Below are 72,089 nucleotides of genomic sequence, written 5' to 3' on the forward strand. Positions count from 1 at the left end.
AGCTATTAGAAAGCTTTAAGGACATTCATTTTGTGTGTGTGTGTGTGTGTGTGTGCGTGTACACTCTATGTGATGTCATATATTGTATGTATTTAAATCCAATATTATTATTTCTTATTCAATACTCTAAATTCTATTGTAGCTACGTGGTTTTTTTTTGGTGAGGCCAATTGGTCCTCAGCTAACATCTGTTGCCAATCTTCCTCTTTTTGCTTGAAGAAGATTGTCGCTGAGCTAACATCTGTGCCAATCTTCCTCTATTTTGTATGTGGGACACCACCACAGTATGGCTTGATGAGTGGTGTGTAGGTCGAAGCCTGGGATCTGAACCTACGAACCCTGGGCCACCAAAGTGGCATGCATGAACTTAACCACTATGCCACCGGCCCAGTCCCCAATTGTAGCTACTTTCAAACCAAGAGCTCAGGTTGTGTTTGCCTGTATCTGAACATCAGAATCCGTTTGTGTCCATGGTACACTGCAGTCAAATCCATAGTGCACTGGATTCCAACTCCTTGAAGGTAGCGCCCTGCCTTGTTTCAACAGATTGCAAAGTATGTGCCAGCATGCTGAGCCTGCCACAAGTTTCCCGAGCAAGCTGCTTTTAGAGGCTTTCTGTCTTCATCAGTTCATAAGAAGGTTTGAGATGGCTCCCCACTCCACTAGCCCCTCACCCTGGCTTGGTCTTGTTTTCTTACATAGCAAGTCTTTTCTTAATCACTAGTGAGCAGTAGCATTTGGTCTAACCCAGGACATAACATCACAAATTATGCATTAGTGGAAGCCCAATTAATAAAGTTTTACTAGACCAAATCTCTGTCTTAGTTTTTCTACTGTTCTCAGGTTTATTAATTTTATTCTTGGTAAGGATTAACTCCGTTACAAAGGAAATTATCTGACAAATGACCTCCCCAAATGACGGAAATACCAGTATATGTAAAGAATATGCCGGTAAATAGTAATGGTTCATATTGTTCTTAACTTTATTGAAAGCATCATTGTGTTTCTTGGCATGAGGAAAAGTAATACTTTAAATCTTTCAAATGCAATAATAAGAGGCTGTAGTGCTTTAGGAAATTGGAATCTGGAAGTCATAGGATGGGTCAAGAGACCAGTTCCTCCTCTAAGGAGTCTTGGTAGAAACTAAAATAGCTGCATTGTGCTAGAGGTCTAATAAGACGCCACCAACAGGGGCATTCCTGCTGAACTTCCACGTCACTCACCGAATGCTTTGAAAAAACTTGCACGTTAGGTAATTCCACAGCTGTAAATTGGCAAATTGGCAAGAGTCCTGAATAGCCTTGAATTTAAGACTGAAAAGGGAGGTAAAAAAGGATATTTTATCAGATCTTGTAAACTTATTTGGATTTTCCTCAGAGACCAGACCATCACAAAACACCCACGGGACTTTGAATGTGTGTCTTAAACAACTTCCATGAGGCCATTGAATTCTTATCCATTTATATGCAGACAGACACATGTGTGTGTGGGGGTGTGTGTTTGTGTGTGTGTGTGTGTGTGTGTGTGCTGTCTTTTGCAGGTGCAAAACTTGAATGTTTTAGCTTATTTGGGGTCCTTGCAAAATGACTTAAAAGTGGTTTTACACGAGTGACATAAATTTGTTGGCTTGCATTCCCAAAATGATTTTTTTTTTCTGAATAAAAAAGCTTTAAAAAATTAGCTTTGGGTTGGTACACTCCCCTCCCCCAACTTTGGTGTTGCATTTTTTGTTTGTGTTTTTGAGGTTGAGGGTTATCTATGACTCATTGGAAAGCTCCAGTTCAATCAATTTAGAAGGAACTTTTAGGGCTGAGTTATTTTTAAATGCCTGAAAATGAGAGAGCTGTAAATGGAAATCTAATCACAGCTTAACCTGTAGTCATGCAAACAGTCAACTATGAAATCAAATGAGTTTCCAGCCCTCTTAACCCATTAATGGTTACTGACTAGCTGTGTTGCTCAAACATCAGTTTTCAAAGAGCAGGAAAAGGAAAAGACACATATCTGGATGGGGGTGCAGTGGATAGGAAGGGAGGGGTGCTGCGGATGCAAGGAAGGAAATCTCTAGGATACAACAATTTCCTCATAGACACAAGCATGCAAGCTTACATAAGCATATATCTTCCTCTGTTATATAGTGTTCACGGTTTTTCATGAAGCCTTTCCCTAGTAAATATCAAGCAAAGGACTGTATTGTCATTGTTAAATTGCATCTGATTTTGAATACTTGACATTACAAAGGTTCAGCCTTTGTAGGCAGACCATCCTCATGACTGGACTTGCTGAAAAACACAGTCCCAGGATTTCTCTGGAGTTTTGTGCCCATTTGAAAACTATGAAACCTTGGCCAACTCTTTCCCCAGCCACCACCCATCACCTTTCCTTCCTTTGAGGGTTTCTATCTACTCTCCATCTCCCATCTTATTTTTCTTGTCTTTTGACTGTACCTCCTTTTTCCTGCCACTTTTAAGGACTCCCTGCTCTTTTTCATGTGCTCAGCTCAGCTTTGATTCTGTTACTGTCTATCCTAAAAGCTACACCCGACAGCAACAAAGGAAGGCTAAGAAAGGCTACTTTGGTGAAAAAAAAATTGTCTACGCACCAAAGGATTCAAATTAGTGAACAGTGTGCACGTGAGAAAGATGTATGCAAGTGTATATGTGTGTGTGTCTCTCTCGCATATATAAATGCCAATACATGTGGTTAACTGATATGTTTAAATTCTCACTTTCAGTTTTGCTTTTAGAGCTCTTCAGAGAAGGTCGGCAAATTGCCATATAGTGGAAAACACACCAACTATTGCAAAATAATAGTTGATGATTGTTGAATTAATAATCTCTACTCTGTTAAATGACTAAATCTCTTTTCTTACCACCTGAATTGCCACTTCAACTAATCTAAATATAGATGAATGCAAAAACCTGCATGAATAAGGAAAGTCCAGTTTGGCATTCCATGAAAGCCATGCTCGGCTGTTTCATCTCACAGAAAAGGCAAGCTTGTTAAATGTCGCTTTAGTGCCAAGAGGTAATTACCCCCCAAGGATTTCCTGGGGTTAGACCAAGCCTCTTTTATGAACATTTACCTCCAATGTCAGAGGATGACTGAGAGGAAAAACAGTCTCTCTTTTTCTTACACATGTACTCATAGAGATGAAAAATAAAAAGAAAAGCCAAAGTAAACATTTTTTTTCTTTTCTTTGTTAGATGTGGAACCTTGAGTAATGTATCTTTCCCCATGTGTCTGAAAAAGGTGAACTGGTAACATGACCCCTTCGTGGAACTTACACAATTTGTACATAGCACACGAAGTAGCCTGTTTTTAAGCCATTAACTTTGTTTCCAAAGGCTCACCCAAAACGGCAGGAAGGAAAGAATAGTGTCTTGGTTTTGAAAAGGTTGAAATTGGATGGAAAAAATAAAACCCCTCTTTCTCTATTTTTCACTGTAGTCATTGTTTCTTTACCTAAGACCCTATTTGCCGTTGTATACTTATCCATTATGAATACTCTGCCGCATCCTCACTACCAAAGGAGTACACAGTGGAGTAAAATGAAAATTGCATGCCGTAGGATGTGCAGCTCTCATTTCATAAGTCGATATGAGTAATACTTAAGGTCTTATGTGGCCCTCCTAAGAGATATGTTATCACAACATTTAATAAGTTGGCAGTTGATTCATACTCCAAACCGTATTCCAAAGGATCTCAACGTCCTTTCAAACTATTGTGAACATGCAGCAAAGTATTTTGTCCTAAGTCTTTAGCATTTCTGATAGTTATAAGCTGCTTTGTCATTAATATCCATCAAACGGAGGACATTTTGGCTGAAAATGAAGAAAAGATTTATTAAATTTAGTTTCAGTTCCGTTCATGGGACTGAAATATATGTAGAAATATGAAAAAGACTAATGTCTCTGTTAAAGAAATCGATTTCCAGGGTGCCAAGTGGAAAAGCGTAATTGAAATTGACCCATTAAATGATTACATTATTTGTGTACCAAATCTAATATATTTCACAAAACTATAGAGCTGTTTCAGTAACTACCTGCCAAACTGTATATATTGTTCCTAATTAAGTTTTATAAATGTACTTATAGAAATGTGAGGTTGCAGAATTATCCAAGTAATATGTCTGTACATTTATGAAACCCGCTCCAGAGAATTAAGACAAGGTAGTGCATTTCTAATCTCATGAGTATTTCATGACTAGTGAAAGCGGTAATAAACAAGATGACAAAATGAATATTCAAGGAAAGGTTTCCAGTTAAATTCCTGAAACATACTGGAAATATACCTGGTATTCCTTTCTTAACTTCTAGCATTGCCCTGGTAAATCACATTGTAGCAAACACTTGGCCTTTACAAACATATTTAAACCAACTTTTTGAGTACCTACTGTGTACCAGGCACACAAATTTTCAAACATGTAATTTTCTTTAATCCTGGCAACCACTCAGTAAAACAGTTCCCATTATTCCTATTTGGCTGAGAGATGATGGGCAACTAGATTACAATACAAAACATTTAATTTTATGGCTGCTTTTAATTTTTTCCACCTTCATTATTAGATTGTGTGTTTCTGAAGGGCAGGAAAAATTCCCTATTCCTCTTTGTACTGAAAGAATGAAAGAAAAATTTGTTCTTTTCTAACTGATTTAAAAGACCCTTTCCCCTTTGGTTTGGTTTTGTTTACAGTTCATTTTCACCGAAAAGAAATAATCAAAAGACTCTAAGATATTGTGGATTTTTCCAATTACCAAATAGAAGTGTATTTCCCCCCAGTTTTATTGAAAAATAATTGCTATGCATCCCTGTATAAGTTTAAGGTGTACAGGATGATGGTTTGGTTTACATATAGTGTGAAATGATTACCACAATAGGTTCAGCTAACATTCATCATCACGTATAGATACAATAAAAAGCAAAGAAAAAAGGGAAAAAAATTTTCTCCTTGTGATGATAACCCTTAGGATTTACTCTCGTGGCAACTTTCCTGTACATTGTACAGCAGGGTTAGCCACAGTCATCATGGTAAACGTTACATCCCTAGCACTTATTTATCTCATAACCGGAAGTTTGTCTCTTCTGACCACCTTCCTCCAATTCCCCCTCCCTGCACCTTCCGCCTCTGGTAATCACAAGCCTGATTTCTTTTTCTGAGTTTGTTTTCGTTTTTGTTTTAAAGAGGGCAAATATTACAGAATTCTCTTGGGAAGAAAATATGTTCTCCTTCATATAAGAAGATGATGCGACTAGCCAATTTTATTTTAAAATATTGAGTCTAAAACATGCATGAGGCATTATTTTAAGTACATATGGAGATGAATAAGGCAAGGTTCTCAAAGAATTCCGGAAAATTGTGAACTAGGCTGTTTGTCACCCTTTTCTTTGTGCTTCTTCTCTCTCTGGTCTCAAAGGCTCGTTCCTTACCCAGGACTATCTTTCCTGGGGAGAATTAAATACTTCTTGTTAATCATTTGGGACAGGACTGAGATGATGATCCTTTAATTTGATAAAGTGACATAGGTAGGGACCAGCTCCAGGAATTGGTCTCTCCTGCTGCAGTATTATAGACATTGGAAGACCCATCTGGCTTTAGAGCTGAGTGTCTACAGAACAAAGATAAAGGCAACGAACAAGTGAGAAAAGCAGTTGGCTTCCACCAGGTCAAATGGCTAAGTGAAATCTGGGGAAATTTACAGCAGGGAATTCAGGGGCAGGAGATACAGTGAAATCCAAGAGGGCAGATGGTGCATTGCGATTAACTTGGCTCTAGTTTATAACTCCATGGCTCCAGTAACTAGGTCAGGGTCTAGTCCTGAGCTGTGGAAAATGGCAAGTTTAGTTTCCAAACCTAGAGTAACTGGTCTGCTAAGAAGTTTACCAAGAGAGGAACTCACACACAGGGAGAAGCCCACGTATAACTGAGACTATGGTTAGTGCTAAGCTAGTTAAAGGGTGATTGATTAGATGACAGTCCTTCCAAAACTACAGTTAGTTGGCAGCTCCTCATATCCATCTAGTCAAGATAAGGATTGATTCTGAAACAGCAAGGCAGTGGAACCTGTAGTTTAGTTTCTCAGCTTGCTATTGTTATACTAATGCTGCATATCAAATCACTCCAAAACTAAGAGGCTTATAAGAATAAGCCCTTATTATTGCTCACTGGGCCAATCTGGGCCAGGTTTGGCTGATTTCAGCTCAGCTTACTCCTGAGTCTGCAGTCAACTTCTGAGGTCTGTTTGGGGACGGCTAGTCTAAGATGGTCACATGGATAAGGGGTTACTGGGACACATATCTCTCTGTCCAGCAGGTTTAGCTCAGCCTTATTTTCATGACACTGGACTGGGTTCTGAGAGAACAAGCAGAAGCATGCAAGGTCTTTGAGGTCTAGGCTCAGAGCTGGCAAACTGTTACTTCTCCCTCAATCTACTGGCCAAAGTCACAAGGACAGCTCAGATTCAGGGGAGTGGGAAAATGGATTCCAGTTTTTGGTAGGAGGAGTCCCAAAGTTGTGTTGCGAAGGGCATGCATATAGGGGAAGAGTGAAGAATTGCAACCACTTTGCAACCCACAACATTTGAGGCCTTAAACTTCAACTGTCAGAAAGCAGGAATGTGGAGGCTAGGAGCCTGTGGAGCCAGGCTCTTCTCCCTTTGCCAGCCCTAAGGATTTCTTTTCTTTGAAAATGTTGATCTCAGCCTGTTGATAAGAGGTGAGCATCTGGCTATGGTAACTCTCCTTTGGGTGTGAATAACCAGTAGCCTGCTCAACAGGCTAGTATTCATAAGGCAGTTTTCATTGCGGTACCTTCTGTGCAGTTTCTTCATCTGTAAAATGTGGATAATTTTAGAACCTACCTCATGTGAGTTTCATGAGGATTAAATGAGTTAAGAAAAACACTTAGAACAGAATCTTGCAAATAATAAGTGATTGGCAGGTGTTAGTTATTGTTGTTTTACTATCATTGGTTTCATTATTATTGTTACCTGCCCTTGTTAACCTAAACAGAATAGGATTATTGCAGGCAATGCAGAATATTGAGGCATATAGAGCTTTTAAAACTGAAACAACTTTCTTTCTCTTCACATAAGACAACTTTGAGCCATTCAATCATTTTGAGTCCTTTTTTTTTTTTATTTCCTAGTAAAGGTAATAAATTTGTGACAATTGGCTGTACTGTCTGAGGAGCGCAGCTTGAAAATCATTGCTCTAAGAGACCAAGGACCACAAACTCAAAGGCCCATGAGGCCTGGTTGGTAACACAAATGAGCAAAGCCAGTGGCATGTAAATCAGTAGGCAGCCAGGTGCTGTGGTGAACTGGGGCACCATCCATGTATAAGAGGGCCACTCTCGGTTAGAAGTGGTTTTGCTTGGTGGTGGAGGGAGAAAAGAGGCCATTTCTTGTGATCACAGCTTTTACAGAAGCTAATGAGATCGGTGAGAGGAATAGAACATAAACGTGATTCAAGTAGTGACACAAGATAAGATTATAGATACTCTTGAATTTGGGACTGAAGGCTTGGTAGGAAAATTTGGACTAAACATGGTGATACTGATTCAGTGGTAAAGGTGACTTTTTCCATATAACTCCATTTAATAAAATATAAGAAAAAAGAATATAAACCAGCAAATAGCCCATAAAAGTATAAAGACTACCAGGAAAACTGGTGCTTACCACTGAGAAGCTGAAACCAGAGTGAAAAGCTGTGGATTTGGGGAATGAGTATTTTCTGAAGGCAGAAGAGAATGGCCTGAGGTGCGGAGGGCCCACAGTGCTGGAAATGCCACATTCCTCACTCCAGAGCTCTTTAGAACTGTGCCACAACAAAGTATCTGTGTAATGGAATGCATCATTCTTTGTAACAATGAATGCCGGTAGTTTTCTCTCATCAGCATCTATCCAATGGAGAGTGAATCCGGGATATATGCGTTTCAGTGTATGTGTGCAAACAGACCTGAAAGGTTAACATCACCTACAGATATTCCTGGAAGTCCTATGTACAGATTGTTGTACTTTTTGGTGTATCTATAGTATATTTCTAGATGTTCCTCTGGCTTGAAAACTTCGTTTTATTAGCGTGTCATCTTCCCATTGTGAACCCATGAATACCAATGCACTATGGCTCTTTTATATGATACTCTTTCCAGGACCAATCTACTAATTTGGTTCAAAAGCCTCAGCCACATCTTCCTCCCCCGATTGGTGAATTTCTTCCCACCCTTCTGATGCATCTCCTTGGGGTCCTTCATTTTCTCCTGTAGGTGACAGTCTTGAGTTCATCTTATTCATTCTCCATTTAGTGGCACTGGGCAGTGGTTCCAGGTAGCATGTTTGTGAATGTCTACTTTTAGCTAAAGAAGATTATTTTTTCCTCCAAATGCTGATTCTGACCATAAAGGTGCAGAACTTGCCTCCATCCATGCCTCCAGCAGTCCCTGTCTCTACAACGCACTGGTCACTTTCAGATGTCAAGCTTAGCCCAGCCTGGTTCATAGCAGGGACTCCACAGTCAAGTTCCAACTCAATCTCTGGGGTTCACTGATTCAAGAATGAAGATTGTAGAGAGAGGTTAACTTCGGAGGGGCATCTTCTTTGAACTGGACATATTCCCAGAGAGAGACATCTTTGGCCTGCTGAAGAGAAGGTCAAAGCTTTCTTCTGACCTGGAAGCCAGGGTTGAAGTGAACCTCTATAACCTCGCACAAAGAACCCTCTCTGGGACCCTCTCATCTGTCACAACTTCACCTCAGTTCCTTCTGCAGAAAATAGGCTCTGAAGGCAGCGGTAGCAGATGCTGAAAGAACACTGATCTGTATTTCTAGACTGAGCAAACTTCTGTTATGGGCAAAGATTTCACTTCTCTGTGCCTCAATTTCTTGCTTCATAGAATGGTGGGTTCCCACTAGATAATTATAAGTGTCTTTCAGCACTAAGGTTCTGATCTTTAGGTGATAGAGAGCCGTGGTAGATTAGTGAACAATATAAATTATTGTGAAGATGTATGGGCAAGCTCGGGCTACTCCACAGAATACAGTTCTTAGCAGATCTTAAACCATCATTTTTCTTCCACATCTTCCCATTATAGGGCCTTGCTTTTCCACAATTTCTACCCTCATAGAGAAAGTAGATCAGTAAGACCAAAGAGAGAATGGAAGAAATATAATGGTCACACAAATGGGAAAACTTGATTTGATATATCTGTATATTCTCTCCCTCCAGACAGATCTAATTATGTATCAGAAGTTTACTTAGTGAGGATAGAAAAACAAGATGAAGAAAATGTAGTGTTAGATAAACTAAATTTTTAAGAAATCAAGATAAGAAACTATGATGTATCCATTTCAGGATAAGCACTGTACTACTAATGGGACCAGAAATCTGTTGAATCCTTTGATTTTTAACTTCATGCATTCATCCTTGTGCTCAAGATGGCCTTTCCATTCCATCTGGAGAGGACATCCTGACATCCAAAAGCTCCCTTTCTTTTGGACAGTGCTTAAGTAGGCACTGCCAATGTTTGCTCTGTGACTCTCCTTTTGTATGTTTTTTGCTGAATGAATCTTTATTACTTGGTATTTTCTTTTGCAGATATATTTGTTTATTCAAACAAGACACAGTCCAGTCTTGCTGACTTGTAAGTCACTTTCTCTCCCTGGAGTGACCTTATATACCTCTGCTTTGTTCCTTTCTTGATATTACTCTTGATTTCTCAATGGGAAATCTTATTTCTCTCTTTTCCTAGGACATGGGAGGTGAAAACCTCACTAAGTTTCCAACCACTAAGAAAGAACTTACAGAGACTTTCATTTTTATTCTTGGCATGACTTGCACACAATCTCACATGAGGAAATTAAGATGTATTTCAACATTACGTTCTAGTTCCATAAAGTTTTGTGGGATTTTATTAGAATCATATTCTATGAGGCTCTCCTTTTTCAGTTATGGCAGCAATTTTTTAAATTAATAATTAGCCCTCCTCCCCCCAGCATTATTTATTCAACTTGCTGCCTGACTATTTGCTCCATGAGGGCATGTATCGTGTTTATTTTATCCCCAACCTAAAGGGCATCAAAGTACTATACTGTACTGTCAAAAGCAATATTTATACATGATTGAGCCCCAATTCCACTCCTCCCCATTACCCTTCCTCCAACTTTCCATCCTGCCTCTTGGTAAATGGCATGTAACTTTGCCCAGAAGTATGCGTATTGCTACATGGCTTTATTTGAAAATATTATACTTTAAAAGATATCACTCTACAGTTGTGTACTTAATAAGACTTATTTGAATGTTTGATGAAAGAAATCCCATAGCTTACCTAAGTAAATTTTTCAAATTTTTAGCACCCAACACTCTCCATATCTTCCTTAAATCTAAATTGACCTTTTCTAGATCTCTATCCTAATACTGTGTTGACTTGCCATCAGTACTGCACAGTTTCATTTTGGCAGAAGTCATGAGCTTTCCTGAATTTTCCCAGATGATGGTTTGCTATTTTTGTAAGAGAACACTGCCATTTTGCCAAAAGTCTTCTGTTTTGCAGAAACTGGCTGCCACTGCTATTTTTTTGGGCTGCAAATGGGGCAACAGCTGTCCCTTCTATACCAGGCTGTGGATATGAGGTTGCCAGAGAGACACTGTTCTAGAAACTGAGACACTATGATAATTGGCTCCACCATCCAGGTGAACTTGAGACTATCTCTTGGAATAGCAGAAAAATTAGGACTAAAAATATGTATTGTTTACTTTTGTATAATTTTTTGTTAAGCCTCTGAAGTTCACTAATTCGAATTCTAGTTAGTGCGTTGCACAATGGCAATGTTGTGTAGGGAAAAACCTCTGATTGAAAACGAGGATTTAGCCCTTTGAATTTGGTACTTGCTCTGTTTTGCTGGGATATATTCTAATTTCCTTTTGAGATTTGGGTTTACCATATACAAAATGAGGCTATTGTACAAGATGATATTTAAGGTCTTTTGGTTCTTACATTATCTGTGAATATTTACCTCTAATTTTAGAAAAGAGCAGTCCTTTGATGGTGTGGTCTGTTTGTTTTCTGTGTGCTATGAAATTTTCAAAGTAAGTTTCTGCTAAGGCAGTAAATCTACCTCATAAATTTCCATGTCTAATTTGCGAGATGAAAAGATCAAATATTATTAGAGGAGTTTTCAATTATATTTTACCTTGCCATTCATTCAGAATTTTTCATTTTATTTGAAGAACAATTGTAAGCTCAGTGGGAGGAGTCTTCTTCCAACTTAGGCATCTGTCTCCTTGCACTGGTGCCCCCATTTTCTCTCTCCGTCTCCCCTCTCTCACCTCACTTCACTACCTGCTCTGTGGTTTAGCAATTTGGAAAGACGAATCTTCAGAGTCCTAATCAGCACTCCTTATTATACAATTTAACTATTTAGAAGGTCATTTGAGGTTATTTAGTAGTTCACAATTTGTGAATTCCATATGGTAACTCAAATTAGGTGTATAACTTTCACAAAGGAGTGGATCCCTCATATTCCTTTGAGTCAGTGAAGGTATAAACTAGGCTTCCTTGCCTTGTGCAGTATGTTTCTGCCTAAAAACAGTGCCTTTCCTAAGCCACTCTCATATCTCCCACATTCAAGAGTCAAGGTCATAGTCTTTCTCCAGCACTAATGATTGCTCTTTCTAGTTGTATGAATTTTGTTCTAGCACCAAACAGCATAAACCATTTATTTGTTCTGCATGAGAGAGGAAAGAAGAAAATATAGTTAAAAAAATTCTTTTCAAAAACCCATGAGATATAGTTTCTCCTTAGATTATACAAGATTTTTGCTTACTCAAGCCAAAGGAATATGGAAAATAATAATTAGCTCACAGTAAAGCTCCTTGAGGGCTTTTTGAAGAGTTAAATTGTGGCATTATTTATAACAAAAAGGTAATATTTTCTGTGTTTTCTCGCCTCAATTTGTCTTGTTGCTTTAACACATTACATGTTATAATGTAATCTATGAGATAGAAACAATACCAGGAGTCCTAATTAAATTAAAAGTAATTACCAGTTGTACAGATAGGGCTTTCAATTGAGTAGCAGGAAGTTGATATTTTGTCATCCCCAGTTTATCTCCATGCACCGAGCACGATTCTTTGTACCAGTTATTAATGGCATTTTCTCAACCGTCATGAAGAGTGTGGGAAATAGGGAACAAGGAAGAGAACAAAAGGAAGAGAGGAATTAGAGGAGGCTCAGAGGAAGACAGAGACAGAGAGGCAGCTTTCTGTCGCTGTTCTTCAACTAGGATTCAGAGAAATTTTTCACATATGGAGGGACCTATTGCCGTCCTTCACTCACCTATGAAAGAAAGATTTGCCCAGCCCATCTTCGTAGCATATCCTAATTTTTCTTGACTACAAACAGAATTTTAAAAAGAGAACCTCACATATTCTGTGCTCAAAGTTTGGTTTATGATGTGACAGATTTTCCATTTTCAGAAAGAAAAAAATAGTTCCAGCTTCCAACAGGAATTTAATTTGAGAGAGGGAGCGAAATGGCAATATATAAAGGTTTCCTACTGTCCAATTTCTTATTCTGCTTTTCAACTGGGCATCTTTTAACAATTGGAAGCAATGCCATTCTCCCATCAGGAAACACAGTGCAGGCTTTAAAGAGCATTTACAGGGTGATGTCCGTTTGATTGACCGTTATCTTGCTGGCATGCTGCTGCTACAAATATGAGCAATTATTGGGAAAGCAGTCAAATTAAATTTTCATAACCATAAAACTGCATTTTACCTTAGGGGCACAGCTTCCTTCCTATTTCTACAATCTATTTTCTATGCTTTATATTAAATCTAAACAAATGAATATTTACCAACATTAATATTTTAACGTAGTATACGCCAGTCTGTGCCCTCTCTCCCAACAAATTTTTCATCCTTCTAGGAATGTTCCACAAGACAGTTTAACTTTTCTAGTATGATAAGCGTCATTTTGGATATGCTATTCTTAATGGGTTCTTTCCTATCCACCAAAAGTATACCTTTGGCTAATTCTTGCCTTTAATAATCACATAATGTCAACAAATGTCTCACATGAAATCAAGTTTAATTTTTTTTAGATCATCCTTACCAAGATATTAAAGCCTGGTTACTTCAACAAGTCCATCCAACATAAGGATGACAAATATTTAAGTGACAGGTGGGATGCTGTGTTCCCTTCCCATACCTGTGGCTGGCATTGCTAAATGATTATAGCACAGTTCATCATAGAGACGAGATATTGGCTCTTGGCTGTTATTTGAACCGATTTGAGTTGACACAAAGGGTGAAATCTATTTTGCCACCCTTGTTGTAAGTGGTTTTATCTTTGTGCATTGCTGTCCTGCTTGGAATCTTCCCATATCTCTCCATCTTAAGCCACATTGGGAAGCCCACCTAACCATGTCTTACTCTTACCTGAATCACCTGATCCTGCTACTCCCAATTTTACCCTTCAAGTATGGCTCAAATCTTATCTCTTTCATGAAGCGTGAAGTTTTCCCAAATTTCTCTGGGTCACATTGGTCTTTCTTCTCCAATGATTATGCCCTTGTTGCTAAAGTAGCCATATGCCTTGGTAATATTAGAGAAGAAAAAAAAAATCTCTGGAGATGTAATTTAGGCTAGCATCTCACTTACAGATGTAAAGAGCCTCAGAATTCTGTATTTGAGTATATGTCATCTGGTTATGAAATTGGGCAGAACAAAATTTAAGCATTTCCTCATTCTTCTGTTGCTTGGTTTCTGGAAGATATAATTTTGATTTGAGAAAAGGAGAAAATCTGCCCAGGAAATGGCCATGAAAAAGGATAAAAGTAGAAGGAAACATCCTAGCAAGAAGCGATAGGTTCTTAGGAGTCCCTCTATAGAGCTATGGGATGTCATGGGGTATTTATAGCCCAGCTCATTGACTTTGTTCATCATCAATAAATATTAATAGCGACTACGTTAAGTTAAGGATTTACCCGTGACTGTGACCTTGATCTTGTTGCAATATTACACTGTTTGGTAGGACTATTATCATCCTCTTACTTCAGCTTCAGCTCTGTTTTCAAAAGGCAAGAAAAAAGAGGGAAGAGGAGAAAACACTTAAACTCTTCATTGTCAGGAGGAAATTAAGTGAAATGTTTCTTAGAATATAGAATGGCAAGGGATTAGAGAAGGATCATTCAATGCTCCCTGTCAGGCATACGGCCCCAACCCGTGCATCTACTACTTGAAAATAGTTGAAAAATGAGAGAGGATGAAATATTAATTTTTGGAGCTAAGTGGTTTAATTTATTAGAGATCACCTGTGCAAAAGAATGGAGTAAAACATATTTGTTTTCCTAATAATTGTTCACTATTTTTTCATTCGTTCCATCCCACCATGTCTTTGTGACAATTCTCTTAATTTCTTTCTGTCAAAACTTTCTTGTCAAAGCTGCCTCCCAAGTGTCACCCTGTTCACCAAAGGAAGGACTTTTTGGAATATCTGCTAATCTTCCAAATCTTAAACATTTATGCAGACTGAAATGGTTTCATTAAGTGCTAAGAAACAAAAGAAAGAAATATAAGAAGTGATTCGTACCTTCTCTATGGTAAAATTTGGGCAGTTGTGGACTGAACATCTGTGTTTCTCAAGGGAATCCATCTTAATGGTTTCAGGCAGTGAATGACATTTTTGAATCCTTTCCAATGGCTGCCCACCTTTCTTGGCCACATAGAACTGGGCTAGGCAAATAATCAACAGCATTTTTTATCTCTCTCTGTGCTGAGCATTACACTAGGTGCTTTGGGGAAGGATGCCAGAAGGTGTATATATGGTGCATTGATACGGCTGCATACTCTATTCTTGCTCTCGACTTATTCTCAAAGGTCTTCTTTCTCAAGAGAACGGCTGGATGAGCTTCCTTTTCCTTCAGCAAAGTGATGCCAAATGTTGGTTTCTGAAACTGGCCCCCAGATACATGCCTTTGTTTCCGGAGAGACCCAGGCTTCAACCACCTAGGAAAGACCACAATACACTTCGTTGCTTCATTTGTTGAGTTGTCAATTGACGTTCAGGATTTTTCAGTGTGATTACCAGTAAAAGTAATCACTCTGAGTAGTCCTTTTAGCATTATTTTCTTAATTAGACTTTTTGGGAAAACTATTGAATCCTGATTCTGGTGGTACATTAAACTGTACAATTGTGACGATTCATGTTTGCTTAAAATAATTCAATGACTAACCTTTAGTTTCTCACTTTAGTTATTCATTGGTTTATTCATTCAATCAATCATTTATTCAGCAAATATTTGAATGTCTATTAATTGGCAAGTTTTGTGCTAATTGCTAAGGATGCAAGCGATGAAGACAATAAACAGTTTACCTGATGAAAAGAAATTTAAATACGGTATTGGAGATCTACACTACCCAGCAATTTTTGACTTTTAATTGCAATAGTATAAGGTTAGCTATTTTAATTCATTAAGCATTTATGAGGTATCTACTCTGTGAAATCATAGACAGTGCCTGATACAACATCTAGTGCTGTGAAAGGAATGCACTATGGTTCTTGCCTTCCAGGAGATCAAAACATGGTCTCAGATTCAAGCATATTTAAAATTACTCTGAAAGTGAGGTAGACATTGTAGTCATAAAGGAAGTGCTACTATGGGAGTTAGGAGAGAGAGAGCAAGAGCAAGAGAATGCGGGTGGAAGAGAGAGAGAGAATTTGGGAAAACTTCTTGAAAGATTGGAATTGAAACTAAACTAAAACACATTGAGAAAAAGATTGGAGGGGAACTGGGGAGAGATGGCGAATCCTTCCTGACAGATTAAAACAAACAGTCAAATCACCTAGACGTTAAGGTAAGCTAGTAAGTTCATTTTCTAAGAACAGTAAGGAAAATGGCTGTAGATAGACAGTTCAATCTAGAAATGTAAGTTAAGTCTGTGTTATTAATGAATTTAAATAGCAGGTTGAGCAAGTGGGACATTATGAGCATGTGAAAGAGACCCACTGAAAGCTTTCCAGCAGGGGAGTGACACTGGTTTGATCTGTTTCAGAAAATAATGTTGGTCGCAACACACTCAAGATGTACTGAAAGGGAAAGAGCCTGGATATCAGTTAGACAACAAACGTCATTGTTTGGATGAGAGACAATAAGGATTCCAACTAGGGCAGAGGAAGTGAAAACTGAAAGGAGGCAGACTGGAGAAAGTAAACTGAGGCAAAACCAATAGAGCTTTCTGACCTATTAGATGGCGACGGTAGTGGTGGATCTTTGTTAGTTGTGAGTGAAATGAGAGGGGAACTCAAAGGGGCATTTTCTAATACCTATATTCCATGACAGAGTCACAGATTGGATTTCATACGTAGTTAAGTTTTTGATACCTTTTAAGAGAGCAGTTTTAGTGTTGGAGACAACACCACAATTGTAATGAATTGATGACAAAGTAGAAAAGAGGAGTTTGAATCAGTGTGTAAAGTCAACTCAATTTGTCAATTATAGAACTGAAAAATTGGCCCCCCAAATTAGATTTCTTTGAAAACTGATCTCGCCTTCATTGCTTACTCAGAGCCAACTGGATTTTTCCTTGATGCAAGGAGAGATTACAAAAGTATTTTCTTATTTTAATCATAAAAATAACAACTAACATTTATTGAGCTTATGGTATGTGCTGGGGACTGCTCTAGATGAGCTTCTGTGCACAATGAGAATGCATATCATATAAATCATATAGGAATTAATAATTAGCAAACCAGCAGCAGCTTCATTTTCCGTTGAAAATTATAAATATGAAAAAAGTTACCTCCTGATATCTAATTTGTACAATGTTTTTTGTCCTATTTTTGTTTGGATCCTCATCATGCAGAAATCTTGATGCTAAAACAGAAAATGAAATGAAATATTCTGTGATTTCTAGCTGGCTACTTGGCTCCTCTGAGCCCTTAGCTTCAAGGATTTTTCAAAATATGTTTTTCTGCACCACAGCTCAGAGTTGCTAAATCCAGAAATTGAAACATTCCGAGAACCAAATCATTTCGGGGTGAATCAAAGCTCTTGGAACATTGCCCTAGGATTTTGAAGATAGTGTTTAACAGTGAAAAATGTTCAATATTTTTAAGGAAATTCCAATTATGGAAGGCTGCCCCATGCATACCCCTGATGATGCAGGGCATCCAACACAGTAGGTATCTTGGCTTTACCCTCACTCCCATGAAGAACCAGGACCCCGGGGGTGAAGGTGAGTGTCCTCTGGCCCCTGACAGCTCTGCCAGCATTTCCACTCTTGCAGTTACACTTCATGAGGAAATCTGAAGCTGATGTCTGTTTCTAACTCCACCTTAAAATGTGCAAATAACTACCCTCCCTTATTCCATTCTAACCAGCTTGTCTTCCGACTGCCATTTTAGTGCCAGCAAGTGTGATGGTTTTGAGCAAGAGTTTCTCTCCCTGCTCAAACCCTCTTTACTACCTTGTCTGTGTTTTTGCTTGTTTGTGCTCGGCAGGCCTGGTGATGCAACCAGAAGATGGGACGAGAGAGAGAGTGAATATGGTTAAACAAGTCTTAAGACTGGGAGTCATTTTGTTTTAGTGGAGAAGGCATGATTTATGGAGTCAGATAGTAATGTGAAGTTACTGATTGTGTAACTAGGGGCAAGTTAATGCTTTTGTATCTCACTTTTCTCATCTGTGTAATGAGGATAAAACTTACGTCATAGAATATTTTTGGGAATTCAATAAAACAAACACATAGAGCACATTGTAGGTGATTAATACATGGGAATGATGCTATTAGTGGTAGTAGGAATATTAATAGCAATAAAAGAATGGACTAGAGATAAAGATGAAGCAAGAATGATGGGGAGCTAAAGGGTAAAGGGCCATCAACCGCAATGATTGACAATTTCAGAAAATGTTCTCACACTTCTCTATAAAGTGAGGGAGGAACTTGACCATCTTGTGTCCACAGAGACTTTGTCTCTCATAAGCAGGAATGCAAGGTAGAGTGAAGCTGTGTTAACATGAAATATCCTTCCTCTCTCCTCTTCTCCTCCAAGTTCAACTCATTTCTCAGAGGATACCTGAGTTATCCTTTTCTAGGATGCTATCACCACTGATCTAACAATGACCTCCTTTTCTATTGAATTAAGGCAATAAATTACATGATCTGGTATGTTCTCTAATTGTTTCCTGGAGGTGTGGCTTTCAAATGAAATCAAGATTTCTTTAGTAAAAGAAACTTCCCTCATACTTCTTATATATCCACCAGAGGACCTTGCACAGCTGAGCACAGAGAGAAACCCTAAACCAAATGCTGTAAGGAGGAGATTAAAAGAATAGTAGCTTAAGCTCCTTGTACCACAGAAAACCCATTAAAGGGGGGGCATTTCTGTCCTCAATGGATCGTTAATTTTCTCTCAGAGATAGAAGGGATATCTACTTTTTCCTTGTTAATTTTCCACATTGTAGCCTAACTTTCCTCTCCATTCATAAAAATTCATAAACCTTTGATTTAGATGGACTCTTTAAGATTATTTTATTTAACTTTCAAATTTGAATCGTGAGGACACTGCTAGCCCAAAGAACGCAGTGATAATAATCAAGTGAGGTTTGGTGCCCAAGATTCAGGACTTCCAGTGCAGGGTTCTATGGCTCTTCATCCTTAATAAAGATGACCTTCTAGCTGGCCATTTACATATAGATGTTATCTTGTTATCTTCTCTTACTCTCCTCCCTGCCTTCAAATCATACAAGAAATTTACATTTCACAGAGATGAAATGTATGTTTAAGCAGGGATTTCTAATTGTGCTCAATTAAAGTTTGCTAAGGTTCTACGGAGGAATTTCTAGTAAGGTTTTGTGTTTGTGAAACTGATTTTATTTTACATTTCTAAACTTGAGAAGGACATGAACACACATGTGTCTGCGTATACATATATGTATGAGTAAAAATGTGTATATATACACATATATTCAAACACGCACACACACCTCTCAAATCTCTTCTTCTCTTTGATAAATAACACTCTCATCATTAATGTTTACAGTTGTTTGTCCCAGTGTAATGAAAGGCCATGTCAGAAAGCAATTGGTGAAAACGTTGTCATTGAGATCAGAATATATAATGTACAGGGGGAGGTTATTGGCAAAACCCAGAGAAGAAAAACATAAAAGTGAAAGAGGAAATAAATAATTCTTCCAATCTCCAGTCTTACCTTGATTATCCTAATATCACCTCCTCATCATCTTGTTTTCCACATTTCCTCTCTTGTATTAGCTATCTATTGTTGTGTAACAAATTAGCCCTAAACTTAACAGCTTAAAAATGACAAACATTCGTTCTCTCACATAGTTTCTGAGGGTCAGCAATCTGAGAATCTTAGCCTCATGCTTCTGGCTCAGGGTGTCTCATGAGGTTGCAGTTCAGTGGTCAGTGGGGCCTGCAGCTATCTGAAGGCTTGACTGGGGTTGGAGGATCTCCTTCCAAGCTCGCTCCTGTGGCTCTTGGCACAAGGCTTCAGCTCTTCACCATGTGGGCCCCTCCGTAGGACTGCTCACAACATGACTTACAGCAGATCAAGTGATCTGAAGGAGAGAGAGAAAGAGAATGAGCAAGAGAGCTCACAAAGAAGATGGAAGCCACACTGTCATTTATAATCCAATATTGGAAATGACAAACCATCACTTCTGCTATTCTGTTGATCACACGGATCAACCCTGGTACAATGTGCGAGGAGACTACACAAGGAGGTGAAAACCAGGAGGCAGGGATCATTGGGCGTCATCTTGGAGGTTGGCTACCACATCTACCCTCTGCCTTAACTTTCTTCCTTATTTTGAAAACTCTCTCTTTGGAATGGGTTGTTAGTTGTCAACTGGTAGCAATTTTGCTTCATTGATATTTTTCATTATGTATACATATATATGAGTGTATGTGTATAATCAAATTTCATTGTTTGACAAAATGTTTTCATTTGAAAAATGTAAATTGTTTGTGGCTTCAGAAAATGTGACCAATGTTATTTTCACAGTGTTGTTACTAGACAGTAGAGGGTGCTGTTGGTGTGTGTGGACCTAAGGTGAACTCTGAAGGTAGAGCAATGACGGGGCTGGTTGAGTTCTCATTTTGAAAAATAGCCAGATGATTTTTCATCTGATTGGTTTCTAAATGTTGTATTTCATTTCTAAAAATTAAATTTTCTTTTTCTCTAGACAATAAATGGGCAAAATCAGGCTTTCCATAAATGCTTCTGATTCCAAATGGTCTATTTGCAGTTTTCCTCAGTGCATGCTTTTTGGCCCTAATAATAGCTGGTAGAATAGAAGGAGGAGACACCTGAAGTTACTTTGACATGAATTGTATGCAGATCATGAGGGATAATGCTGTCTTTTACTTGATTTGGCCTCTTCATTAAGACTTACATTTTTAAGTTCCTCTTTTGCATGTTGTGGGAGTGGTGACTACTACCAGCTATTTCCATGACTGATGCTCAGTTGGAAAAGGATGAAATATTTTCTCCTCCTTTAGAATGAAATGAATATTATGTGCGGGCACTTGGGGGGACTGTTATTTGGGTCTTTGACTCTTCCCTTTCTTTCAGAGAGTATTCTCATCAGTAGTACAGGTCTTTTTTTAGGTACTCAAGTGTTTTTAGAGACATGACTATTTGAATCAATTTCTGGTATTTGTACCAACATCCCAATGAGACTATTGTGCGCTTGGAATGGTAATATCTAGGATAAAGACAAAGTTTCTTCTCTCTACTCTTAAAAATACTGTTCTCCATTGTATTTCACAAAATCTCATTCAATCGCCACTTACCTTATTGCAATATAGTGCAAAAAGCCTTAGTTTTTGGAGTGAAAAAGATCCTGTTTCTTATAACACTCTCCTACTCACTGGCTGTGTGGACTCTTATGCCTCAGTTTGTCCCTCCGAGGAATGAAAAGTAATAATAGTAAGGATATTAGGGACTGTGTTAAGAGCTCGGCCTACATTCTTTCATTTAATTTTCACAGTAAGCTTTTACCACGTACGCTAGTATTTTTCTCTATTTGTAAAAATACGGAAGTGAAATTGAGACACAAAGAGTTTAAGCAACCTGTTCAAGGTTATGCAGCTGATAAATGGCAGGGTTTAGATGCAATCCCAGATGTAGGCAACATTAAAGTCACCCCTTTAACCACTCTGCTGTGCAGCAACCCTCAATAGTACCAACATTACTAGCTTAAGAATTACACATGAAAATGAGCATCTATTAACCAGCAGAGAGCCTTGCACTGTTAACACTTTAAATAACTGTTAGTTCCCTTTGCTTCTCTTATTTGCTGCAATTTAACTAACAGATGAAAGGAAGAACATCTGTTTAGAATGATGACCTCTGTTAAAAGAAGCTGTGTGTTAGTTTTGCATAATGATACCATGATTGTTTTTCTTGGAAAACAAATTATAAATGTCCATAAAATTGACAAAGGAACAAATTGGGCGCCCCTGGATTCTTTCCGAAGCTTGAAAATCTGTATGAATAAAAAAGCACATTAAAAAGAGTTTTTCCTCTCTTAAGTAGTGCCTATTTTAATCATAAACTTTGGAAGAAAATTTAAATGTAAAAAGGTGAAAATTAAAAGAACTATAAATAACAACAAATGACTACCTTGTAAATACAAAGCCACATTCACTTCCTGGGCTGTTATGTCTACAAACTATTTGAACAACAGTTAATAAGCACATTCCCAATGAAAGCAAAAGCTAACTGATGTTTCATCCCAGTGCACCCTTTGTTGAGCGTGTTCGGAAATGTAGAGCTGGGAGATAGGGATTTCTGTGCTTTTTGCATTAAGATGTGCACATGTGCCCACCAAAGAAAATGAAGGGTTTTTCAAGTTCCCCAAATATTCCTTTGCTAATATTCATCTCTGTTAAAAAATAATAATGTGCTCTGTTTGGATTAGCTGAAAAATCATCTACCTTTCTTGTTGCTTTTCCTTTTCTCTGTGTTCTCATGCTGAGATAACCCACTTATGGTTCCCAGGCTTGTGTTACCTTGACTCATATGCTGTTTACGAGGCTTGTCTTCTGGGGATCAATGGGCTGGACCATGGACAGCACAGTCTAACTCTTGCAAAGGCAGACCAGTAAGTTGCAGGCCCACCTGAATTACGTCCCATCTCTACCTTCCTAACTATGAAACTGGGACACTTTAGGGCTAATACTTAGGTTTGTTTTTTAAAAATTGTTCTCCATATTCTTTGGGCCACAGAGAAGGCAACCCCAAATACTAAGTTCTACTTTTTTTTTTCATCTTCAGGTTTGCGCTATTCTCTTGAATCTCTCTCTTTTTCTTTTCCTTTATTATTTTTTTAGGGCAACTATCATTACTCCAGTTCATCTTCTTTTACATGACAATACACCTATGTTTTTGAATAGTCTGACACATAAACAAGTTACTGAAGTGATTAAAGTTAGCATAAAAAGGAGAGCATCAATTTTTATAAATGTTTGATTTTTGGCTTACTTGGTTTCAAGTTCCAGCTCCATTAGTTGCTATGTTTGAATGTGGGTAAGGTATCTAGCTTTTCTGAGTCTTATTTTCTTCATCTATAGAATAGGGGAAGATAATGGTTATTTGATGGAGTCGTTTTGAAAATTCAATGAGATGGTCTGTAAGATGCTTAGCGTGGAGCCTAGTAGAGTTAAATTTTACAGCATATGCCCCTTGACTATTTGAATCACAAGTACAACGAAAATCATCTGAATTCAGTACATGAGTGTATTACAATTATATATTAGTTATGCAGAAACAATCTATTTCCTCTAGCCTACAAATACAGGTATCCAGAAGAAACATCTGCCTCCCACAATAACTGCTATTTGTTCAGTACTTAATATATTTGTGGGAAGCAATGTAACAGATTTTTAAAGATATACATTATGAGAATGAATCTTTCTAGTCACCTATCTTTATTGATAAGAAAACCAAGGCTCATAGACAGTGAGAGCTTTGATCAAATAATTCATGACAGAGCAAGAATTTGAACTAGTCTGGCTTTGCCACCATGTTGCATTGCCAATCCATCACAGAAGCTAAAAAATAGTCTAGAATTGCACTATAGTACTGTTCAAGATATACAATCATAGCCTTTATTTCTAAAATAGATATTGCATGAATATTTCAAAGCATACCTACTATTTTTAAGAACTTTTAATCAGTTCATATGTCCCAAGCAAGAGGTTTTGAAAACTTTTGGGTCCATGGAGACTTGCATGTCTTTATTTTGACCATTGCTTTAGTAAGAATTTCCTTAAGCTTTTCTTATATTTTTATGTTTATGTTAATTACACCATGTACAAAGGAGTTTCCCATATGTTTACAAAACAAACCCTTACTATACTTTTGTAATTACAAAGTCTGCCACTAAATTACTGTTTCATGTGTTTGTGTTTCAATTATTAACTGTGGCGGCGTATAACTAAAGCTGAAAACATGTCATTTCTATGATAATAAGTGAACGCAATTAGCAGCATATCTATTCCACACACAAAATATATTCATTTGCATTCTGTCTCCTTGTATTATTTAACTGAAGTTAGGCCAAGTCATGTCATTTCTCTGTTACCTTTTTTTCAACCTAGAAAGACTCTGTTTTATTTTATAAGTACTTTTATGATGTCTAAATAAACAGAATTGGATGAGGTGGCGATCTACAGACATACCTATTCACCGAGTTGGTTATTTTCTGAATCTTCTAAAGCTCCAATTCATCAGATTTATGGTGATTATTTTTAAACCTATGAGATGTGTGCATAATATAGCTTTGCAAATAAGTTCTACAGTTTTATAAATCTCTTTTCCTGAGTGATGAGTCAAATCTCTTTATTACTTGCCAGCCATGGGCAAGTGGAAAAGTGGCTATATTTGTCTGTGTTGCCTTCACATTATATTAACCAGAACTTTTTGGGTGATAAGTAACAGAAACTCAACTCAAGTAGCATAAGCAAAATTATGAGTTAATATAGAGAATTTGGGGGTCCACATAGAACTCAAACATAAGGATGCAATTGAACTTAAGGAATGAATTGAGGTCAGAAACTCAAAACTCATCTAATTTGGGTTCTCTGTTCTCTGATTGTCTACTCCATTCTTCTCTTCTCTCCATACTCCACCTTATTCTGTTTTGATCAGCCAGTCAGCTGTGGCCGCGGGGTGGAGTCACCTTGTTCCAACATGGCAGCTCCTTCTGTAATCTTATGGATTGATTGCTCATATGTGATTATGAGGAGATTTTCCTAGAAATAGGAATTCTCGGCAGACATTCCAAGCCACCATTCACACACATGGGCAAACGAGCAGACACAAATTAATGGTATATTTAAATGACCAAGAAGTATTTCCAACAACACTGCCTGCTTAACGTTGGTCACATTCTCAGATTATGTGAAAATCAACCACGTTACAATGAAAGAAGAAAGGACAATGGTTTCACTAAATGCAGTGAAATAATAACAATAGCTGCTATTATTGAGCTATTAATTTTGAACAAGGCACTGTGCTAGAAGCTTTAAAAGCATAATCAAATTTAATTTCCACAACAATACTAGAAAGTGGAAAATATTATTATCCCTATATAATAATATTATGATGATGAGCTCCAATACTAACATTATTATTACATGATGAAATGGAGGTTTAGAGAGGGCAAAGCCATCTCAAAATCGCTCAGCCGTGAAGTGGCGGAGCTTGGATTCATTCTGCAGCCTCTGCGGCTGTAACACTCAAGCTTTTAACCATGAAACCATTTGTAACTGCATTTGATTTTCAGAGTTCACCATGACTTCAGGATCTCAAGGTCAATTCCTAAAAACTAAGGGTCCAGAACATTCCATTCTGCCATGTTTTGATGGTTTGAGATAAAGCGGAAGGTGATAAGATTCCTCTAATTACAAGGGAGTTGCAATTGTGGCAGAACCTGTCTCAAAACCGTTCTTGAACATTTATATCTTGGTCCAGGACTCTGCTGGTTTTGATCTGCCAAACCAGTTCTCCTTTCTAATGTCCACCTCTTCGCCTTGTGTACGTTTTTCCCACTTCATGTTCTGAGGATAGGATTCTGCCCTTGTTATGCTCTTTCCTTTAATTTTGAAGGCAAATCAATAAAAACAAAAAAACAAATGAAAAGCCTCTAAACCAAACCAAATCAAGCCAAACAAACAGGTATAAAGGATACTATATGACACCCGTGTACATGCCACTCAGAATGAATAAACATTGGCATTTAGTCCTATTTGATTCAGAACATTTTGAAGAACTAAAACCTTAGAGATAATGTCAAAGGCCTTTACACTGCCCTCTTCAGGCCCCTCCCCTTCTTTTCACTGGAGGACAGTGTGTATTCAGTCCCTGATGTTACCCTTTACCACAAATACAGTCGTCAACAACGTATTGAGCTGTCTGTGTATATATTTTTAAATTTATATAATTGGTATCATACCATACGTAATACTGGACTACTTGCTTTTTCCCACTCAATGTTATGGATTTGAGATCTCTATTGATTAATGTCAGTTATTTGATCATTGAATAACATTCTAACACATGAGTATTACAGAATTTAATTGTTAGTTAACCCATGAATGAACAACTAAGCTGTTTCCAAGCTTTTACTATTTAAAACAGTGCCACAATAAGATCCTTATACCTTTTATACAAATATTTGAGAGTTTCTCATAAATATGAGCTTACAGTCCAGTGAGGGAAAATGTCTCGAATTAGCGCGTATTCATAAATGCTATGAATAAAAATAATGGGACAAGGGCAAAGAACATGAATATGGTGAAGAAGAAATTTGTTCAAATATCTTGGAGGCATAGCCTCCAAATATCCTTCCTGGCAGAGAGAACAGCAAAAATGAAGGCCCTGAGACAGAAAAATCCTGAGTGTCCTGATATTTTATCCAGAAATCTTGATGAACTCTTATTTATTTCAATTATTTAACTAGAGTTTCTCTTGCATTTCTACACACATAATTATGCCATTTATAAATGATGAAAGATTTTCCCCTCTTTATCAATCTCTGTGTCATTTATTTCTTTTTCTTTTCTTGTGGATTGAATAAAAATTCCAATACAATGTTAAGGAAAGAGAAAGAGACAGTGAACATCGTTTCTTTATCTTTAATGTGAATATAGCTAAATATTTAAATATTTTAAGTAAAAAGCCTTCATGAGGTTAGAGGGTTTTTTTCTATTCTTTCACTGTTAATTTTTTTAAAAATTTGTAACAAGTAGTAAATTTTTCTGAAGAACTTTTAATGAAAAACAGTCGTCACTTGCACTGCTCATCCCATCTCTTATTCCTATTCCAAGATGTCACCAATTTTGACTTTCTTCACTCCTTCTTTTAGGATTTTCTCTATATTTCTGAATAATATGCTAACATGACTGTTTCTTGATTTTTTTTAGTTTTAGACCTTATTTTAGACTTCTTGCTAGGGGAGTTTAGGACTTAACTTTTTTGTCATTACTCCAGTCACACTTTCTCTACCCCTTTCTTCTTATGATATGTATATCAAATTTTAGTTAACACAATATTCAGTGTTATTTTATATAAATACATATATGTAATCTCACAACCAAGTCATGTGGTACACTATGTGTGCATTCCTTTTCTTTTTCCTTCTTGTTTTTGTGGAGCACATCCTTCAATAATTTCCCAGCAAAGGGTGCCTGTGGCAGGTAGTACATATATTAAATCTTTATCATCTGTAAAAATTTTTATTTGTACTCTCATATTTGATTGGGAATCTGGATGGGAAGAGAATTCTAGAATAGAAATACTTTCGCTGGGAATTGTGAAGGTATTTTTGCATCATCTTCTAGTTGCCAGTGCCACTATTAAAATGTCTGATGCCATTTTAATCAATAATTTTTGTATGATTTGTTTCTCATGAGAAATTATTTTAAAGTTTTTTCTTACTAGAAGTTTATACATTGTCCTTATCCTTAGTGTCCTGAAATTTCATAATAATGAAATAGCTCTCATTGTTCAGATACTCTTTAAAACATCTTTCTTTCTTATTTTCTTATCTCTTTGGGTTTTTGTTTTACTTTTTAGGAGAGTTCTCCAACTTTATCTTCCAACTCTTCTATGAACCTTGTTGTTTCTCATATAACTTTTTTTTAAATTTCAATCTCGTTCAGCTTTTCTGAATGTTTCTTTTTTAAAACTTCTTATTCTTGTTTCAGGAATGCAATATCTTCCCTTTTCTTTGAGACAGTTCAATTATTTCTTTTGAAGTTATCTTCTGTTTATTTTGATCTCTATTTCCTCTACTTTTCTTTCTTTGCCTGATTTGTTTGTTTTTGTCCCTTTCTCAAATGTCTGGTGATCCATCAATATCAGGTCATGTTAAAGTGTGAAACACAGTGGAGCCAACCAGATATAAGGATGTTAGGCAGTGTGTTCGTTATAAACTTATGGGACTGTTACTATAGATCTTTCCTCTTAGGCAGATTGATTTCCTCAGAGAGGAATCCCCTAATGCTCTGCCTGAGGATTATGAGCATGGCTGCTGGGCTACAGCAAAGAGAGAAGAAGCTAGTGTTCTCACATATCAGTATGTAAACATTCACCTTGCCCTTTGTTTTCATGACCTTTCCCTCAGCTCTACTTTTTGGGTCATGCTCCCTCTTGTTAATAGAGTAAATCTTCAGCCATCTGCCTCGGACTGGGTGGATAGTGACGCTGCTCTGTGAGGTGATGAGGGTAACTAGGACTCTAATTAGTTCAAACGCAAAATTTCAACCAATCTGCCTATTAGTTTCACCTATGACTTTTTGAAACAGAGTGTGCCTTTAAGTCCTGTGGTTTCAGGGCTCTGTGGCATGAATTGGCTTACTTCTCGGCTCCCCACCGCTCCACCCCTCCACAAATGCGAACTTAGTTTCTAAAAGAAATTGAATCTATCCACTTCTCAGCTTCAAACGTTTTGTCAACACCTCTCATCACTTCTCCCTTTTCTTTCTCTTGTGGACTTTGCCCTTCTGATATCTTTATCATCATTTAAGTGGGGTTTCATAAAGGAGCTAAGTGCATAAAAGCAAGGGTAGTTTTTAAGTGTCAGGGCGATACTGAAAGGACAAAGTTGCTAACTTAAATGGATTTCTATGAGTCAAATTGTGAACAATTTGAATGTAAAATAATACTGTGTAATTATCAATATTATTATTATGGTTAACTGGAGCAAATTGAGTCTGTGAAAGGTCATGTGTCCTTAATGGTTCTCATACAAGAGAGAATATACAGTATAAAAAAATCAGATAATTGTAATTCAAATAGGGATAAATATAACAGGATATGTTTTATTTTTATGGATTTTAATAATAGAATAGGGTTTATATACGGATATGTTGTTTCTAAAGTATGAATATATAATTGTTCATGTTTAAATGAGAAAAAATACATAGGACTTTGAATAAGCTCAGCAATTATAAAACAAGTGGGAGAGAAGATGAATAAAAATGATAGACTATAAATGTGTAGTTAAAAAAGTCTTCTACAAAAATGTAGAATTCATATTACAAATCAGAGTGAAAACTGTACCCAGAGGTCGACACTGTGACTTGGAATGGAGGGTGGTGGCATCTAGATAGGTATCTTTCCTATATGATCCTCTAGAATTAGCCCAGATTAGAAGCTCATTGATTCAAGATACTCACTTTGCTAAAATGATGTAAACCTTGTTATGCTGAGTAATTAGGCTTATACTAAATCAAGTATGTATATTTTTAAAATAATTATAAGCTTGCAAATGATAAGAGAAGGTAGGCATTTCACTAAGTAGCATAACAAAAGAGAAAGTAAAGACTTTCCCCATGTGTACCATGTATATTACATAAACTTGAAAAAAACGTCTAAATTTATATAATGTGAACTTTAAGTAATCTGGTAGGAAATTAAAAGAGTCAGATAGGAGGAACTTAGTATGTAATTATATCTTTCTTTTCCTTTTTGTTTTTGTGCTTTATTTTTATTTTGATGTAAGCTGGTCTTAATTGAGGAATTCTCAATTTTTCTGCTGCTAGTATTTCTGTTCTCTTGATTAAGGAAATGGATGATAAGGGGACCACGGAAGTCATGTCCCTGAGGGTACAATTTATGTGTTCTTTTTTAGCATGATAATTTGGGAAATCTGCAAGTTTAGTTTACTATGTTACATTCTGAGTCTAAGGGTCATGAAATTGGGTCTTCCTTTAAATTTGGGATTTTGCATATTCCTTTGTGTAAGCATCCAAAAATAAATACTGGGTTTGCAAATATCATGAAATATTTTGTCCAAGTACACATCTAATGTTTGAGTTTTCCCTGCAACACTCCTGCCAAGTGGAGAACCATCAATGCCTGTCTGAATGCTAGTGATAGTGTTGCCAATTCTCTGTGACTTCCTATTCTATAGCATCCACCCATTGTTTCTAATTTTACCCCTTGTGTCATCAAAACAAACCTAATGTGTTCTAATCTCTGCCTAGAATGTATTTTCCCCTACCTTCACTAGACACAATCATACCAATATTTTAAAAATAAAATCAAATTTTATTTCTTCTGTGAGTGTTCTACAAGTGTTCCTCTCTTATTAGAAATAATTTTAAGCATTCCTTCCCTGGGAAAAAATAATTGTTCTCTTCTTGGTAAAATAGGAAATTGTCTTGAGCATCAGCATAAAAGTCATGGCATTAGGCATGGTTAGTTGTATAAACATTTATTTCTCTGCTGTTAAACAAAATTTTAAGCTACTTAAGATGCCATATTATAATCACCTTGTACTTCCCAGAACGTATCTTGAATAAACAGTAAGTGTAAACAAAACATTTTGAAATTAATTTATTTGAAAAACTTCCCAGTTCTACAGCCATTTTTATGGGGATGGGCTTCTCAGAGAAAAATCGTATAAAACACAAGACAAAATAAGCAAGATTCCATATTCTTGCTATAAACAGGTCTGCAGAACTTTAAAATTTTACATATAATTACTCATTGGCTCTTAAGGGACTAAACCAGGCTGCCACCAGCTGCAACGTACTCCTGTTCTTGAGCAGCTCCAAACCAACATCTCTATCCGATGTAAGAATACACCCAAAGGAGTAATGACAACTGCCTTTTTCCTGAACAGACTATGTGATGAGCTGTTGGAGGGCTTTTGGGATTCTTCCAACGTAAGAGCCATAGTTATGCTAGTTACTATCCCCAACCACAATAGTGGACAGATCTATGTTGGGTCACCACTTGTTAAGGAAGAGATTTACTCATGTTGACTAGGAGCTGCTTATTCCCAGACCAGTTTCGCTGTTAAGGAGATAATGAAACCATTATTGGTAGAAGTGACAGATTTTTGTTGTAGTTAAAAGTTTGGGCCTTGGGGCTAACGAGACATTACATCAGATCTTTGATTTGCAGGGATAACAGAAGAACCTTAGACAAGTTAAATAGCTTATCTTTGTTTTTCTTTTCTCATCTGAAAAATGGAAATAATAATATTCATCTCTGATGTTCTGTAGATTATACAGCATATTTAAAGCATTTGCTAAATGCCTAGCACCTAGCAAATGTTCAAAAACTTTCAGCTATCATCATCATCATCATTATTAATAAGAAACTCAGTGACTTATTTGGTGCATACAAAACAATAGCCATAATTACAAATTAGTGTTAATAAGTGTCAGATGGAAACTAAATAAATATCTGGGATGCATAGGGACCAGGAGCAAATTTCCTTTTGTCATATTTTTCTCATTCCATCTATCAGTCAAGAATACCGGATAGAGTGAGAAAATAACAAAGCTTTAAGAAAGAACTTTATAAATTCCTCCTTGTGCATGTGTCCATCTTTGTAGGCTGTTTCCTTTCGATTGCAAGGACCTTTAGGCCAGGCACTGAATTTAACCTACTGTTTAATATGGGCATTTATTTATTCACTTCTTAAAACTTCACTCTTCAATAAGCTGCCTTGGAGCTAAGGAGATCAGGCATCCCATTTTTTGAGGGATTATTTTATTTTTTGGTATATTTGATGGGTGGGCTGTGAAATCCTAAGAGTATGGCAATTTCTCCCCCCACTTTTTTTTTCATATTGCAAATATGCTTACTCTGGGATTGTCATCCCTGGGTTCAGGCAGCGGCTCCTCAGTCAATACTTCTTTAGCATTATTTAAGCACAACTCTACCAAGACACTCTGAATTTACGAGTCCTGGAATTAGTGAGTGAATGAGTATTAAGCATTTACTTTGGACCAGGCCCAGAGCTAGACATTTTCAAATATATTATTCCAGTTAATCTTCAAACAGCCCCAAGGATGCATGTTAAAATCCCCATTTTACAGATGAGGAAACAGGCTCAGAGAGGTTGTGATTTACCCAAGGACATTCTAGGTGGAGGGGGCAACAAGTTAAGAGATAAATTTGGAATTGTTGGAGCATGAGGTGTCGGGAGGAGGGCAAAGTGGAAGAGGTTCAACAAAATAGGATCTGGAAGCTGGGCAAGGCCTGTAATACAGAGCACCTTTTTGCCATGCTAAGGGACTTGACCTTTGTTCTGGAGATGAGTGGTTCTCAAATTTAAGATGCATGACCATCACCTGGTATGACTATCAAAAATACAAATTACTGCTCTCATCCCTGACTCTGAAGCGGAGGCTGGAATCTGTATTTTAAGAAGCAGTTGAAGTTATTTGGTTGGTCTGCAGCCCACACTTTTGAGAGCACTGCTGTGGTCAACGAGGAGCTTTTGAAAGGAGATTTTGCAGGTGCTCTATTATTCTTGGATGATGAAGAGGATGGGCCATGAGGATACTAAATTAGAGGCAAGGAAGTATTTAGAACACTGGTTCTCAAACTTCTCTGCATGTAAGAATCACCTGGAAAGGCTTAAAAACTACTCATGCCTGGATCCCACCCCCGGAGATTCAGAGTTAATCAGTCTAGGTTGTAACCTGGGCGTTGGAATTTTCTAAACTTTCCAAGATCATTTTTATATGCAGCAACTTTTGAAAACCACTCATTTAGGAGACTGCTGCAATAGTCCATTTGGAAAACATTGCCACGCTGAATTAATGCAGGGTTGGCAGCGCCGCCAATAGTCAATTAGCATTTCTGGGTAAATTTGAAAGAGGGAGTTCTTCTACCACATGACTCATGGCTGCCTTATGCCACGATGCTAGGCCTGATTTTAGGGCCTACTTTCACCTTCTGCTGAGCACCCACATAGTGCATTCCCTAACCTAGCAACTCTGGAGATGTTAGGGAGGACACAGGGATGTGGATAAAGCTAGAGAGGAGGAGAGAAGGACAGTTTCAAGCGATGTGGTTTCAGTCATACCCTCACTGTCTACTTTGAGTCTCCACTTTGGTCTCCTCTGGTCTGGCCATGCCCTGGTAGGGGATTTGACTAGCTTGCCAGTATTGCGTAGTTGCTATCTGGGGTGTTATCTTGGGAGTTATTTTGCGCAAAGGCGTCAGTAGGAAAAAGGACCTCCATTAAGTAAAATTTTCTGCCAGGGGATCTGAAGAGGGTTTTGGAGCCCCCAGGTGAGGCATATGCTATCCCACTGTTAATTACAAAATGTTCTCAGCCTAGGTTTTATTTATATGCAACTGTACAAAGTCCAATTCTAAAGGCGAAGAAGACACTCCCTCCCCTGACCCACTACACACTGTTCAGAAGCAGATTTCTGGTACACAAGTTGGGGGTTTTGTTGTTGTTGTTGTTGTTGTTTAAAGATTTTATTTTTTCTTTTTCTCACAAGAGTTCCCCGGTACATAGTTGTGTATTTTTTTTAGTTGTGGGTCCTTCCAGTTGTGGCATGTGGGACCCCGCCCCAGCAAGGCCTGATGAGCGGGACCATGTCCGCGCCCAGGATCCCAACCAGGGAAGCCCTGGGCCACCGCAGCGGAGCGCGCGAATTTAACCACTCGGCCACGGGGCCGGCCCATGTTGTTGCTGTTTTTAATTGTTCTTTTCACAAATCTCTCACTTTGCAGGAATTTAGCTGGGAATATTCTGAATGGCTTCGTTTGCACGTTCTTCCTGGGGAACATAACCTGTTGTAGTAGGAGCGGCTATACAGGCTTTCATTTTTAAGGCTATATCCTTTTCATTCTTAACAAGAAAATTATTGTCTCCTGATCTGAGTGAAGCCTAAAAGACTGTTCCTTCCCATTTTCCTTTATGCTTGCTACTGTTTTTTTCTCATAAGTGGCTTTCTGGAATTTTCTACCCCTTAGGTCATCCTACCAGGAAGGCTTGTGCTATACCAACATATTTGTGGGTTAGATGTCACTCCCTGAGGGGCCGACCTGGTGGCTGAGCGGCTAATTTCGCACCCTCTGCTTCCACGGCCCAGGGTTTTGCTGGTTTGGATCCTGGTCAGGGACCTAGCCCTGCTCATCAAGCCATGCTGAGGCGGTGTCCTACACAGCAGAACTAGAAGAACCTACAACTTGAATATACAATTACATACTGGGGGGCTTTGGGGAGAAGAAGAAAAAAATTTTAAAAAATGATTGGCAAACAGGTTAGCTCAGGGCCAATCCTTAAAAAGAAAAAATGTCATTCCCTGGAAAAGCTATAGAACAAAGAAACAGCAGTAATTAAAAAAAAAAATTTTGTGTAGCAATAAATGTCTTGAAATACAGTTAAGAAATTTAAAAAATCACCAGTGCCAATATTATCTTACATGGGATATTAACATTTCCAACTTACAGATGGTAAAATGATGACTCATTGGGGCCAGCCCAGTGGTGCAGTGGTTAAGTTCACACGTTCCACTTTGGCAGCCCGGGGTTCACCGGTTCAGATCCGTCGTGCAGACCTACACACAGCTTGTCAAGCCGTGCTGTGACAGGAGTCCCACATATAAAATAGAGGAAGACGGCCATGGCTGTTAGCTCAGGGCCGGTCTTCCTCAGCAAAAAGAGGAGGATTGGCAGCAGATGTTAGCTCAGGTCTAATCTTCCTCAAAAAAATAAAATAAAAAATTGAGACTCCAAAGAGAAAAAAAGAATAGAATTAACATGTCATAATTGGTAGGCCTGGCATTCTGCTAAGTATGTAATATATTTATTTCATTTATTCGCAAAAGCTATATGAATTAGGTATCATCATCCCTGTTTTATGGATGAGGAAATTGAATATCAGAAAAGTGAACTACCTTGTCCAAGGTCAAAAAACCAGAAGTGATGACAATGGCATTCAAACTGCTTTGACTTCAAAGCTCTTGTTTTCTCGGTTATCTCTTAAAGCTTACAAGGAGATCTGTGGCCTTGTAACTTCCACTTCAGGGTTTTTGTTTTGTTACCATAATCAGTTGCTTCTATTATCTTTTGGATATCAGGCTAGACTTAGCCTGAATCTAGACAGATCACATTTGACCTTAAGGTTAAGAAAGTGTTGTTGTCTCTATAGTTTTAGAGCATTTTCTTACTGCAGGTTTCAAGCAGAGAGCCCCAGATGTTCTTGGGCTGCACTAAATGGATTAACCTAAGACATATGCTAACAGTAAACATGTATAAAGCACTTCTTATGTGCCTGGCATTGTTCTAAAGTACTTTACATATATTAATTCATTTAATCCCCCAACAACCACCTGAGTAGGTGCCATCATCATTCACATCTTACAGAGCAGGAAGCTAGGACACAAAGAGGTTGAATAAGCTGCCAAATGTCCCCTAGCCAGAGCCCAAGTCCATGTTCCTAACTACTTTGCCGTGCTATCTCTGTGTAAGGCTTTCTTCATCTCTCCTCCTTCCAGCCTATGCCACATCCTAACAAATGCAAATTGACCTTCAATTATAGCTACTCACTGCTCACTCTGTTTTTTGACTATGTTTATCTTACATAAAATCCCTCCCAAGGATTTCTAAAATAATTCTTTCCTTTCCCTTTGAAAAAAAAGCCCTGTAATATAGATCTTGGGGTCACTCTGGCTAGAGTTTTCTACTTTCTGTCATTGCTTGAATTGCGTGTTACCCTGTATCTGCTCTAAATTTCTCTACTTACTTTCAGTGCTTTGGGTTTTGTTTTTCTATGACCATAGAATCTATGGTCTCTGAAGAACAATTTTCTTCCCTTATTTTACATTACTGATAATGCTTTTAATGGTAGATTTTTAAAACTTTAAAAAAATTTTTTGCTGAGGAAGATTTGCCCTGAGCTAACAACTGTGCCAATCTTCCTCTCTTTCGTATGCGGGTCACCACCACAGCATGGCCACTGACAAGTGGTGTAGGTCTGCATCCGGGAATCAAACTCAGGCCACTGAAGTGGAGTGCCTTGACCTTAACCATTAGGCCACAGGACTGACATTTTAATGTTTTGTTTTAAAGAAATGACAAACCCTTTAGTGAATCTGCTTGCAGTTAGACTTACTTGTTATCTGAGGCTCAAAAGATTAAGTCTTTTTTGTATACAGCCAATGGAAAGGATATTAATGTTTCTGGCAGTATAGGTACTATAGGAACTCAAGAGGTAAAGATTATTTTCTGAAATTTAAATCGATTATTCCCTATGAAGGTTGATTATAGCTATCGAGATCATGAAAATAAAATGTCAACTCTTTTATTATTTTAGTGAATAGAATTGCTTTCCTTTTCATGGGCAAAATAGCATTCCATGTTATAACTTTGCAAATATAGTTGAGGATTTTTTTTACCTAAATAGTCATTTTCAGAAAGATGATCTATGGCTTGTCAACTTACAGTATAGCTGATGTAAAAAGTTTGTGATGGCAACCCTAAATGTTTTATCACCTGTCAGAAATTTCAGTGATAATAAAAAGTAACATCCTTTAAATTAATTAGACGTGATTAGGACTTCAAGCCCAGAGGCCACTTCATTATGCAAAAATTATAACAGTTAGCTGTTTAAATTACCATTAAACTGATTCTTATGTTAATTGATATCTCCCTTATAACCCAAGATTTTAATTTATATAAGATCTTTGGAAATAATAACAAGGTGTAATGAAATACTATTTTGGAGAAATTCTTTTATGAAAAAATGCACTGAAAAATTCATCATTCTGCTTGACCCTCGGTAGAATTTCTGTATTAGAATAAAATTAATTTCTCATGCAATGGCATGGCGTAGATTCATCTCTTGTGTTTGTGCAGCTCCACAAACACCAATAGAAGTTGTACATGTGGTTCAGGAGGGTAACTTTTTCCCCAGTGAGCTCTGGCTTACCTTCTCCTGTCTCACACAGGAAACAGAGTTTAATTTAACCATTTGAGATGCAGCACGTGCTGTGATACTTTTTGGAAAAGAAGGGTAATGTGACTGTGCACATAGTCGGCTTTTGTAGATCAGAAGATATATATATTTCAGAGAAGACTGACCGTGTGGAGTAGAATAAACTTGAGTGTCATCTCACAGGGTTTTAATAAGCAGGTTCTGTTGAAGTGCACTTTGGAAGTTAAAATACCAGTTTCAGGAAACTTGAAATTAATTGTTCTTCAGGGAAAAATTGAGATGAACTGAGGCACATCCTCAGGTCAGATACATAACCTCCTCCTGCTTTTTTTTTTGTTTCAAGTGACTAGCTTTGAATCTATGAGGTGGTAGACAAATTAAAATATTGTTCTAGTCTCTTTAGAGTGTCAAGTCCCTACTAATTAAAATCTCTTTATATTTTTATTTCTAAATTTCTTACTAGATCACAAGTTCCATGAGTGTAGGAAATCGAGTTTATCAATACCATATGGGCCTAATTCCTGGGACCGGGTTTTCAATTACTTAAGAATTTTCCAAGGAACTTGTAGTTTGCTTTGTGGGTTTTACCAATGACCATATTCAAGTCTGTAATTGCATATTGTAATTGCATATTGTAAACTGCAATTACAATATTACAAGACTGTATTTGTAGGTATGGAATCAGGATTGGATTATTAAGGAAAAAAGTGTTAGAGATGGAAAAGTAAACTTACAGAGTGCAGGCTAAACTCCTTCATACTAATTGCATTTCCTCTTTCACATCTAAGATCTTCATTCATGCTTTAGTCGGTTTTGCTTTGTTCTGTTTTCTTTATTTGTCACACCTTGTCACATCCTGGGGACTAAGCAGAGATACATCTAAGAGGTTAGCAAAGTCAGTGCCCGGTAATGCACAAGTGGCAGCAAATGCAGTCTGAGAGGAGACTCAGAGTTGAGGATGAGGCTGTACAGGATTTCATGAAGAGGGAACCTCAGTTTAACCAAGAAGTTCCAGAAGTCATAATCCAAGGAAGATGCTGAGATGGCGTGTTAGCATCATCCCACCCTGCCAGTCTCTGCTTTGTTGATGCTTATTCACACTTCATTTCTACAAAATTCAATTCTGCTTTCCCAGTGACTGCCTTCTCAGACACTCCCAATAGGGGGCACTAAAGGGAGATTAGAAAACTCCAGGAGGAAGAGACTTGTTCATTTCTGTTAGTCTCTGTTCTTGCCAGCATTACCACAGCAATGCTGCTTCTCCCCAGCAGCTGCAGTTCACTCCCACAGCAGTTGTTGGTTCACTATTTAGCTTTCTCAACACTCGCAAAATCATCTTCATTAAGCTCCCTAGAGCCACTAGTACCAGTTGGCCAGTGCATCTTCCTCTGAAGTCTGCATCCCAGAGTCATAGGATTCCTCCTCTGAACTGTCTCTAGCACTGTGTTAACCAATATGGTAGCCACTAGCTGCATGTGGAAATTAAAAGTAAATTAAAATTAAATAAAATTTAAAAATTCAGGGGGCCAGCTCTGTGGCCTAGTGGTTAAGTTTGACACCCTCTGCTTTGGCAACCCAGGTTCAGTTCCTGGGTGCGGAGCTACAACCACTCGCCAGCAGCCATGCTGTGGCGGTGATCTGCAAACAAAAAAATAGAGAAAGATTGGCACACATGTTAGCTCAGGGCGAATCTTCCTCAGCAACAACAGCAAAAACATTCACTTTCTCAGGCACATTTCAAGAGCTCAGTAGTCTCAGGTGGAAAGAAAAACCCATTTCCATCACTGAAGAAAGTTGTACTGAACAGTAGTGATGTCTAGTGCCCGTTGAGCAGTACTGACTTACCAGAGATCTGAGTTTTTGTTCTGTGGGGGCTTCCCCTCCAAGCTTCTAAATTTTGATAACCTCAACCTCTCCCCCGTGTTCCTCCCTCTGTAATGATGGTAGCTGTTTTCTGCAGTTGTTCCCTTCATGATACCTTATTTCTTTTTTTTTTTGCCTTTTCAATTCTTTAATATCTACGTGACAATTCTCTATATTACATTCTCTCTCTTAAAATCAGGACCAGCTACCTAATTTTGGGGACTAGTGCAAAAAGAAAATGCAGGTCCTGTTGTTCAAAAAGTAGGGTAGAAAGTGCCATTGAAGGTACATAGTAAAAGTTTTTTTCTTTCCTCTTTGGTCTCTCTCTCAACTTGTCATGGTGTTTTTTTATTATCTATGCAATGTCATTCTAAGTAAAAATGAAATTAAAATTTTAAAACAGTATGAATTTTACCATTCATCTTTATATTGAACAATGCCAATTTTAACTATAAATAGGCCATTTATTCCAATATGGAATCTCCAATATGGTGCAATTTGTATCTTGTGGCTCATTTCTGGAGAATGCCTTGAGCTGGCCAGAAGGAACGAATGTGAGACTCAGGAAGGCTGGACGGTTGAAGAGAGGACATCTTCAGCCAGAGAGTTGGTGAAGGGAGGGCTTTCAGGCCTGGGAATACTCATAAGGTAAGTGCAGACTCTCACAGGAGCCCAGGACCTGCCCTGCTATATGAGGGCTGATGGCTATTTCCTATCCCCTCTCACTGGCTGCTGAACTGATGTGGCACACCCTGGCCATGTGTGTAGTCTGGAGAAATAAAGCCAGGTGACACTCTTTCTCCTAGGCTTGCCACCATACCCACAGCAGATGGGTAGCCTTCAAGAATCTTTAAACCTCAGCACTGAGGTTTAAAACACATACACTCAGTATGTAGATAGGAGCGGGTCAGAGGCTCTCTCCACCTCGACAGGGTTAGCCAGCCGAGGGAGGAGGTGGCTGCTACCATACCTGCTCCATGAGTCTGTGGGATGCATGCACCCAACCTTGACCTTCCTACTCTTGTGCCCAGGCTCACACCAGGGGTAAAGATTAAAAACAATCTTTGGGCAGGGATGAGGAGAGGGAAGCCAGTCAGGGTCTGGGCCACCAGAGTGAGGAGGAGAGTGTGGCTGAGAACCCAGTCTGGGGAGGTAGCAAGAGGAAGGACCATGTGTGAGCAGAGGCTCTAAACTCTTGGAACATACTCCATTGTCCCAGTGGACTTTATTTGCAAAACATGAATTCAAAGGTAAAATTATTAAGAATTTCAATGCAGCAACCACAGAGTATTAAATTCCAAATGTGAGACCCTTTTGAGCATGGGACCCTGTGCTAGCACATTGGTCACTTGTCTGTGTAGCTGGCCCTGATTAAAGTAACTTTTGTGTTTCTGTCTCCTGGTTGGACCCTGACTGATGCAAAGCGAAAGCCAGACATTAGGTTAACTCTCAGGGAGAAGAGAACAGGGCATGGATTCTACACAATGTTTTTCATCCCCTGACACTCCCAACTGAACCCCAACAGTTGGCTTTAACCACACACTATTGTTTGGAGCTTCCTTTTGCTGCTGACGTTTCTCAGTTGACTCCAATGTTCATTGACGTGACTTCCTTATCTTTTATCTTTCTTTTTCTGCGGAAGATTAGTCCTGAGCTAACATCTGCTGCCAATCCTCCTCTGTTTTGCTGAGGAGGACTGGCCCTGAGTGAACATCCTTGCCAATCTTCTCCTACTTTATATGTGGGATGTCTGCCACAGCGTGGCTTAACAATCTATGCATAGGTCTGCACCCGGGATCTGAACTGGCAAACCCTGGGCCACTGAAGCAGAGCGTGTGAACTTAATCACTCCACCATTGGGCTGGCCCCTCATCTTTCTTTTTAAAATACTAAGTGTTAGTAAGTTGATTTTCTCTATTACTGTTGTTTTGTATCTACCCCGTCCCCACAACTTCTACCTTCTTCACATGATTCTAATTTGAAAAATTATGTCAAAAGTAGATATTACTTCAAACTGTCCATACTTTCTCTGTCTTTGACCTACCACAGTCTTTTATTTATAAAGTAGTATTTTCATAGAGAGGGACCATTTTTAACACTACTCTTTTCTGTATGAGGAATATTTATGTTTTGAACTGTTTACATACAAATTCCCAAGAGTCTCATTCTCCACGAAACTTTCATAATGGTTTCCAAATTGCTTGGGTGGCAGATATGCATCCCTGTGCTCTTGTTCCTCTGTTATATTAACTTTGGTGTCATCCAGGAGAAATTTTTAACTTAATGCTCCTGTCTAGCCTGGGTGCTTTATGTACTCACAATCTTTCAGAGGTTAAGAAGAGAATTGACTGCCTAATCTGGAAATGGCCTGAAGTTCTTTCTACTCTCTGCACCTACCACAGGTCTCTGCAGGTCTGCTGGGTAGCTCCTACCAGTGCTTCCTAGTCCTTTTCAGTCCTTTGATATTGGGAACCTTGGGAACAGAATTATAGGCTCAGTAAAAGTTTGTTAGATTGGATTTAATCTATTGAACTTGTTGGGATACAAGAGAAAACACAGAGGATGGAAGATTGGCTTTCTGTTCATTCAAACCCTGGACCACATCTTTGTTCTCAGACATCATATGTCCACATTCAGAGTCAACCATATACAAATAGATTTTTACATTTGAGGGATGAAATACCCTAGTGAAAATATCTCCTCACAACTCTTGCTTCTGTTAACAAAATTCCTAAACAAATAAATACAAAAGACTATCTGAAGTTTGTAGTTCTGCCACCCCAAGAAGTCCATCTCAGATACAGGGACTATGTGATAAGACCCAATAGCCAAGGAGAATGGGGGCTCCAGTGCCCACAAAATGCCAGAAAAGGGTAAGAAATTTCAGGACAGCAAAATTTCAGCATTCATAATTTTGCGCTGAGTCATTTTTATGTCCCCCACCATGCACATATGTGTACTTGCGTATACACACTGGCCATTTTTCCTCCTCTTTCATCCATAGATATCATCTTCTATGTCCATAGGAAAAAATCAGCTAAGGAAAATGAGAAAATCCATGTCATTCGATCAAATAGAGGAAAACTTTGAGATCTTCCAAGAAGCCCCAACTTATGAGTTGGAAAGCTGTGATTAATAGGTGTAGGTGGCTGGGAAAAGGACAGGAGAGTTTTGCATTTGAACAGCTGAATAACTGAGGAGACTAAGAGAAGCTAAGCAATTGTCCTTTTCACCTGAACATATGCCTGGACTGAGAAGGAAATATAGGAGAAGGCAGAAGAAGCTCCTACCTGAGGAATGTTTCTTCCCAGAGCCGAGCCGAGAAGAACCAACCATATTGGAAAGAGCATTTCTGATTAAGATAAGTCATGTAAATATTGTACAGGTGTCTGTAGAAAACGTTTCCTCTCAGTAGGGAAGCAATCTGCTTGACCAAGACAAAATTGATCAAATGCTTGTTTCCAGGACAGACGGCAGGCTCTCAAACTTCGCTGCAGGTGGTCAAGGTGTAAACAGAGAGAAGGCGATGCATCTATTCTCTTGCCCCTTGATGATCATGAGTAAATGCCAAGTAGTATTCAGCAGTTATTTCATGCCTGAATCTTTCTCCTTAAATTCGCTGAAAATGAATGCTAATGAGTGACTTCTCAATAATAAAATTGGAGTTTCAATTCCACGTATTTTTATTATTTATTTATTTATAATAATAAATAAGGTATAGTTGTGTTGTGCCAAATCTGTGTAACTCAAAGCTTTAATTCAGGAGCATTTGGTTTTTATAACTAATCCTCTATATCACTTTGTTTCTTATTTGAATTAGGCACATTTTCTAATTATATTATTTCAAAGATTATTCAACGTAAAGTTTGGACAGATGGACTTAATAGTCTCTTGATATGTTTTTCATCCTCATAAATGTGACTACTTCATATTACGGTTTAATTGGTTTTGGTGGAACATGCATTTTGTGAATATAATACAAATACATAATATGCATATAAAATTCATGCATAAACTGTTTATTATTCTAAAGGTAAAATATTTCAACACTCTTACATCTTCCAGTCAGTAGATACAATAAATGAGCCATAGCATAAGAAGCATCTATTAGAACTGGAGTATCTTTTAAAATGTATATTTCTTCATTGTGCTTAAATATCATCCACATTTGTACCTACCTTTCATTTGTACCTACCTTTCCGTTCTGTGTGGCTCTAGGTTAAACATTGGAGTGGATGGATTGGGACTCTGGTTAGATGCCATTTGAAATCAGTTACAGTATCTATGATGTTACTCTTGCAAGATGTTTTTGAAAGAGTTGATTTTTCAGTTATACCATTAGAGAGAAAGGCGAAAAATACTTTCGTTTGCTTTTCTTGCTTGTATTTTTTCAGCTTGTTAAACTGGGGTCTGTTTTGTCTAGGTTATTTGCAATCTCATCATCATCCAGAGAAATGTGGTTTGCAAATTAAAATAGTCCCGGCAGCAATTTCCCCTGAGAGAGACTTGCTTCTACCCTGCCAGAGGCAGTATCACTAAGTAACAAATAGTTAGAAGGTTTCCCCCAGCTGCTGCTGTGCTTATGAGCGTCTGAGCGCTGGCAGGCAGAGACCTGTCGTGTGTGGATGCTAATACAAACTAATGTGAGCCATAATCATGACTTTCTTTTGGAGACATGGCATTGCTATTATTACTACTAGAATGTTTGCCAAAGGCAAGAAAACAAATACCAATAACAAAATCTTTCTGATTCCTTCACTGTCTGCTTCGTTAAGTGATTCTCCAAACCTCAGCTAAATTCACTCCCTCTCTGGACTTCCATCTTGCAATCTTCATTCTTATTGAAGTAGAAACATTGGCCAAGTAATGACCTCAAAGCCACAGCCTAAGAATACAGGCCAATTGTGTTTGTGTTGGTTTATACTTTTTATTGTGTGCTTCAGCTTAAGTGAACCTGAAGCCTTGAAAGCTAATGTGTCCTTCACAGCCACTCTGATAGCTTTTTGAGAACTCCTAACTAGCACAGAGGGAAGAGAACTAACAAAAAACTTGTATGTATCTGGGCATGAAATGACATAAACCATCAATATCCTTCTGAAATCACTCCTTATTGGGTATGCACATTATTGCTTGTATTTATAGAATTATCTTTGCTGCTGTCTTCCATTATTTATAAAATAAACATTGGTGGAGCTATCTGTCAGGCTGTGTGATGATACTAGTATGAAAATATGAAGTAGCCTCTAGTATAAAGTATGAACAGAAAACTATAGGAACATGGAGTAAGAAGTGATGTGTTTGGAGAGTTGGGTTCACAAAGGAGGTTAGATTTAAGCCAGATGCTCCTGCTAATGATAGGATGGAAAAGTATTCCTGGGAGAGTGAGCAACATGAAAATATTTTGGCCACATGAGCCTAGCTCCAGAATTTAATCACAAATTAGAATGCATGCTATTTGGGGTGTGTGGGAAAGACAGAAATTTGATTTTTCAAATGACTTCAGTGATATAGCAGAAGGAAAGAGCAAGCAGTTGGTTCTGTGGCTTTTTCTCCAGCTTCAGGGACATGGGAGTGTGTGAATCCCCCTTGCAACGTCAACTCCAGTAGTTGTTAGGTGTGTACCTCTACTCCATCCAAGATGAATGAGAATCTATCTGTGAGTTACATATCAGAAGAAACATCTGTCCATCATTGTCCAGGTGTTTATTTAGTAACGAGTGGCGGGTATTGATAAGATGGAGCTACACCAGAGAATGAGTGCTGGTTAAGCATCTTTGAGGGAGCTACCGGGCTAGCTGTGTATAAAATCTGAAAAGGCCCAGGGCCCGTGTGTTCTCTGATCTCTAATTATCCACACACAATGAACCTCGTCTATTGTGAACACAAACAACTCAAGTGTTGAATGAGCAAGACATTGGAAGCTCTCTGGAAGTTACCAGACCTCTTTTTTTGCTTTTGCTTTGCGTGTTGCACATTTTCCTCTTCTCGCTTCTTTCTTAGGGCTTCCTAAACAGTGCTGGGGAAACCAGTTGTGCCGTGTGCGTTGGCTGTCAATCTGAACTCAAGACCACTGCTGTTAATAGAACAGAGTTGGCATTGTAGATGACAAGATCTTTACATGTAATTATTATTGTTTATCATAAGTATTTCATTTTCACAGTATGAACGTAAAAATTAAAATGAAAACCATCAGCGTTCACAACCTAGAGATAATTATTGTTAACACATCCTTGATGTATGTTTAATGATAATTAGATTACATAAATTTACTCTTTTATATACAACTTTTCTCACATGTGCTGTGAATATTCTACTATGTTGCTGAGGATAAATATACGTCATTATTTCTAATGGCTGCATAGAATTCCATTGTGTGGCGGTTAAATTATTTATCCTCTATCAATACAACTGCTAATTTTTCACTATTAAATTCAATACTGTTTTTGAAACATGTGAAAAATTCTTTTCTGAAAATTCTTACCAATTCATAATTCCACAAGTAGTTTATGAGATGGCATAACTACCCATTCTCCTACCAACACTGAATTCACATTTTAAAAAACTCTTGCCAGCTTACTAGATGGAAAATATCTCTTTGTTGTCATTCGTATTTTCTAAATATTTTTTATATTACGTGGAAAATTATAAAGAAGAAGGTGTCATTCAAAATCCTGCCATATAGAGATAACTCTATGAAAATCTTGGTGCTTAGCCTTCTGAACATTTTTCAATGCATATATGCATATGCTTTTTTAAAATAAACAGGACTACGCAGAACATACTGTTTTCACCAACAACATATTTTATAAAAAATTTTTAATGACAAAATGATATTCTATTGTATGCATTTCACAATTTCCCTATTGTTGAATATTTGTGTTCTTTCTTATCTTTTTGCTATTGTGTAATAATGCTGTGATGAACATCCTCATATACAGTGTTGCTCACTTGTGCAGTTATTTCCTTAATATGCTTCTCTAAAAATGGAATTTTGAGGTAAAAGCATATACATATAGTCAAATTGTCTCTTATAAATACCAATTCCTGCATTTATCAGCAGTACATATAAATATCCATTTCCCCACACTCTAGCCAACACTGCATATAATAATATTTTAAATCTCTACCAATAAGATAGATAAAAGATATTTTAAACTATATATCTTAGATTCAGTGAGATTGAGTATTCTTTAATATTTATTGACTGGTATTATTTCTTCACTTGTAAGTTACCCTCTGATGTTCTTTGCCCGTTTTTCTGGTAGACTGTTTATCCTTCCTTTATTGAAAAATGTTTTACCTATTAAAGAATATTAACACTTTGTCTGCTACGTGATTGTTACTTGGCTTGTAATTTTGATTATGGTGATTTTACTGAGCTAAAGTTTTAAATACATACATAGAAAAATCTACAAATCTTTTCTGCTATAGGATTTCCCTCACCCAAAAATTATTTAAAAACTTTCTTATAGTGTTTTCTTTTAAACAAGAAATCTATCATTAATTCATTTAGAGTTTTTTCTGAATTTTTCCAATACCATTATAACCCCTTCTGCCTCCATCCATTCAAAATATTATTTTTGTACATTAATTATCATATTTATATATCTAGTCTCTCAATAGTGTTTAAAAATAGAGATAGGAGATAAGCATGTCCCTACAATACTTAGTCTTCCATATATATTTTGGAAAACTTTTGCCCCATTCCAATTTTAAATCCATTAAGATTTTCAAAGACAGTACACGAAATTATAGATTTAATGAGAATCTTCAACTCCATAATATTGAGCATCTTCATCTAAAAAACATAATTCTCCATTTATTCAAGCATTCTTTTATGATTCTCATGAAAAGTTTATATCTTCTATGAATATATTTTTCACATTTATTGTTGTCATTTTTTATGTATGGGGTTATTATGAATGAAGTTTATGTGTACATATATATATACACACACACATACACATATCCATATATATGTATGTTTAATTTTGCATTGAAAAATAAAACATGTTTTTAAAAGTGCAAGAAACATATTTATAAAGTGTCCACTCATTTGACCACCACTAAGGTCAAGATATAACATTCTTAGTGCTCCAGAAACCCATTTATGCACCCTTTGCTATCATGACTCTCTTCCTCCACTCAGAGGTGATCAGTAACTTGACTGATAATCATTGTCTTGTCCTTATTTATAGTTTTATCATTTATGTGTACATCTCTAAATAATATGGTTAATTTTGCTTGTTGAAGTGAAATAGCCATTATATTTTCTAATCAAACTTGTGTAATTAATTTTTACCTTCATACTTTAGTGGATATTCTTTTCAATATTTTAGTTGATTTTCCTTTTTTTAAAAAGAAATAATTTGTCTTATATCATCAGTAAATTATGTTACTTATCTGCTACTTTCCAATGTTTATAACTCTCATTTAAAACTATAGAATCCTTCTCAACTCTTGGACTAACGACATTGGTTAGAGCAAAGAGAACAATGGTAAACAGTGGTAATAGTGAGGATTCCAGTGTCGTTCCTGATACTGATGGCTGACCTTGTAGTTTTCATTATTATTACAATACTAGTGGTTGTCTTGAGAATATGTTGATCAGGTAAAGGAATATTCTCTTATTCCTATTTTCAAAGAGATGTTTTTAAAACAAATATAAAATTTTATCACATGACATTTTAGTGTCACTCAAGGCAATCATTTAGTTTTGTTATTTTGAGTGTTGAATAAAATGTATAGATGTATTTGAAGAGGAAATTTGTTTTATACTATTGATATTGCCATCTGGAAATGCAATATTCCCTTACTATTCTTCAGGAAAATTGAATAGTTTTCTTCAAATACTTCCTCCATATTTCTTAAATTTACATGTAGTGATTCTGTATTTTTAGAGGTATTGTGAATGGATCTTTTAAAATTATAATTTATAACTGAGCTTTATAAACTCATTTATAAATAATAATGGGCGATAATGTCCTCTCCTATGATCTAATAGCTTTTTCTATTTATTTTCTTAAATGTTTCCAGTACATAATCATAGCATCTGTAAATAATAATTATTTTTACTTTTTCCTTTAAAATACTTATAATTTTGGGACTTCTACTTCTGGTCAAGTTGAGTAACAGGGACCAGATCTACTCTCCTACCATAAAAAATTATAGAACTAGGCAAAATATATGAAATAATGATGTTTTACTTTATTTTTTACTTGTTCCAGCTGTGTTCAGGTGTGATTGACAAATTATCAAAAGTGATAAATATCTGGGTAAATACAAAATAAACTGTTTCCACATTTTAATAACTTTAAAAGAGAATTGATTGTATGAGGTGGATCATCTGGTAGTTCTATTATTTATTTTTTTATTTTTTTGAGGAAGATCCGCCCTGAGCTAAGATTTGCTGACAATCCTTCTCTTTTCGCTGAGGAAGACTGGCCCTGAGCTAACATCCGTGCCCATCTTGCTCTACATGTTGGACTCCTACCACAGCATGGCTTGCCAAGCAGTGCCATGTCTGTACCTGGGATCCGAACCAGCAAACCCTGGGCTGCCAAAGCAGAACATGAGAACTTAACTGCTGTGCCACCTGGCTGCCCCCTATTTTTGATTTTTTGAGAAACTTCCATACTGTTTTTCACAGTGGTTGTACTAATCTATACTCTGACCAACAGTGCACAAAGGGTTCCTTTTCTCCACATCCTCGCCAACACTTGTCATCTTTGAAACAGTGACTTTTAGGCATTGGGAGAAAGACGACACAGAACTGCGATACCTAAAAGAAGAAAAACAAAGTGAGCCCTATAATGGTACCAGCCAGCTGTCTGAAGGCAGTTTCCAGGCTGCAGTGCAGAGAGGAAGTATCCAAACAGAGCCTGTCAATTAAGGAGAAATATGTTAGAGGTCAGGGAGGTCAGGAGCTACAGTTTGCAGAATGCTGGAGAGGAAGAATCTGCATAGAGAGTGAGCGAGCTATGGAGGTCTGTACAGAGGTTCTCTTAAGTCTTTGGCTTAAGTACTGATTTGAATGTGTAAGAGAGGAAATTGCCCAAGTTAGGAAAGAACCACTGACCAGCAGTAAGCAAGAGAATTTTCTGGAACTCATAAGGCCTGGTGGTAGTCTGTGTTCCCAACAGCCAGAGTGGGAAGATGTCAAAATATATGGGGTATTGTGTAGAATCTCGGAAAGTATTGCCGCAGTGATGGGAGTACGTTAGGGTTAGAGGAAAGCTCCTCTGGACCCACTCTAAAATGTCTTCAGAGCAGTCTTTGAAAATATTCAACTAATTCCAAGAAATTTTGCTGCATGCTAAAATAGAACACAGCACTCCTTAAAGGAGCACCTCAAAATCCAACAATTCTATACCAAGAACGCAAAGAAGTAGAAAAATTTGACTCACAACCTAGAGAAAAATCAATCAATAAAAATAGAACCAGAAATAACAGAGATGGTGAACACAGCAGAACAGGTCATTAAGACAGTTATTGCAAGTATGTCTATGTGTTCAAGTAGGTTGAGACAAAAACTACTAAAGAAGAAAAATGGACCATATACAAAAACACAAGTGGACTAGAGATGAAAAATACATCATCTGAAGTAAAAATTCCAGTGGTTGGTATTAGCATATTAGACACTCTAGAACAATACTATCAGTACATAAAAAAATATAGTAATAGAACTTTCCAAAATAAAGCACAGAGGGAATAAAAGACTGGAATAGTGAATAGAGTATAAATACAGTACCAAACAGCCTAACAGAATGTGTAACTGGAGTCCCAAAAGGAGAGGAGAAAGATGGGAAAACAATAATGAGAAAAAAATTTCCAAGTTGAGTAGAAACCATAACTGTATAGATCCGGGAAGCTCAAATCATTCCAAACAAAATAAACATTAAAAAAAACATGTCAAGGGGCTGACCCCGTGGCTGAGTGGTTAAGTTCACGCTCTCTGCTGCAGGCGGCCCAGTGTTTCGTTGGTTTGAATCCTGGGTGTGGACATGCCACTGCTCATCAAACCACGCTGAGGTGGCGTCCCACATGCCACAACTAGAAGGACCCACAACCAAGAATATACAACTATGTACTGGGGGCTTTGGGGAGAAAAAGGAAAAAAAATAAAATCTTAAAAAAAAAAAAACCAAAAAAAAAAAGTCAAGACACTTCATAAAAACTTTTTGGTGAAAAATTGTGATAAAAACAATCTTAAGACAGAGAAAAAAGACATATGTGCAGAACCACAAAAATAAAATGACAGTAGACAACTCATCAGAAACTATGCAAGCCACAAAATAATAGGAAGACATCTCTGATTTGCTAAACAACAATGACAACAATACCTGTTTATCTAGGTTTCTTAACTCAGTAAAATTGTCTTTCAAAAATTAAGACATTTTAGACAAACAAAAGCTGTGAGTATTCATTGTCAGCAGACTTCTACCTGAAGAAATGTTAAAAGAAGTATTAAAGTAAAGAAAGATGGGCACAAGATGTTAACTCAAGGCCAGTCTTCCTCAAAAAAGAGAAAAGAAAAGAAAAGAAAATTATAAATATCTGGGTAAATATAAAATAAACTGTTCCCACATTTCAGTCTTTAAAAGAGAATTGACTGTATGAAGCAAAAATAATAACAATGTATTGTGGCATTTATAGCATATGTAGAAGTAAAACATACGACAACAATAGCACAAATGATAAGAAGAAATGCAAATATTATTTGAAAGCAGACTGCGATAGGTTTAAGGTGCATATTTTAATCTCTATGGCTACAACTAAAAAAGAAGGAAGCAAACGAAAAGGGTTATAACTAATAATCCAATAGTAGAGCTAAAATGGAATCATGAAAAATCTCAACAAATTCGGAACAAGACAGGAAAAGGGAGGGGGACAAAAGGAACAAAGAACAAATAGAAGACAGTAGTCAGAGTATAGACTTAAACCAAATCATATCCAAAATTACATTAACTTTAAGTGATCCAAATGCTCCAACCAAAAGAAAGAGGTTGTCGGATTAGATTTTTAAAAAGGAAGAACCAAATATATGCTGTCTACAAGAAATTCATTTTAAATAAAAAGACACAAATAGATTAACAGTAAAAAAATGGAGAAAGATATACTATGCAGAAACTAATCAAAAAAAACATGAAGAGGCTACATTTATACCAGATGAAATGGATTTTAGAACAAGAAATACTACTTGGAATGAACGGGGACTTTTAATAATGATAAAGGACTCAAATCGTCAAGAGGACAAAACAGTCTTAAATGAGTACACATCTAACAAGAGCTTCAAAATACATGAAATAAAACCAATAGAACTGAAAAGAGGCATAGACAAATGCAGAGATGTGGTTGGAGATTTCAACAGTCTTCTGTCAATAATCGATGGAGCAAGAATTTGGAACTTCAGTAAGAACATAGAAGACATGAAGAACACTCTCAACTTATTTGACCTGATTGATATTCATAGAACATGCCACCCAATAACAACAGGTTATACATTCTTTTAAAGTTCACAGAACATTCTTTAAGATGGACCATATTCTGGGCCATAAAATGAATCTCAATTAACTCAAAAGGATTGAAACCATACAAAGTATGTTCTTTGACCACAACAGAATTAAGAAATTTATAAACGAAAGATATCTGAATCCTCCTCATATATTTGGAAGTTGAAACCTCACTTCTAAATAAACTGTAAGTCACAGAAGTAATCCAAAGCTTCATCAGAAAATATTTTCAACTGAATTAAAATAACACTATATATCAAAATTTGTGGTATGGAGCTAAGACAGTGTTTGGAGGGAAATTTATAGCATTAATTGCTATATTAAAAAGGAAGAAGGGTCTCATGTTAATGATCTAAGTGTCTAATAAACTAGGAAAAGAAGAGCTAATTCAACTCAAAGTAGAAGAAAATAATATAGATAAAAGCTGAAATCAATAAAATTGAAAACAGAAAAGCAATAAAGAAAAATCAATGAAACCAAAAACTAGTTCTTTGAGAAGATCAGTAAAAATGATAAATTCTACAGACAGTAAAAGAATAATAATGGATTACTATGAGCAACTTAATGTCAATAAATTTGACAACTCAGATGAAATGGACACATACCTTGAAATACACAAACTACCACACCTCACTAAAGAAGAAATAGATAACCTGAATAGTTCAGTATCTTTTAAAGAAATTGAATTTATTCTTAAGAACCTTTCCAAAAAACAAAACTCCAGGCCCAGATGGATTCACTGGTAAATTCTAGTGAACATGTAAGGAAGAAATAATAGCAATTCCACACAAACTCTTCCAGTAATAGAAGAGAAGGGAACACTTACCAACTCATTTCATGAAGCCAGTATTACCCTCGAACCAAGACGGGACAGACACATTACAAGAAAGAAAACTTCAGACCAACATCTCTCGTGTACAACTGAATTTAACAACATATAAAAAAGATTATACACAGGGGCTGGCCCCGTGGCCGAGTGGTTAAGTTCGTGCGCTCCGCTGCAGGCGGCCCAGTGTTTCCTCAGTTTGAATCCTGGGCGAGGACATGGCACTGCTCATCAGACCACGCTGAGGCAGCGTCCCACATGCCACAACTAGAAGAACCCACAACGAAGAATACACAACAATGTACCAGGGGGCTTTGGGGAGAAAAAGGAAAAAATAAAATCTTTAAAAAAAAAAAAAAGATTATACACAACATGTAATAAGGATAATGAATCATGACCAAGTAGGATTTATCCTAGAAATGCAAGGCTGTTTCTACATTATAAAATCAATGTAATTCCCCATATCAAAAGATTAAAGAAGAAAAATCATATAGATCATCTCAATAGGTACAGGAAAAGCATTTAACAAAATTTAATACCCATTAATGATAAAATTTTCAGCAAATTATTCTCAGGAAAAGAAGGGCACTTCCTCAAAATTACGAGATACATCTATGGAAAAATCTACCTTTAAGCTTATATGTATGGTGAACAAATGAGCAATTCTGAATAAATTCGTAAACAAGGCCAGGACATCTACTGTCACCAATCTGTTCAACATTGCACTGCAGGTCCTAACCAGAGCAATAAGGAAGAAAAAACTGCACACAGATAGGCAAGGAAGAACTAAAAATATCTTTATTTATGGTTATGTTTGTAAAGAAAAATCCTAAGAGTTTTAAAACTAATCTGCAAGAACTAATACATGAGTTTGTCATGATTTCAAGATATATGGTTAATATGAAAATATCAATTATATATTTCTAACTTAGCAATGAATAATTAGAAATACCTAGAAATAAATTTAACAAAATATGTACAAGACCCGTACATTGAAAACTACAAACCATTGCTGAGAGAAATTTAAAGAGACTTACATGAAAGGAGAACCATGTCATTTTTTCATGGTTCAAATCTGTAGATGTCAATTCTCCCTCAGTTGATCTATAGGTTTAATGCAATCGCCTTAAAAAAACCTCAATAGCTTTTTTTTATTTTAGAAATTGTAAAACTGATTTTAAAATTTTTATTGAAACCTAAAGCACCTGGAATAGCCAAAACAAATTTGAAAAATATGAAGCAAGATAGACTCACACTACCTGGTTTCAAATCTTGATGTGAGGCTATAGTCATTAAAACAGGGCAGTATTGGCATGAGGATGGACATGCAGATAAGTAGAACAGAATAATGAGTCTAGAGAAAGATCAACAAATATACGGTTAACTGATTTTTGACAAAGGTGCCTAGGTATTTCAATGGAGAAAGGATAGTCTTTTCAATAAATCATGCTGGAGCGATTGGATACCTGCATGTAGAACAATGAAACTCAACTCTTATCCCACACTGCACACAAAAATTAATTTAGAATGGACCACAAATCTGAAGGTAACATGTAGAATTTTAACATTTCTAGATGAAAACAGGAAAAAAAATCCTTTTGATTTGGGTTAGGCAAACTTTTCTTACATGCAACTCAAGGAAGTACAAACCAAAAAAAAGAAGATTAATTAAATTTCAAAATTAAATCTTTTGTCTTTCAGAAACTACTGTTAAGAAAATGAAAGGTAAATCACAGACTGAAAGAAACTCTTTGCAAAATATATAGTTGATAAAGGGCTTGTATCCAGAACTAATAAATAATGATTTCAACTTAAGAAGACAAATCAATAAAAAATGGGCAAAAGATTTGAAATAGAAACTTTAACATAGAAGGTATTTGAATGCCAAAAATACTCATGAAAAGTTGCTCAACATCATTATTCACTAGGGAAAAGCAAATTAGAACTACAATGAGATGCCTGTACACAACCTCTTAAATTGCTGAAACTAAAAAAGAGACATTATTGAATGTTGCTAAGGATGAGGAGCAACAGGGAAAACAATAATTTTATAGCCATTGTGGGAAATAGTTAGGCAGTTAGTTATTAAATTAAACATTCAATTACACAATGGTTCATCAATCTTATGCTTAGGTATTTACTTAAGTGAAGTGAAAACATATGTTTATACTAATGACTTTGAATAAAATATTCATAGCAACTTTATCACAGCAGTCTCAAACTGGAAACAATACAAATGTCCATCAATAAGTTAATAGATAAACAAATTGTGGTGTATTCATATCATGAGTTACTATACAGCCATAAAAGCCAGCCCTGGTGGTCTAATCATTAAGATTTGGGGTTCTCATCTCTACAGCTGGGGTAGGTTTCCCAGTCAGGGAACCACACCACTTGTCTGTTGGTTGTCATGTTGCGGCGTCTGCATTTGCTGTGATGCTGAAAGCTATGCCACTGGTATTGCAAAGACCTTCAGGATCACCCAAGGTGGACAAGTTTCAGTGGAGCTTGCAGACAAGACAGGCTCGGGAAGAAGGACTTGGTCACCAACTTCCAAAAAAATTGGCTGTGAAGACCCTGTGGACAGCAGCAGAGCATTGTCTGATACAGCATCAGGATGGTGCAAAAAGACCACGCAGGGTTCTGCTCTACTACACACAGGGTCTCTAGGAGTTGGAATCAATTTGAGGGTACTAACAACAGAAAATACAGCAATAAAAAGAAACTAACTGCTAATAAATTCAACAACATGGGTAAGTCTCCAGGGCATTATGTTAAATGAAGGAAGCCAAATACAAAATATTATATCCTGTATGATTCTATTTATATGAATTTATGCAAAAAGCAAAAATACAGTGGGGTCAGCCCTATGGCATAGTGGTTAAGTTTGGATTGCTCTGCTTCAGTGGCCCCAGTTCATGGGTTCGGATCCCGGGTATGGACCTACACCACTCATCGGCCGTGCTGTGGCAGTGACCCATATATAAAGTGGTGGAAGATTGGCACAGATGTTAGCTCATGGCCAATATTCCTTGGTAAACAAACAAACAAACAAAATATTATATATATATAGTGACAGACTGTGGATCAGTAGTTGCCAGGGACAGGGTGTAGGATGTAGTAATTGCTTTCAAAAGGGCAGAAAGGAGCATTTTGTGGTGTTGTCCTATATCATAATTGCATAAATTTGTCAAACCTCATTTAATTATATGCTTAAAATCGGAGAATTTTATTTTATGTAAATAATGTCATTATAGCTGGTAAATATAAATTTATGCTTTTTTGGTACTTTTTATTTGTTTTCTGGATTGATAACATTGCCTAGCACTTCCAGAGTTATAGTACATAATAGTGGGAAGAGAATGACCTTAGGCTTTTTCCGAATTTCATGACTTGTGCGTCCATCTTTTCACTATTAGGTATGATGATAGAATATTGGTTTGGAATAAAATATCCTTACTATGTTTAATAAGCATTATGTATTCATGTTTTACTAAGTGTTTTTGCAAGGAATAGCTGCTGGAACCCATCTACATGAGCAAATGGATTTTTAAATTTTGCTCTTTGGATAGGATGAATTATATTAATAGATTTTCTAATTTTGAGTCATCTATGCCATACTAGTATAAAATATGCTTGTGTTTTATGTTTTATTTATTAAATGTGGGAGTTTTACCTTATTTTCACAAGTGAGATTAATCACTTGTTTTCCTCTTTGCTCTATCTTTGTTAGATTTTGTTGTTAGAGTTATAGACTATAAAATGAATTAGGAAGCTTTCAGTGTTACTGTTTGCTTTGAAAAATTTTAGTAAAATTGCATAAATTCCTTGGGTATTTTAACATAACTGGCTTTTGAAACTACTTGGGTCATGCAACTTCTTGTAGGTATTTGACAAATTTCCCTGATTCTCGTAGGATTATTGAGTTAGCTTTGTTAACTTCTATTTTTTAAGGAAATTGTTTACTAGGAATAGCTTGTTTTTTACAAAGATTTCCTGCTTTATGACAGTTAAATAGATTTAAGCCTGTTATTCTGTTATAATTTTAGATATGCTCTACATGGTTTGTTATATTGTTTTCTTTTTTATATTAAATTAAGCTTGCTAGAGTGCATCTATTTCATTGTAAAATTATGACATTATTAAAACAGTTTTTTATATGTTTAATATATAATACTTTTCTGTAAAATTATCTGTCAAACAATATAATTATTAACAGTTTGGCTTCCTTAAGAATTGTTTGTACATTATTCTTTAGACAGTGGGGAGCTAGCAAAGATTTTGGCCAAGGAAATGATATGATCAGATCTATAAAGAAATACCTGACAGCATTGTGGAGAATGTATTGCAATAAAGTGACACTTAAGATGAGGTTTAAGAGGCTATTGCAAGAGTTTACATAAGAGGTGATGACTGTGATATGAGCAAAAGTCACACTGCAGAGGGTTGATGAGTTAAAGGAAGGAAGGTGAGGATGCAGCGAGAGTCTGATCATAGCCTTAACCAGATAAGCAGAGTCAGCTATATCTGAGAGTGCAGTATTGGATAAAATAATAATCAGATAAACAAGAGCTGAGTGGAGGTTTTGAAACTGAGATTGAGAAATAGAGCCTTGAAAATTTCCTGTCACTGTGATACTGTTGCCACATTTGTTATTTAGAAGACACTTCTGAGACATCAGGCATGGCTGGAAGGTAGTTTGTAAGGGTATCAGCCCAGCCAAGAAGGTGATTCTAGGTTACACATAAAGAAGATAGGCTCCCTAGAGACAGAGAGAAGTTGTACTTAGCTGGAATGGTTCTATGAATGATTTGATATGAGCATTTTGTACTCGGAAAGGAAAGATTCAGAGAAGTTCCATTTGGAATCAAATAATGACATCATGTCTTAAATCCCTGAACTCCTGGTAGGTCATTAAAGGCAAGCCTCTTCTTCATCTGGAATTTTCTATATTCTCATCCATAAACTGCATTTTCTTCATTAAGCCACCATTCCATCATTCTCCTCCTTTATAGAAACTTTCAACTGTCCTCTCTGCAACCTTTACCTATGGTTAACTAATTCTAATATATTTTGCACCCTCGATCTCCTGTAAAACACTCCTCCTGAAGTTTTTTCAATTAAAGTCTACTTATTTTTCAAGCCCCAGGTTATGAGAGATTAGTTAATTCTCTCACATAGACCAATAAGGAAGTTTAGGTAAAGTAATAAAAAATATGTTTGGAGACATTGGACTTGTATGAAGGCAGCCAATACTTCAGGGTCCTGAATCCCAAAGAGAAGGGAAGTTCACTGAGGAGAGCCTGATATTCTGTGGTACCGTTCCACTCAAGGTATTTGCTGACCTAGCTGTGTGAAGCCTAGAGACTGAGAAGCCAAACAAATAGTAGCACCTGAGAGATAAGGAAACCAAGCAGAGTTTTCAGTAGTCTCACAGGGCCGAGAAGACAAACTTTAGGCTACCAACACAATCAGGACTTGAGGCACCAAGATTTCAAAGAAAAGAGCATTGAGGTGCTTTTCCCTTCAAGGCACTGGTCAGTCTGTAAGTGGTGTGGGCCCAAGTGTTGAAGAAGCTGAGCAGAAAGTGATAGGTAAAAGGCTGAGAAGCCATTCAAGGCTTTCAGAAATCTCTTGATGTTTGGGAGTAAAAGATTAGAGTTCAGAATCTGAAAAAGAGGAGACACTTCAGAGTTCTGACTGGGGCCCACGAAGAGTATAACCTAGGAATAAAGATGAATTTAAAATAGATTAGTCTTCATAAATTCTGAAACATAGTTCATAATCAGATCAATCCCAGATTAAATTAAGATTTGCCCTTAGTTTAACTGATACCTGAAATAAAAATGAATCATTTCTGGAAAAGAATAACATTACCCGGAGCTTTAAATAATTTCAATAGTTTTCATACACATTTCCCAACATTGAATTAACAAATTACTGGGCATGCCTGGAAACAAATGATCAAAAACCAAAAGAAAAAACAAGCAAGTATCAGAACTAAAACCACTTGTGATCTAGCTGTTAGAGCTATCAGGTGAGGATCTAAAAATAATTGTGACTAATACACTCAAGAATATATGTGACAACACGGAAAATTTCACCAGAGAAACAGTACTGTAAAACAAGAATCAAATGTAAATTCTAAAACTGAAAAATGAACAATTGCAATTAAGAAATCAAAAGATGTTTTTAACAGCTGATATGGCACAGCAGAATACAGTATTAGTGAATTAGAAGATCAGTCTTTTGGAAGATAGAAAGTATCCAGCAGAAGCATAAATGGAAAAAGTGATAGGAAATACAGAAAATAGAATAAAAATATTTTGAACATGGTAAAATGTTCTAACAGACATGTAATTGGAATCCAGAGAAAAGTTAAGAGAAAATGGGACATATATAATGTTTAAAGAAATATTGCCAAAAATTTTCCAAAACTGATGGAAAATATCAAACCAAAGATTACAGAATGTAATGATAGGTTTTAGAGAAAAAATAACTTTCAGAGTATAGATGCCTCCTTTTTTTGATGAAAGCCAATGAATAAATAAGATATGAAACACTAAAATTTTCTTTGCAGAGAGGCTACTGGCATCAGTGTTAAAAGAGTTTTGGGTTGGAGAGAGATGAATTAGAGAACTATTTCTGCTTTCTTTCTGGATGACTTTAGGAAACTTATTTAACCTCTCCAAGCCTCAATTTATGCATCTGTGTAATAGAGACATTAATGTACTGACCTCATATTGCTATTAGGAAGATTAAACAACGTGTCCTATGTGAAGTGATTAAGCAAAGTGCCTGACACGAGGATGGCGTGCAAGAACGTTGCTGCCAGTATTGTTATAATTATTGTTGTTGAGGCTGCTGACATTATAGGTAATTTTCAGAAGTGAATAAATAGGTATTCCCCAAAATATTGGTTATCTTTCATGTTTACAGAAACCACCATTTATATATCCATTAAGTTATTTTTCATTCCTTTAGAATGTATATAATTTGCTATAATCACAATATGTTAAAGCTTAAAGGGACCTCAAAGATGATTTAGTTATACAGATAAAGATGTGTAAGATGATATCTGTTACGAAATTTTCCAGAGTCACACAGATTCTTGGTGCCAAAATAAGAATTTGATTCTTGGTCTCTGTTCTTTCCCCTTAGGGTTAATTAATTTATTTTAAAAATTATTGTGCATATTTGGAATATTTTAAAGAAATTTTATTTAAATTATTAGTGTGACATTTACTTTAAATAAATTATATATTTAAATTTATTTAAAGTAATTAAAAATTGTAAGCCAAATATTGAAGAATTTCCTTGGCATCACTGGCGATTGAATACATAGTCTCCTTATTTCATTGAAATGAATCTCTGCCAGTTCAGAAATGGGTGAACTTTTGCCCTTTGTTACGCATGTTCAGCTATTTTTAAGGAAAGATGCCCAGACTGCAACTCTGGCAATTGTTTGGGCCAACGTCTTCCGTAAGGGAAAATTTAATTTACTTTGCACTCATCATATATCTTGTCTCTGTGATGTTGGAGACACCTAAAGCCTCCTCCAGTAACTAGTTCAAATTAAAAACATTTCTGTGGCTGCATGTAAATCGTGTTGCAATTTTGTAATTGATTAAAATTATTATCTAACTATCATAATAGTAACTCAAGAAACTTAGGCAATAAAATAGAGAAATGAATTGTTTATAGAGGTTAGTAAAATTAGACAGCTATTCCACCTTCATGCTTTAAAGCATTGGTTCTCTGCCAGTACACAGTCACGTGTCCCTTGACGCTGGGGATACTTCTGAGAAATGTGTCCTTAGGCGATTTCGTTGTTGTGCGACCATCATAGAGTGCACTTACACAAACCTAGACGGTATAACGCACTGCACACTTAGGCTTTATGGTACTAATCTATGGTACTGTCCCATACGCGGTTCGTCATTGACCGAAATGTCTTTCTGCAGCGCATGACTTTATAAAGTCACACAGACAAAAAAGTAGTCTTTGATTTGTATGGTGGCTGCCTTATAAACAAGCTGGCTTCCAACTTTAATTCAACACAGAAAATTTTAAGCTCAAGCTGGTTAGACAGCTTCCCAAGGGGAATTAGGGACAACTAATTTTGAAATTTTATTTTCAAGTCGGCTATTTGTAACTTGGGTTATTTACCCATAGAAATAATGAGGGTAATCCTTGGTATGATAAACTTCAGGAAAAAGCCTGGTACTCCACAGATACCTCCAATATTGTCCCTATGTCAGTATTCCATTGTGCATAACATTGTTCCTATGGAAAATGCATTTACTCTTGCTGAGTTACATGTTCGATGAAGGATGGAAGAGGTGGAATTCAGAATTTCCAACTGTTTATTTGCTTGTTTCAGCCCGCTACTCACCTCCTATTGGCCAGTTGAGACCATCAGTAGTTAAGATATTGCCTCTTAAGTTTAAATAGTTGGCATTTTGGCCTATATATTTCAGTTATAAGAATGAGATTCAAAGGATTATATTTTCTGAGTATAGTATCACTCTAAATTGTTTTCCCTTATATATGAAAGAATCATAATTACGTACATCTATTACATACATCTATTACTCAGAAATAATAGAGTGGATTATAATGGAAGCAATGAAAGACATATAATGTGAAAATTATTTCTTAAATGTTTGTAAAAGATAAACAAAGGAATAAAGACTATGTAGATGAAAGGAGAGACAGGAATGGAAGGATTATCATGAATTTCTTTCTTTCACACCACGGTGTAATGGCATTGGGACCTTCTCTGAGACACACCTTGAAGGTGAAGTAGAAGCAAGAGGTTACTGGATGAAGTTTACACAGAAAAAAGTTATTGACTCTGGAGAGCAGTGGTGCCTGGAGCCACTTAATCACTCATTAATATGTGTCAGACAACAGCTCCTACCTCTGCTCTCCTTTCTGCTACTGATAATACTCTTGCAATTACTTCTGTCTCTCCTTTATGCCCATGTCTGGACTCAGCTGAGATGGGCACAAGTGGGGAGAAAGACCTTTCCTTACTAAGGTAAGTTAGGTTGACATTAGAGAAGGGCTCTTAAAAAAATGCTTTTGGATTATAATGATGGAAAGACAATATGCCTGGTTTATTCTATCATGCTTTTCCATTGGATATTCATAAACAATAAGATGCAAAATCTTAAGAACAATGGAAAACAGGATCATGATCAAGTGTTTATTGGACCTGGAAAGAATGTCTACTTGCCAAAGAACATGGCCCATGAGGTAAGAAGATGGTAAGGAGCCCCATTTCCCTCCCTTCTCCTACCTTTCCACACAAAATGCAGATTCATGGGCTTTTGACAGTGGGGAAAGGAGAATGGCTCTGCTCTTGGAGCTGCTTTATAAGGAAAGAAGAGCCATTTTCATTCCTTTCATTCTCCTCTCCTCACCTAAAAAAATTTCTTTCTATCTCATCTCTTCACGAAAAGACTCAAGTGGGCATCTTGGCTGGGGACAGAAACAAAAATGGATACTTGGGTAAGTAATGTTTATAACAACTAATTCTCTTGGTTAAGATCTTAGAAGAATTCTAGTATCTACCAGAGCATCTAGAAAGGCAAGTGATGTTGGTAGTACTGGATAGACCAGAATGTTTTCGACAATGAACAACAGGGAAGAAAAGTAACCTATAAACATATTCTGAAACACATAATTATTCATAGCATTCTAAGTGCAGAGGAAAAATAATTTGGGGAAACAACTTTCCTCAGGAGTCTGAAGAAAAATTCAGAAATCGTCTGCTCTGGGTCATTAACAAATTTACAAAGATAGTTTATAGAACAATACATAAAAGTGATAGGGTAGAGAAAAGAGAAAGAGCTGGCTTAGAGGAAATAAAAAAGGCAAGGAGGGGTGTTTATAAACTAAGAAAGGTCCTCAAGGAAACTAAAGATGCAGTAGCATTACTAAAGATAGCATTAGAAAAGATAAGGAGGATAATTGGTACCACAGAAAATTAGACCAATCATCATATTGAAAAAACAAAAAGTTGAGAATGCATCCATAATGTAGTAGAAAATGATGTAAAGATAAAAATGAGGGGAGAGAATCTATTATCATACACAGAACAAATTAAATTTATACATATATTTAATAACATTTATATGTCTATCAATATATGCATATACCTATATATTTACATCTATACATATGTATTCGTATATAGATAAAGTAGCTAAATATAGTAGGACAAAATTTTGATATAAATAAATATTATGTCTTTTGAAACTTAGTTTATTGAAATATACAAATAAGCAGAGCGTGCAGCTCAATGGACCACAAAGTGAAAAAGCCTGTGTAACCACTATTCAGGTTAAGAAATTCAAATAAATTACCAGAATCCTGAAGCTGCCTCGAGACCGTCCCATTCCCCATCCCTTCCATCTGTCTGAAGCTATCCACTCTTCTTACTATAGAGTAATTTTGCCTATTTTTGAACCTTATATAAAACTGATAATATGGTACACATTCTTCTGTATCTAGCTCCTTTCACTCAATATGATGTTTATGAAATTCGTACACTTGTTGAGTGTAGCTTTAGTTGATTCACTATCATTTCTGTAAGGTATTCCATTGTATGGATATATCACAAAATAATTATCCGTTCTTCTGTTTAGGAACATTTGGGCTGTGGCAGTTTGTGGCTATTATAGATAATGCTATGAGCATTCTCATAAACGTCTTATGATGTACCTGTGGACTTCTGTTAGAATGAAATCAGGTATTTGCGATACATTCAAATTTAGTAGAAAATGCTAAGAGCTAGTATCTACATTGATTGCACCAATTTGCACTCCCATCACCAGTGTATCAATTCCTGTTGCTCCTTACCTTTGCCAATTTAGCATTTCCAATTTTTAAAATGTTAGCCATCCTATTATGAGGTACAGTGGTATCCTGGTGTGGTTTGAAATTGCATTTCCATGATGTCTAGTGAGATGGAGAACCTTTAAATATATTTCTTTGTCTTTTGCCCAGTGTCTTTTGTGAAGGGACTAAGTCTTTTACTCATTTTTCTCTGAATTATTATCTTTTTCTTATTTATTTGTAAGAGTTCTTTATATACTCTGCATATGATCCCTTTATTGGTTATATGTGTTGCAAAAATCTTTGCCCTAATGTAGTCCAATTTGTTAATATTTCTCTTTATGGCTAATGCTTCTTTAGTGACCTATTGTAAAAGCCTTTCTTTTTCATGAATGTTTTCTCTTGTGTTATTTATAAACCTTTTTTTATCTCTTGCATTTAGATCTACTAAAATTGAATTTTGTGTGGTTTAATTCTTTTTTGCTATGGATATCCAATAGACTTAGACTATTTATTGAAAAGACCACCCCTTCCCCAGTGATCTTTAGACTACCTTTTAATTAATCAAGTGTCCATAAATATTCAAGAGTCTGCTGCTAGACCCTCTGTTTCATGGTTATAAGTATCCCTCCTTTGCCAATGCCATATGATCTTAAACACTTACTCTATGAGGTCTTGATACCTGGCAGAGCAAGTCCTCACACATGACCTTCTTAAAAGGCATGTCAGTTAAACTTAGCCCTCTGGGTTTCCAGATCAATTTTATAATCAGCTGGTCAATTTCTACCAAATATCTGGTGGAATTTTAGTGGGCATAGCATTTACTCTGTAGTTCAATTTGAGGAATAATTGATGCCATTACACTAGTGGATCTTAATAATGCTTTATATTTCTGCTAATTCCTATTATTTGATGATCCTTCTCTCTCCTCCCACTACAGTCTAGGAAGAAGTGAAATATCCATGCTCATTATTTCAGCTAGTTAATACCAAAAGAGAACATAAGTCAAAGTTGTCCATTTTTCCTTTTGGAACTCATGACAGAGATAATAGTCTTGAAAGAAAAGACTTTACGTCACAGAGACTAGGTTTTTCAATTTCAAACTTGAACACCGAAAGACTCAAAGCATAAAGTTTATGCAAAAAACAGTCTCTTGAGTAAATAGATGAAGGGCCAGATTGCCTCACATCCAGTCCAGATGAAGATCCCATAGGTGGTGGGTGAGGAAGTCAAAGAAGACCGAAAGGGCTCTGATGAGGTGAACCCTTGAGAAGGGGTTATCCGTTCCACTACTCCCAGGTCAGATTCCTGGAGTGGAAGGGAAACAATAGAACCATAGAGAGATTTAGCAATAAAAAGACAATATGATTTGCACATATCTTCCTGGGTGGAACTCAGAGAAGTAGCAAGCCTGATGGAGTTCCCAGTGCTTAGCCTGTCACAGGAGCAGAAAGAACTGGATGTCTAGGTAGATGGGCCTGAGACAGTGCAGAATTCTTGAGCCCGTCCTGGTCAGAGTGAGTTTGAATGACCCTCTCACTGCTCATCCTCTTTCCTGATGTAAATACATTTGGAGAGCTGGCAGCTCCCTAGAATACCTACACTTTTGTTCCACCTGTTTATTTATACATAGACTTAGAGTCAGACATTTGTTTTTATGTCTATTAATATCGTTTTACTTGGTATTATGCTTATAAAGTCCAATTACAGACTAAAATGTCTAGTAAACTATAAGTGCTAAAAGAAAGCATTGTTCATAAACTAAATAGAATTCTTTGGAAAATGTCAATAAATTTGAGCAGGTAAGAGAATTTGCTCAAATTATGTGTGGACAAGACAACTGTGAAACACTGGGGAAAATGATTAAAATCTAGAATTCTACACTGAGTTTTTTTATTTGTCTTTATATTTTTGTTCTCATTCCAGGAAAACCAATCTAGAAATCATTTATGGTTCATTAGGAATGTAATTTATGTTGTAAAGATGACATGGAGCTCCCATCAGCAGACCTGTATTTAGAAAAAAGACATCTTATTGTGCATCTTATAAACCTTTTCTGATTAACCAAGGACTGCTGGTCACAGATAGGAGGGTTTCTACTGCACATCCTTGTACAGAAAAAATATTGGGAGTATTAACACCAAAATGTTTTAGTGGTTGTCTCTTGATAGTCATCATGATTTCTTTTTTAGTTCAAATATTTATTTTCCAATTTCTCTATAGTGAATATGAATTACTTTGATCACAATTTATCTGAAACAAAGAAAGACTCCTCTAGCCCCCCCCCCCCAAAGAATATTGGTCTTTTTGCCCAAATATGGGATCACTGCTCTTGTTACCCAAATGCAGGGTGAGCTTGCAGTGTTTGCTTCCACAGCTTTGGCCCACCATTGGAATCTGTGAAGGCTGAACGGACCTGAGGCAAGGCCATCTATTCTGTGTTCTGATGGGCATAGCTGAAGATGGGACAATCCATCCTAAGTGTTTTCAAATCTAGTAACTACACAAAGCTCTGATAAAAACAAGCATATGCTACCGTAGGAAAATGTACTCAGTGCCCCAACCAGTGTTCAGAACCAGAGTGTGAATGATCATTCTTGTGCAGGACTGACACCTTGCATGATGGGTGCTGCCAGATCCTGCCCCTGCACTCCAGGTATGCACTGTTGGCAGCTTATTACAAGCAGATCATTCACTACCTTTCTCATATATACCAGGTGTTTGTCACTTGGCATGTGACCACCAATCCTTTGCCTGGCACATAGTAACTCAGTAAACAATATGTTTTCCTTTAGGAGATTGAGGGAGGGGGTGCATGTGAAAACAATAAGTTTGACTTAGATGATAAGCTACATGACAGTGGGTTCTATGTCTGTTTTCTGTATAACTTCTCAGAACTAAATACACCTTGAATCATTTTGAAACTAAATGCTAGTTAAGGTGCTAGTGGAGAGTCCTCCATTTTGCGTGAGTGCTGGATGTCCATAGCATAACATTAAGTGATGGCGTATTCTTTCAAATTATATTTACATTCCTAAACCCAATTCCCTATTTTGCTTTTTTCTAATGTCTTTTTTCCCCCCTGAAGTCCATAGTATTGAAAAAAAATACTTATTCCTTGAGAAGGTATTGAGCTTTTGTTTAGGGTCATACATAAAGGAGTTTGATTTAAATAGTCACAGAAGTTAAATTGCATCTGTCAGGGAGTTCTACACTTTTGGCAGTTATAGGCTGCCTTTATTCAGTTTAATGATGAAGATTTGACTTTGTTGGATTTTTTCTTCTTAGTGAAATGAATGGTGCATCTTTCTTTAATTGTGATCCTCGTCAACCATTTGGCCCAGTAATGGTATGCAAATTAAACTCTTTAAAAATTAATGCTAACATTTATTAAATAATGCATCATACAAAAAGTTAATTTGAAATTCCTAGTTGGGCTCCCTGTCTGCTCATGAGAAAGTATTTTTTGTGCCATCTTCATAAAACATCTTTATAGTCTTTCTAAATACCTTGAATGTTTTTCCAGTATTTGCAAAATTATCACTATGGAGACTGTCCATGAAGACAGACTCTTTGTGCTTTTTAATTTTGATTTGTATAAACTCTCAGATTCTGAATTTATGTCACTGCTCTGACATTCCAAACTTAAAACTGTTTAGAGATGTTTCTTTATCAAAATGTAAAAAACAAGTCTGATTAAGGGGTGTGGATACTTAAATCGTCTAAGCTTACATTCACTTTTGATTCTCAAATCAGGACGTAGATCACAGGCTAGTTTGGCAGTTGTAAACCTTATGTAACGTCCCCACCCAGACAGCAGCGAGCACCAGTATGCAGCTTTGTACGTTAGCGATTTTGGAAATTTGATATGCAAATTTTAACTGAGACTGTGACTATCCTCAGCATAACCTGAGAAGAATGAGCCTTTTTAGAGGCAGTTTGGTACAGTGTTAAGAAGCCGAGCGCTGGAGCATGACTGCTGGGGTTTGAATGCCAGCCCCACCAGGTACTAGCTGTGTGGTCTCAGAAAGATTCCTTAACCTCCCTGGGTCTCCATTTCTTCATTTGTGAAAAGAACAACAATGATAGTACTTATCTCATAGAATTATTATGAAGTTTAAAATAAATAATAAATATAAAGTACTGATCTATAGTAAGCATACAATAACTATTAATGCATTATGATTATCTTGAAAATTTTTCTTCTGCTGAGAAAACTTTAGCTATACTACTTGAGTGAACCTTCAAAGGATTTGACAATAACTTAGATTTGACTTGCTAACATAAGGTCAAGAGACAAATATCTCTTTACTTTGCGTTGTGTATAGAAATTGAATTTGAGAAAGAATGTAAAATTCTTCATTACAGTTCTTTCTTCCATGTAAACTGCTAAAAAAGAGAGCTTTCCTACACGTCTTCATTTCAACAAACATGCGTTTAAGACCTACTATATGCAAGGATTTGAGCTGCCATTAGGCAGGGAAACACATTAAGGGGAGATATGTCCTTATCCTCAAAAAGTTATCCCTGTTGTTAGCAAGAGAGACCCCAAAATATCAAAAGTTAATCATAACATAAGACATAAGAAAAGATATTTGAAGAATTTATAACAACAACAAAAATTCATCGTAAGAGCATATAATTAAACATCTAAAGGGTGATAAAAAGAATAAATGTAAGTTTGCTTATTTTATATTTGTTTAACTAAGACCTTCTTGTTTCATAAAATATGCAAAGCTTCTATGCCAAGCATTTAGAGAAGAGTAAAATCTCTGTGGTTGGGTTGGTCTACGAGGCCTTCATGAAAGAGGTGGGCCTCAGAAGATCTTGAAGATTGAGTTCCAGACAGGCTTCATCTCTTAGACTGTCACCCAGTATTCATAAGCTATCTACCTAGTTAAATTGGAGATGGGTAGAACTTAAGGTCTCAACAGTTGACGTCATGCTTAATTCTGTCCAGATCCACCCTGAAGTAAGCTTATTGAGCTTTCGTCAAGAAACAGGTGCAATTAGTAGTAGAGGCTGTTAGAGATCTCAACCTTGATCATTTCAATAGTTCTGGTTATTGAGAACCCAGTCGATATCTCCACCCCCCGCAAAACTATGTCCTATGCACCAGGGAGAAAGAAGTAGATTTGTTGTTGGTTCCTGGCCTCCAGTTGCTCACAGACCATGTAACAAATATTTCTTATGCTTTATGATACATGCAGTGATAAGAGTGAGCCAGAGGTGTGATGAATGTGGGGAGTGGGGGGTGTATGTGTCAGGGAAGGCTTCAGAGAGGAGCCAGCGTTTTTCATTCTCTTCATACCTGAACGGAAGCCAAATAAAAGTTTTAATTTGAGGTCAATTCAGAGTGCTTCACAACTTTTTCCTTTCCACTGAATCTAAAGCTACGATCAGTAGGTAAAAATTGCTAAGATATGGATCAATCAGCCAAGAGTCTGTGGGACAGTCACTCTTGACTGACACTTTGGTGTCATTAGACTTTGTTTCAAAATGGCTTTGGAGTTTAGCTGAGTTAGTTGGAAGATACTCTAAATCGCAGATAAAGAGTATTCCCAATTAATAACGGGTCTAATCCAGAGCTGTTTTTCACCGCATTTGAGAGTTTTTTCACTTGTTCATTTATTCATTCAATCATTTATCCATGTGCCAGGCTCTGTAGAAAATTTTTTGGCTGATTTGGGAACGGACAAGCACAATTTATTTCTTCAGGGATTCTTAAGGTCTAACATTTTGTATCTAATTGCTTTGCAGAATTGCCAAGGTCTATTAGTTGGTAAGAATAATTGTCTCACAGGCAGGGATGTAGTCCATCGCAGTACCGTCTTACGTGCAGACAGCCTAAAATAAGGAGAATTTCAAGTACTATCCAATTCAGCACATATGGAATCAATTCAATGGAAAATCCATATCTAAACAAACAAGATACAAATCCTTAAACTTAGGGACAAGCAGTCTAACTTCAAATGATGAACAGGACATTTATTGGAATATTACATTGAGAGGATACTAATTTTATAATCAAATTTTATATAATTTACATGATAATTTTAAGTGATGGTTAAGAAAATGGAACGATTTCTGAGAATGCTGCTATTACCATTAACACCACTGATAATGGCTGTCAAGTGCGTTGCATTCAAGACATGTTTCTTCCTCACAACAGGTGCGTAAGTATCTGCAATCATCTCCATTTGCAAGGGAGGAAACTGAGGCTGAGAATTGCTGAGTGATTTACCTTTTGTCAGGAAGGAGTCTAGAGGTGGTAGAACCCATATCTATTTGATTTCTACTTTGTCAGGAGCCTGTCTGATAGAAAAGAGACAGTTTTAAATGGTCAACAGTGAAAGATTATTTATTGTAATAAAAGCTTAGCTTTTATGCACTGAATTGTAATCACAATATCTGAAGAGATTTATGAGAAAGCTGCTTTTCCCCTGTATTATCATGGTCTGGGTAGCTCAGGTGCTGATGATGACAGAAGGTAAGTATATAAGTATATGTGACTCTTATAGAAATTACAAAAAATAGTTCTGTATTTTACTGGAATCAAGACATAAAACACTGGGGCAGGGACATATGCAATATGTATATTATATAAAGGAAAATTATAAATTAGTGCTAGGGGCAGCCTGGCTAGTAATTATATAATCCCTATCATTCTTTCTACTAGGCAGGGGAGGCCTTCTGGAAGAGGTCCTATCTTAGAGCCCCATTGAGTGATGGGAGAGAGATAGCTGGCAGAGATGGGCGGGGGTGTTATTTCTGGCAGAAACCAGGGCTTGCAGGTCGGAGTTAGTAAAAGGCTTTGAAAAACATGTCGAAAAGAGCAGAAGGGATTAGTGGGGGCAGTTGAAGACAGAAAAGTGAGCTTTGTGCTTCTTTAATGGAACATTTTGAAGCAGAAGGAAGTTTTGTTTTTGTCCTTGATTTTAACACATGGGTACGATTCAACTACGATGCCCCAAGAGGCACTAGCTTCACGCCATGGCAGGGATTTTATGGGACTTCAATGGATTGGTTGGTTACAGTTAAAAATGAGGGTAGTCTGCTGATCAGTTGCTGAGAGCTGGGCATGGGAATGCAAATTAGTAGAACTATCTTGTTAATGAAAATAGTCCTGCCCATGAGTCCCCAAAAAACAGAGCCTGAGTCAAGAATTAAGAGCTGATGCTTCATTGATAGGGTCCAATTCCAGGGCAGTGAAAGTGAGAAAGGGGAAGTGAAGTTGTTAAGGATGGGAAGCAATGCAAAGCAGCATATTACCCCGTTGGCCACTGCTTTATAATAAACCTAAAAGAGACAAATACGTGGCTTGTGACATGCGCCTCCTTGGCCACACAGCATATTTCTCATCAGACTGCATGGCAAAACTGCCTCAGAATGTCAGTGGGAGGGAAGAGAAGGGACTTTGGATGTCTGCATATCCCATTCTTTTTTCTTATTGGTCAAATTTCACCCATTGGAACACCCACTTTCAACACACACACCTTAGACTAAGCTGCTCAGAACCCAGATCCTATGCTCCTCAATGTGGTGTTACATTCAAGTCTGGAAGTGGTGAGAGAAATCAGGAACTGGTTGGTTGGATTAGTTGGCTGTAGACATTAGACCACCAGTGGGTAAGCAGAGTTGGATGGTTGTGACTGTCAGAGCAAGTGGCTGAGGGTCAGAAGAATCTGAGGAGGTATAAAGAGTTAACACATTTATGTCCTGTTTATTAGATGTCGAGCAGTACGCTAGCACTTTGCGTGCCTCCTCTCTTTTGATCTGTCATTATTCCCATTGTACAATGAGGTCTTTGAAACTTAGAGAAGCAAAGTTACTTGTCCTCAGATTTGAAACCAAGCAGTCATTATTAGTCTTATTGGAGGGCAATTCTTTTAAATTCTTCCCCCCTTCTCTCACCCTTCTCCCTCCGTCCCTTCCTCCCTTCCTTGTTTTCATCCTCCCTCCATCCCTTCCTCGCTCCTCTCTTTTCCTTCATTTCTTCTCTCTTTGTGCTCCCTCCATTTCTCTTTCCCTCCTGGTTCCCTTTCCCTTCTCTCTCTCTTCCTTCTCTTCTTCCTCTCGTCTTTCACTCCTTCCTCCTTCCCTTCCTTTCTTCAATAAATACTTTTAACTATCTACTATATTCTAGAAACTGGTCTAGTTGATGAAAATACACAGCCAACATGGTCCTTGCTCTCTTGCCTCTTAAAATCAAGTTGGGGAGTAGGAAGAAGAAGCACGCAATAAATAAAATAGGAAACAAACAGCCAAAATATTTTCACATGATGATTTGTGTTATAAAGACAGTGAGACAGGATATGTGAGGGTAATCACAAGGGTGTCAAAGGGGTGGGGCAAGGGAAGATGATTCTCTAAATAGTGTGTTCAGTAAAGTCCTCTCTCCAAGGAGGTGACATTTGGTGTGATGTCTGACTGATGGTAAACCACAGAGAGACAGGTCAATCTGACTGCTAAGCAGAGAATGGGCTGTAGAAAAGGCTACTTTGGAGCCTATGAGGGTGGTCCAGGGTCAAGATAAGGATGGGTTGGACTAGAATAGTACCATGGAGATGAGATAAGTGGGTAGATGCAGTAAGGAGTTGTGAAATCGAACCAAATAGAGTCTCAATTTGACAACTAGGCTTTTTTTTTTTTTTTTTTGGTGAGGAAGACTGGCCCTGAGCTAACATCTGTTGCCAGTCTTCTTCTCTAGGCTTTTGATATAAGCAATCAGATAAATGGTGATTTCATTTACTGAGATGAGAAAGATGAAGGGAGGAACAAGTTTAGTGTAGGGGTAAAAAGTTCTATACTGAATGTGTTAACTTTGAGATGTCTATTAGCCATTGTACAGGGAAGCATATAGAAACTGTTGAATGTAAAAGTCTGGAGTTAGGAGAGAGACATGGCCTAAAACAAAAATTTGGAAGTTATTGGCATAGAGATGGTATTAAAAGCCATATTTTATTTAAGCATGATGATTTTAACAAGCAGTTGATACAACAAATGCTGTTCCTGGGATTTTTCTGTTTTCTTTTCTTTTTTACTTACTCTGACTGTATTTTTACTCTTAAGTGTAATGAACAATATTTGCACATCCTAGCAGAATAAGACAATTATATAACACTTTGTTATGATTTATAGTCCTAAAGTATGACTGATCTTCTTTTTTGGTTTTAGTATTCAATTTATAAATTCACATACTTTATTATTCTTTAAATTTTTACACCAGAAAAGAATTTTTTCTTCTTTTAAAAACAATTGTCTCTAGTGAATTAGAGAAGGCAGGCATCAACAGGAGCTAATAGCATACCCATGTGTAGTCTCACAGAAAGTTTCCTTATTTTTTTACCTATAAAATGTGCAAATATAATTGCCAAGCAATAAAATGCTAACAGAAACACTTGAAAAATGGTCAACTCATGTTTGTGTTTTAAATCATAGAAGGTGCAGATAATCCAGAAGAATGAATAACCTAGCACATTCCTGGAATGGCTTTGTTCAGTGAAAGCCACCGGTGCAGAGTACTTTTGGAAAGAATGTGAAAGCTACAAAGGCATCATGAAATCCATCCTTGGTGCCTGGTTTACAACAAGGCCAAAGAAATGCTACAGAAAACAATATTGCCTTTTTGCCGCTAAATATTCCCCCATTCTCAGAGCTAAGCAAAGAGCTGGTTTCCAACAATTATTCACAGAAGCATCTCTACCTAGTTTCCCAGAGGTTCACGTGGGTTTGAAAGCACTGACTCTTGAAGGAAGCATCGGCTATGCTGTGTATCTGCACAGCGCTGGGCTCTACGTGAACAGAACTC

The sequence above is a fragment of the Equus przewalskii genome, chromosome 8 (genome assembly GCF_037783145.1).
Source record: "Equus przewalskii isolate Varuska chromosome 8, EquPr2, whole genome shotgun sequence".
Lineage (NCBI taxonomy): Eukaryota > Metazoa > Chordata > Mammalia > Perissodactyla > Equidae > Equus > Equus przewalskii.